The sequence below is a fragment of the Macrobrachium nipponense genome, chromosome 6, assembly GCF_015104395.2.
Source record: "Macrobrachium nipponense isolate FS-2020 chromosome 6, ASM1510439v2, whole genome shotgun sequence".
Taxonomy (NCBI): Eukaryota; Metazoa; Arthropoda; class Malacostraca; order Decapoda; family Palaemonidae; genus Macrobrachium; species Macrobrachium nipponense.
This window is the reverse complement of record NC_061108.1, coordinates 128,894,654-128,964,842: the sequence shown is the minus strand read 5'-3', so window position 1 is coordinate 128,964,842 and position 70,189 is coordinate 128,894,654. Positions and strand designations below refer to the sequence as shown.

Here is a 70,189-nt window from a genome sequence, read left to right as displayed (position 1 = left end):
GATGACCATACCACTAATTGGAACTGTAATCAATCAAAATGTATTAATTGTGGACTAGCCCATCACGCAAAATCTAAGGAGTGTTCATTTTACCAATATAACACAGAACTTCAGTTGTTATAAATAGGACAGGAATGTCAGTCATGGAAGCCAGACTTGAGCTAAAAGTAAGAGGCGTTAACAATCCATCCAAAACCCCCACCTTTTCAAATGTGACTAAAATAAATCAAGACATCAAAACAGCAAATAATGACAAACAAGATAGTATAAACAGGGAAACTGGATTTCATACCATAATACTGAACACAAAATAAAAGTGATATTACAACACCAATACCACCACTAACATAGATGATTCAGTTATCCATGGAAAAGAACTTCCAATAGAAGAAGAATTAAATAATGATGATAATCGAACTGGCAAAAAGAAAAGAATTCTAGAAAGAACCCCACCTAAGGGAAAAAAGGTAAATATTGAAAATTACAATCAATCCAGAGAGACTCCAACTACACCAGGAGAACATTTTAAAAAAATATTAAACTAACCTCATCACAAGTGGAAATACACAATTACCCTCAATCTCAATCAAACAGCCAACATCTGACAGTAAAGATCACTCTTTACAAGTTTCCATCAAAATAATACTAATGAAAATCATACCATTAAACCAACCAAAATATAACTATCACCCCCCAACCATCCACAAGACCGGAAATATCCCATTAACAACAACAAAACAATAACCCCTCAAACCAACAGTCCTTATCACTACAGAAAAGGAACAATAGAATTACAAACCAGAAATTTCTAAAGCTAGACCAAAAACTTCTGAACCATAATTAACAACATTACCAAACATGCTTCATCTTGTGGTTGTAATGAATGCTTTGTAAGTACATATAACCAACTAACTACCAAAGACAGAGGACACGTACGAAATTGTATTGACAATTTTACCAAATTAAGAGGTGCCCTTTAACACACCAACATGAGAAACGAATTATGTTCTGAATCCTTAAAATACAAAAGGAAATTATAAAATAAAAAATAGACTTATTAATATTCAACTATGAAAAACAAACAACTGCAGAATCTAATAACCAACATACAAATACAACGATTAAAAAACCACAAACTAAATTCAAATGCATATAAACTACGAGATAAAGTAAAATCAGCAATCAATTACAGAATTTAACACCAATTCCTCCCAATAATGGAATATAAAATCATTCAATGGAATATAAATGGTCCTCTTAACCCGACTACGTTTGGGTGAATTACAAAGAATCATACGAGACCACAACCCAATGTGCATATGTCTACAACATATAGGAAGTAACCCTACAAATATCCAACACTATAAAATTGCCTGTTATTCACCAACTGACGGTGGAAAATTAGGCACAGCCATATACGTTCATAATAGCATTACATATGAACCTGTTGACATACCATCTATGCCATATCAAATAACATCAATTAAACTGTATATGCCTGATAAAAGTAAAATTACTATTTGTAATTTATATAACCAACCAAATTTCAATGCAAATTTCAGTGATTTTTCTGAACTTATTAGCAAAAGTATACAGGAACACCACTACTTATAGTAGGAGATTTTAATGCACATAATCCATTATGGGATAATTAATAACCCCACTGACACATCCGGAATCAACATAGAGAATACTATAATGAAACACAATCTGTATTGTCTCAATGAAAGTGAAGTTCCAACATATTTTTCAAATACACACCTAACCTTTTCTTCAAATTGACATTTCATTATGTTCAAATGATGTAGCGGAGAAATTTGAATGGAACGTCCTAGACGATTCATACACAAGTGACCATTTCCCAATCATTCTGAACTACTTAAGTAATGTCAAAATATTGCCACCTACAAGATATAATATCCAAAAAGCTAACTGGGATAAATATTTCCTATACACACGAAACATAACACCATTCCCACATAATGAAGATCACAATACTACATGTGAATCCTTCTCAAACTTCATAATAAATGCTGCAGATAAAAGTATTCCAAAAACCAAAACACATTCCACAAAATCCCCTGTCCCATGGTGAATCCAACATTAACAACATTAAGTAAAATAAACATATATTGAGTCGCAATCTAAACAGACTCAAAACTCGCCTTAAATCACTCAACAAAATGCCCTATAGTATAAACATATTAAACAAAATAGTTATAACAAACATAACAATTAACCACATTAAACCACTATATAACAAATATACAGCCAAATTTAGAAAAACGGTAATAGCTGAAAAAAATCGCATCATGGAAGGAATATGTCTCAACATATCTTCAAAACACATCCACAAGGGAGGGTGTCTGGCAAAAGATAAGGAAAATCAATGGAAAACATATAAGACCTCCAAGAAGTGCAATACATTTAAATGGAAAAAATATTACATGATACTTATGAAATATCAAAAACATAATTGGGTGGGAAACATTTTGAAAACATCAGTGCTTACTCCAGCCTAGATACACATTTTCAAAGTATCAGAAAACAAAAAGAAAATATAATACTCAATTTTGAAACTCTTGAAGACCTGGAATATAACTATATTTTTAACATGGATGAACTAGATAATGCCATCAAACTCTTGTCATCCCTCTGCACCAGGATATGATAAAATATCATTGAAATGATAGAAAAATTAGCTCCTATAGCTAAATCATATTTATTAAAATTTTACAATAGTGATCTGGCTAAAACGTGTCTTTCCTGATAAATGGAAACATGCCATAATTATTCCAATAAACAAACCAGGAAAGGATGCAAGTAATCCATCCAATTATAGACCGATATCTAAACTAACAAGTTGCCTATGCAAAATCTTAGAAAAAATGGTTTAATGCACGATTAACGTATGTAATAACCAAAGAATCCATGTTAACACCAACACAAATCTGGTTCAATAGCTGGCAGATCAACCCTAGATCATTAACACATTTAGAAGATCATATCAAAAAAGGGCTTTGAACAAAAAGAAATTAACAGTAGCTATATTTTTTGATATAGAGAAAAGCATACGATACAACATGGAAACATAACATCATGCAAAAACTCCACTCAAGGGACTAAGAGGCCACTTACCAATATTATTAAGAACTTCTTAACAAACAGAACTTTTCAAGTAAGAGTAGAAAATTCCTACTCAGTAACCTATAAACTGGAAGAAGGAATCCCTCAAGGTAGTGTCTTGAGCTGTACATTGTTTGCTTTAGCAATCAATGACATTACTATAAATTTACCAAGTGGTGTAAAAAACAGTTTATAGTTGATGACTTTGCATTTACTATACGAGTAGTAATCTGAGACATGCTCAGAGAGTTCTCAGTACTGCCATTTCAAATATATGTAGTTGGGCAAATTCAGTTGGATTTAAATTTTCAACTGATAAAACAAAAGCAATCGTCTTCTACAAAGACAAAAGGTGGATGAAGAACCAACAATCAAACGCATCTTTATAGCACTGAAATATCAATTTTGTACAAAATCAAGTATCTAGGAGTAATATTTGATCAACATTTAAATTGGAAAGAGCACATCAAATACATTAAAGCCAAGGGCATCAAAGCCCTTGCCATATAAAAAAGTTATCACACACTAATTGGGGAGCAAAGCGAGATTTTATTAATGATATATAAGGCAACAGTCTTATCCATAGTAGTTACTGCTGTCCAATATATTCATCCCGCCTCAGAATCTGCATTAAAATCTCTCGATGCAGTGCACCATGAAGGCGTGCGATTGTGCACAGGATCTTTCCGATCGTCCCCAACAAACTCACTTTGGTGGAGGCAGGTATTTTGCCCTTAAAACATCACCGTAATTTAAATAACAATACAAAGAGGTCTTTCAATGCAAGCGGGATCGTCTCCTGCAACTTACTGCTTCCAAAACTGTAATCAAGTAACAGCAGTTAATAGTACTAGCTCTTTCCCAAAAAGAGCTAGATACATAATGAACATACATAATATGAATCCAATTTTTCACCCACCAATGGAATTGCCACCACCATGGATTTTAAATAGAGTAAAGATATGTACCTCCCTGTCTTACCTACTCAAAAAACAAATGACAAGTACGGAAATGTACCGCCAACATGCTTGGAGCACATTAGAAGAAAAGGCGACAAATTTATGATATATTACAGACGCCTCCAAAAATAATTTGGTCTGGAGTAGGAGCATCTGCATATTCGAAAATATGTTAAGTAAAAAAAGCCTACCTTCAATATCATCAATATTTACTTGCTGAAGTCACAGCCATACAGATGGCTCGAGATATGATATCTGAGGCAAAAGCAAGTGTCTCTGTAATTTTCAGTGACTCACGTAGCGCTATAGATGCAATAGGACAGTATCTAGGAAACCAAATAGTACAGGAAATTCAAATAAAAATTCATCAACTCCTCCAATCAGGAATATCAATGGAAATATGTTGGATCCCAGCACACGTGGGGAATAAAAGGAAATGAATATGCAGACTCTGCTGCCAAATTAGCCTGCACTATCCCTCCAACAATTTCATATGCCCCAGTGTCAGACTGGGTAAAATCAGTTAAAACACATTAATTTTACCAGGATTGGAAAGAAGAATGGCCTCGGTGCCAACAACAACAAACAAACTTAAAAATATAAAAACTGAAGTCTATGCATGGAGGACATCCTCACAGAGGAAAGGAGCAAAAGAGGTGATCCTAGCAAGGCTACGTATAGGACACACAAGATTCTCACATGGTCACTTGATGTCAACACCACATGCTGACCCAGTGAAATGTAACAGATGTCAAACACCCATGACAGTACAGCATTTGCTTGTTGAGTGCCCAAATTGGACCCAGCAAAGATCTATTTATCTGCGGAGTTCAGAAATGAAAAATATCTTGCGGAAAGACGAGGATTTTTCAATTAATAAAATCATAAATTTTTAAATAAAACGGGTTTCTCAAATAAAGTCTAATTTTTTTTTTTTTTTTTTTTTTTTTTTTTTTTTTCTCAGGAATTGATCCCTGAGAACCAGCCCGAGAAGAGTCTACTTGAGACTCAGAGGTCTGGAAAAACTAACACCTATTAATAATAATAATCCTCATATTATACCTTTCAAACCATTTTACTGTCAATTTCTGCTTCAGCACTGAATGATCTTGTCGATCCCATCACTTGGCCTTTGGCCTAAATTCTATTCTTCTATCAGATCATTCAGTGCTGAAATGGAAACCGACAGTAAAAAAAGTTTAAAAGGTGTAAAAATATGAAAACTTTGCTGTTGCACTATGAATCAATTGTTGAGGGTGGAAGAAAGAGAATATGAATGGAGGTACAGTAAATGGAATGAAGAGAGCTGAATAATGCCTACAGAGCACCGCATGAGATGTACTAAAAGCACTACCCCAATCCAGAGGTCTATTCTATTAATACTGCCAAGAAATACAGTATTTAACCTCATGGTAAGGGTTTTAAGCCCATAGCCATAGACTGTTCAAGTGTCTTAGAGTACAGGTAGCTCCTAACATCCACCACTGATACCGGTAAATATTTACACCACTAAATAACCCTCACTTATGTAAAGGATAATGAAGGTTGGGAGAGAGACAGAGCTGCAAAAAAACTAGCAGGCACGTAAATACCTGGAGGAAAAAGCCATGGGGTAATCATTGAAACGAGCCGGTACTCGAAATGGTTGAGGTGAATGACTAAGAGCCAGAAGAGAGGCCTGAAAGAGAAAATTCACAGGGCAGTATCAGAACTGAGTCCAGGGATTGCAAAACCACTAAAACATCAGCAATACTCTCCAGGACCTGATGCACCTTGATGCTGGAGAAATGCTGAAGCCAAGTACACAGCCAATCAGAATCAAGGATAACCAGGAGGAAAACCTCAGCTGGATTGTTGGAGGCCACTGGGGTTAGGAGCATGGGTAAGAGAATCAGAAAAATCTGTTGCCATAAGAAAAGGTGGCGTCAGACATGATATCAAAATAAAGAGTTCTAATAGTAACTGGAACCCAGAGTATTCAATATTAGAACCTCCTACAAATTTAAACCAATGGAATATCAATCACCTGTCACAACACCTGAACAAGCAAAGGAGAGGTGCAGGTCCTGGGAAAACTGCTGGCAGCAAGAAAACAAAAAAGCCAAGTAAAGGAGGAATTTTTCTTTATGGCCTGCTCAACGACACATGATTGCTGGCATAAAAGCAGCTTAATCTCTAACAACAAAGGAGTTCCAGTGTACACTTTAGCCTTAAGAAATCAAGGTTAGCCTATCAAGAGAGGGAGAAACTACAGTGATAAAGTGAAGGTCAGTAGTGTATATTCAATAAAAAAAATCATGTAGCTGGAAGATCATTGAAAGCTGATGCAGCTATGCACTAGTGTCAAGAACAAGCCCTTCAATTGACCTAAAATTAACTGGAAACCTAAGGAGCTGCACAAGATGACATTGACTAAGAAGGAGCCATACCAAAACCATGAAGCTTCAGGAGAAGCACAAGCATGAGACTTACCATTAAGCTAAGGCACATCCCGCCTAATGAACAAACTATTACAATGAGGATTTTATGTTGACAATGACAACTCATAACACAGGTATGCACTACACAACATTCATTCACATCATCCATGGTCCCAGAAGTCGACGCTAAAACTAAAGAAATCTGGATTGGCTCACAGCTTCCCATTAACTTTCCTACCAGTGACAAAATTTAAACTGGAAAACTAGAAGAGGGATTAATAATGATATTATATTTTCAAATTTGACTCTGGCTTTTTTTTCTTTCTGTTTATACCAAACCTATGGAAAGCTGGCAGTTTTCCTAAAAGCCTAATATTCTAATTGATGCATAAACTTATGAAGTTAGGACAGTATTACCTTAAGTATGTTAGTATTTGTTTGAATGCATATCTCTTGCTTCCAAACAATGAAAATATCTCCCATGTGATGATACACTGCTCAAAACATAAACAGAAAGATAGCAAGGCCAGCTGTGAGTTCCAAATGCTCTGGAAGGCTCTGAATTAAGAAAGGCATTTTGTTTATGAACTACAATAATAATATAAGATCCATTAAAGGAGCATGCAATTTTAAAAACACACTTTAAACTAGTACCAGCAGTTAATATCTATTGTATTACACAATAAATAAATGGATACATGAAGTAAGCTATCTCCCTCAGCATAAAGAACAAAATTGGCTCTCTCCCTTCCTCGATATCATAAGCATTTCACTATGAATGGGAAACAACTTCAACAGTACTCATATCACTTGACAGAAACTTTTTCATCTGTCTTGATATATACAGAAAATGCATTGGGCATCAGCACTGACAAAATTAAAACAAAATTATAATTTCTCCAAGTCTAAAGAGTCTACTCATGAATGGACAGACAGTTTTTTTTAATTACATAATAACTTGCAATCAATCAAATAAATAAAAAACATTATTTGCATATTGTGGGTGTGAATAATTAAAAATAAACTAACAAAACAATATTTTCACTAGGAATGCTATTCCAAATGTGTACCAGACTAATTATCTAATATGTCACCAAAATGAATAATGTATAGTAAGTAATGAATAAGTAATTAATAAAGTTAAAAATAGAGAGTAAAGAAAAATATTTATCTTTTAAAAATTTTCCACTACAAGAGGACATACCTATTTAAAAAAAATAGGCAATAAATACAACCGCTGTCTAGAAAAAATTAGATTAACACTTACAAAGACAGGAACAGTTCAGTGGGTTAAGGAACTTACTGAAAACCATTCAACAACCTACGAACCATCACTGGAATCTCCACTCAAAAACCTGGAAAATTGGAATTTACTCTTGAAAATATTCATTAAGTGCAAATAAGTTTTACATGCAGTTATTGATGTTGAAAATGAATTGCCAAATCAATAATAATAAAACAAAAGAGCAGCATAGCCAAAACATTTTCTGCTAAGAAAAACAGCAGGCTTTGAAATGACTCGGTCAAATATGTGGTCTAGAACAATTAGCATTCCTGCCAATTGTTTCACATTGTGAAGCCAGTTGGAAATGGTGTTCTTGAACACAATCTTTTTCTGCATGTTGGTGGACATGAACATCCATCAACATCCAGGAAAAGGGCATTGAGTCTACTAACATTGCACAGCTCACACTGGACAGTAGCATATTGTCTTGGATGAATGAAGTCCCAGAGAGAAGAAATAGAATAAGCTCTTAATCTTGGGTCAGATACTAATGGTTTCTGAGTTTTTACATAGAACCAGGAACGAGAGCTAGTTTTACCCACCACAATGCAGCATGCAGTACCAAAGACTGTGTAATTCGCATACCATTTTCACCAATTCTTGTTGGCGAAAAGTCTTGATGATCAAGTCTTGATTTGGAGCTGCTCTCAGATAATTGCACAGGTCCTTGATGGACCACAAAGAATGAGAGACATCCCACTCTACAGGCATTGGTTCTAGGGTAGGCAAGACTACTCTAAGCTTTCCATGAGTAAGATCTCCAATGTGGAAGGGAGAGAGACATGGTCTTTAGCCTAAAGATCTGGGCAATGTCCACCTGGTAGTCATTTACCATGGACATTGACAGCTTTCTCTCAACAAAGGAAGATAAAAGTTTGTGCTCTCCTCAAGTGGGGCTCCAAGAAGAGAGAGCCCTTCTGCAATACCAATCACAGAAGATTGGCCCACTTCCCCTGATACACCAGTGTTAATTACTTCCTGTTTTTTTCCACACCTCTCTGACACTGTTGCATGAAAAAACCTCTCCATCACATGGACTGCTGTTCTTCAGCTTGAAGTGAGTCTTTCACTGGACAAGTGTAACTCAACGAGTAGGACTAGTGAAGAAATGTGTCATCCAATCGGTTACTGGAGCTTGTTAACAAGACAGGAGAGAGGTAAGGTAACTATATAGTGTAATTCACTTTTTCCTCTGCATCAGGAGAGAGGTAAGGTAACTATTCGTATAGTGTAATTCACTTTTTCCTCTGCATCAGGGACCAAGTTGGGTTGGTTTTGGTTGGCCTATCATTCATTCTTGATTTCATTGCCATGACCCAGATGGCTAGTACTCAAGATCACAACATTGTTCCATTTCCCATTCCAGCCTAGAGTCCAGGAACAAAGAAGACCATCTCCTCTTCCCAGAGAGAGCCACCAGTCACAACCTTATTAAGTACTAGACATTTAAAAAGGAATATATAAGAAAGCTTCCTGGTGACATTATCACTGATGTAGATTTCTCAAAGTAGTAACCTACAAAGATTTCACCGCACGGTTACAGTAGCTTATTTTTTCTTGTCTCCTTCAAGAATGAATTCTTTGGACAGGGCATTCCTATGATCTGAGAATACTGAACAGGAAGCCTTATTACACTGCTTGACAATTGTAATCAGTTTTCAACCTAGAAATAAAATTTTTTTAAAATAATCATTTACAATTAACCTTATAACTGACTACTTTGAAGCTGTACTTTAATTTTAAAAACATACTAAAAATTGTAAAATTTCTTTAACCATGGAATTATAACTCTCAGTTTCCAATACAATTTGCTAGGATAATTCCAACCATCAGTTTGAGCAAGGGTCATTAACTTCTTAAATTAATAATGGTAATAAAAGCACTGTAAGGTGAATACAGATAATTTTTTCTTTTATTATTAACTTTTGGATCATTCCACATTTTACCGCACTTTAACAGTTCTAAACTTTACACTAAAAGTTACTTGACAGGTTTCATATACCACAAACCATCATTAAGGTAATGACAATTTTCAATACCTACACCTTTGTTAGTCTTTGCTATGTCATCTGAAGACAAAGATGTAATTCCAACACACAAGGCATGCTGTTTCCCTTCAGCCATCACAGCTACAACCGTATTTTGGTCTACTTTGGACATCTTAGCACCTGGTGATGTGAGTCCTGGACACATTATATTAGCACCGCTTAATATAAAACGAATGGCACCTTTGTCCACTTGCATCCATGGCAGCATAAATGGATCTGTAAATTTTATATGAAAAGACATGGTTGTTAATAATGCCATGAAAGTGTGTGTAAATGAATACTGTGAGTACTTTAAGTGTTAAGTACTCTCAGTATTAATTTACTCTTTTCCTACTAAATGCCTTTTACTGAAACGAATTAGCTGTCACAATTAGTTTAAGTTTTGATTTCTAAGATTACAGTACAACAATATGAATTTCTATATTATCAAGTAAACAGAAAAATAACATAATGCTTTCAAATAAATAGAGTAATTCTAAAGAGGACAGAGGGAAACCATTCTTAGCCTAATCTTTGAACAGATGCTTGGTTGCATTGTTCAGATGCGTTTAACTAGACCAGCAAGAACAGGGGTTAGACTGTCAAGTCAGGGAGAGGGGACTGGCATCACTTTAATCCACCGAGCCAATTTAAGCCCAACCATCACATTTACATGAAATACTTTGCTATCTACTATATGAACCCAAGGAAAAAATATTCCAGATAAAAACAGGGAGGTGAATTTGTCTGACTGTCAGACTCCCATCCTTCATACCTGGAACTGATAGTTCCACCTGAACGGTTGGGTGCAACTTAGAACTATGTGAGCTTAATAGCAGGGATGCTAGCATTCCCCCCTTTCTGAAAGACTGGGTCCCTTGCTCAATGGACATGAAATCAGAAGGAGAGATATCCAGTTATGTAGTTATGTAGTATATACATATTTCTTTCTAGTTGGCCTCTTCTAGAAGAAAGGAAGTCAGCTCTTCCATGGCTCACCTGAAAGAAGTGCTGGCAGATGTCAATCTGAGATTTAAGTTCAAATCTGCAAAAAAGAACAGACTAAGGAGGAAAAAGTTTTGAAAAGAAACCTGAGAAGTTTATTGCAGCTGATGAACCTTCCTCTAAGAACAAAACCAACAGAGAGAGTCTATTAAGGTTATTCCTGCCTGAAGATAGATATCTTTGTCAACTAAAGTTGTTAGAATTACCTGCCTTTCCCTACTGATTCCCTAGAAATCTATGAAATTGTAAGGGAAGTCTAGTCACATGAGAAGACCCAAGTATACAACAGGGCAAACTTAGTGAAATTACTTTTCTCTATTGAATCTACATGAATCAGAAGTGAAAAGGAAAAAGTTACCTCAGCAGATGTTAAACAGAGAATCCCGATTTGAGAATTCCATCCACATTCATGGTCTGGAGATTCTTGCTTTCTCCAAATTCAAATAAACAAAAATTAAGAGCATAGTACAGAAATATGGCTATTAGAATTATGAGGAAAGACAGATACACAATAACCACACTGTCCTAAAAATAAGCAACCTAGTTGATCTCCAGAGTTGTGCCCATAACTATGATTTGATGTTTTTATCCGAGACTCTTGTAAGTTGTGAAAAGTCAAAGGTTGAGTTTTCAACCCTGGGGTTTGATAGTCCAGACTTCATTATCGTCATAATGTAGTTGTCATGGATTAAGTCGAACCTTAGAAAGTGGTTGACATAACGGGTAAAGCATATCAAACCTTTCCCATATACATATAAAGTATCTACATAGTTCTGTAACATAATGTACAATCATTATTTCAATACTTTAACCATAATGTACTTCTGATATTATATTAATAATTTATGTAATGTATACTATGTACAGAAGTAGGCAACAAGTTACAACAGGGTTAGGTTCTTGCATGCATGTCTGAAGTAGATTTTTATGTAAATCAGTTTGCAATTCAGTCTAAAGTACAGTTAATACCATATGATGCTGCTAATAGGGCAGGGTAATTAAAACTGATGATGCCTGAGCACGAGAGAGTTCTTCCGAGATGGCAGTTGTCGAATAATTTAGTAGGCAACTGTCATATGGTGTGTATTCTTATGCATCTGCCTGCCCAGCCCTGCTGCCAGAAGTTCGGTTATAAATACCAATGGTTGTCTGTCAAGCAGGTTGCAAGTCAGATGGTACTTGTATTTCTAATTCCACTGTTGGAAAAATAGCCTGGCTAAAATCCAGAGCCAATTCGGATCGCATTAACGAAGCTTGTCTGACACTTAATATTTCAGATGCTACATTAGATCCTGATCCCAAGAATTTAAATGAAATGCTGATGGCTATTTTCATAAGGTATGTCCCTAGAAAGATGATCAAATTTAGGACAAATGACCAGCCATGGTTTTGGTGGTACATGTAGACGAAGCACCATCCCATGACAATGATGTAGATTACAGTTAATTAGGGGTCTATGGTGAGGACTAGGGAATTCCATAACTTTTGAACTGTTACCAACGGTAAACAACTTCGGGAAGCATATAGAATAGTGCAATTCATTTACAAGTGCTTGCACAATGGTGGGCAGGGCTATGTCTATTTCTCTTATATAATTTATTTCAATCATTATACTGTTTACCTTTAGTATGTACGTACGTATTGAATTTATCTTTTTCTTGTAAACTTACATATGAAAGTAAGATACTATGACTGTCTATTTATAACAATTTAGTTATTGTAGCTTTAGTTTCTGCTTATTTACTCATCCACTCACCTATTCATTCTAAAAAATAAGGGATACATAAAATGAGGAAAACTAGGGGTGACATAGGGAAAGGGAGGCACTGCTCTTGTTGGGGTATGTGCAACCAAGATTGTGTGAGACCTACATATCGTAATACATTTAAATGGAATGACCTTGAAAGAAAAGCAAGAAAAAAGCATCATATTGTATATGCATACTTAAGACCAGTATCAACACAGCTCTCCTTATATTTATATACTAAACAGATCAAGTAAAATTGATGTGCTACATACATGTATTTGTATGTTAAATGGTTAAAGGGTTTAAGCCCCATCACAACGTTCAAACCCCGAAAGGAATGATGCAACCTCAAGAAACTGCAAAGCAGTGGTGACTGTTCTCTCCAAAGGATCAATACCAATGTTTGGCTCTCTCCTGACATGAAACCTAGGCCGAGATTAAGCAAACAAAGAGAACAAGAGTAGCTCATAAGGAAAATATGAAATAAAGTCAGTGCAAGAACTTAAACCACCATCCACTTACAAAAGGGATGATTTCAAGAGGAAAAACAAGCCTTGCTGCACCACATATGACTGAAGCCAAATGGAGTGGAATCTACAGGTTATCACAAACAGGAGACATTGCCCAGAAAAACCACTTCCTGGTGTCTCAAACATAAAAAGGGCCAAGAAGAGTTGGCCACAACCACTTCTCAAAAGTGAGAGAACTTGAATCATCACAGCAAGTTTGATCTGTCAACCTTGGTGAAGAACATGCACTCCTAAGAACCATGTTTTCCTATTGGTGCCTTGTTCCTTAGTCTATATGAAAATGACTCCTCCCAAGGGCATGGGCAGGGAAGGAGACATGGGGGACAACTAAGAAAAGATCCCTCAAAAATCAGGGGTTTATCCGCCAGTAATCATGCCAAGGCAGCCAAAATAAATAGTGTGGGATGAAGACAACTGGTGGTTTAAGAAAGACTCTTGGCTTGCCTAATACCAAGCAGATAGACTAGAGCTCCAGTAATTAAGTAAACAAGATAGCTGGATCACCAGAGGAAAATATATTTTTTACACCTTTACCCCTTCCCATATAAAAAAGCATAGGGAAAAGGAGGCTTGTCAAAAAGATACGCAGACTGCATTGAGACTGATACTAAAGAATGTCATGGACATTCAACAGCAATTTGCAGACTGCCTTGAGACTAATACTAAAGAATGTCATGCATATTCAACAGCAGTAAGTGCTGATTTTACTGTGCCAGCACCAAAAAATTAACTGACTGGGCAGTGGGCAGGGCTATTGGGTAACTAAATTATGTGAGGTACAAGAACTGGGTACAAGGGAGTACCTGAATTTGAGGATGGAGGGTACTAGTCTTCCACACATAGAAACAATGCCAAATAACTGCAGAGGCAGCAGCTCATTGCTACTGAAACAATGGGTATCACAATAGGTTTCTAGTATCTGGACCCATCCAGCAATCAATACAGTACCTTAAACAAGACTGGTCAAAAGAACTACTAGTGGAGTGTGAGCACAGATAGGGTGATAGCACAGGCAATCTTTCTTAGATTTTGGGACATAAAAAAAAAGTTCTGTACATTCATTTGTTCTGATCATCTTCAAATTTCTGTCTTTTTAAGCACTGTACTACACTTGTGATTGAAAAAAATTACTGGGTATATATAACATACTTATCACACATTTTATGGTCTTCATTAACTTGGTGAGCATTTTATGATGTTGTTTCAGTCCTCTGGATTAGATTTGTCCACTGCACTACTGCAACCTGTCCATTACCCTTCATGTTGTACAGCTGGTTACATACTGCCTTTCGTTCCAATTTTGGTGCTGTACAGCTACATTACAACTAGATTCAATGTTCCATACATCTCAGTATTTCAACATTTGACCATCTTCACTATAATCCCACAATTATCACCAAGTTTGCATGCCATTTTTAATTTGGTTTTCCCCTTTGACTTTCATGTGTATAAATTCAAGTTTTCTCCTTTAGTTTATTTTCCCAAGTGTAATCGCACATTTTCAAAAAGTCTGCTTATTGCAGCTGCTCATAGCACACTCACTCATTGAAATGCAAATATATCTATGGTCCTTTGATTTTCATTTGATATGACCTTTTTGTATTATTGGAAATAACACAATATACATACTCCTTGAAATGAAGTAAATATATTTTGCGGTTACTTTACCCTGTCTTCCTCTGATCACATGATCATACTTGATCACATGATCATACTGTACTTTGGCAAATATGCAGGGAAGCAAATTAAGTTTGGCTCTACCTAAATTTTACTTGTTTCTGTTCAAACCTCATCAAACTTTTAAATAAAAGTTTATTTACATAGGTGAAATAACTACCAATTTCACTAAAAACAAATGATCCACATAAACCTGGTACTATACACTGTTAAGTTCAAAAACATTCAAGTAAGCACAGCATGCCTTTGTAGAAGTTCCCTGGTACATTTGTTTGAGATATATACACATACTTACATTTATGCAGTAACTTTAATGTTGGCATCCAAGGTCCTTCCCTCTGTTTGAAGAATAACAGCTCTCCATCACTTCTTACTAACAATTCTATGTGCTCATGGCTGAAAAAGAATTGAAGTAAGCATATTACAATTCTTTCATCTGCGTAGCTGTCAGTCCATAAAAAAAAACAAGATAAAAAAATTAAGCTTGTTATTACAACAAGCAATTTCATAAGTAGTATTTAATTTTTCACAAACAAACCCATTACTTTTGACATTGCATATCTCCAGACATAATCCCAAAGTAGAAAAAGTGGAGTCTGGCTTCCACATGCCTGAGTATGCATCTGGATCTCTAAGTGGCTGTGCTGGTTGAGGTGGTCTTATCTGTGAAGAGTTAAGCAGCTCTTGTAGTGTGCAGTGCTGGTCAGTAGACAATATTAAGCCCAAGAGTGCAGTTGTGTTTTGACCGCCTAAGAAAACTAGGCAAGGAACTGGGCTTGAACTGGGTCATGCACCATTGATCAGTCACCAGCAAGCTCATGCATGAACTGATCCACCTTCAATGAGCTATATAAGGCAGTCCCCAGGTTACGACGGTCTCGGCTTACGATGTTCCGAGGTTACAACGCTTTTCAATTATATTCATCGACATTATTTCCAGGGTTACGACGCCTACAACGCTCATCGCTCATCTGGCAGATGAAATATGACACCAAAAATGCAAAATAATCAATATTTGAAGGATTGTTTTATGAAAAATGCCATAAGAATGCAGTTTACATAGTTTTCAATGCACCCAAAGCATTAAAATTAAGGTTTTCTTAGGATTTTTGATGATGTTCCGGCTTACAACGATTTTCGGCTTATGACGCTTCTCAAGAAGAACGGAAACCCTGTTGTAACCCAGGGACTGCCTGTACTACATGCAAAAACTTCCCAGCCTTCTGGGATGCTCTCCTGGATTTCTTCCTGCATTCTCATCAGTTCAGAGACTAGGAAAACGAGGAGTAGGAGAGAAAGAAGAGGGCAAAGTGTACCTATGCTTGTTTAACCCCTTATGAGCACAGGCCTCTTCCTCGTTGAATGAGTGGTGTTTGTGCTTGGCTACCAGTCTGGTGGTCTGAAGTTCGACTCTCGGTTCTGCCAACGAGGAAATAGAGGAATTTATTTCTGGTGACAGAAATTCATTTCTCGATATAATGTGGTTTGGATCCCACAATAAGCTGTAGGTCCCATTGCTAGATGACCAATTGGTTCCTAGCCATGTAAAAATATCTAATCCTTCGGGCCAGCCCTAGGAGAGCTGTTAATCAGCTCAGTGGTCTGGTAAAACTAAGATATACTTAACTTAACCTATGGCCACATACTTCTCAAACCTCCCTTAGGCCCATCCAGAACAGAGTTGAGGCAGGCATCCCTTAGTACTGGAGTTGCAACAGCAGGAACAACTACCAACTGGCAAAGCAGGAACAACTACCTGAAAGAACAGTAGGAAAAACTACCAACATGAGTCTCAGTAGCAGATGTCATGGCCAATGCAGACACATCCACTGAGACTGAGGTAGGTGTTGAAATCTTGGCCATAGCCACAGCACACCTTAAGCAACTATGTCTCACTGGAATACAGAAGAGAAGCTGGCATTAAAGGAATGGGAAGCAGGCAGAAAAAGGGTTGCTGGAAGCACTGGGAAGGGCCATTGCACCATCATAATTCCCAACCCAAGAATGTCCAGGTCAATAACCATCTAGCCTGAGCATACTTTCTTCATATAAAATTAGAGAATGGATACATGATTGCTGCTCCAAATACATGTCAAAGCAGTCTTCATTGACTTCTGTCTTAAGACCTGTAGTTTTCAACTGGTTAGGCAATCTAGAGATGGTGTACTTTCCTCCTCTCTGCAAATGGAATATTAAATGCAGGTCAATGTTTACAAATAGCACTCACAAACTCAGTTAAAACCTGAACACCTTCACTGATATGGTTCCCCCCCTCAGAAAATCATGCACCACCATTCACACACAAATCATACACATCACCAAAAGATACAAAGGGTAATATGAAGAGATATGAGTGAAATATGGAAATATGAATGTGTGGCACACATGCCAGATATGCAAATACGTAATGTCCTGTTCCACATATTGAGGTGTGAAGGACATTGATGCATGATCTGGCAAGTGGAAACAATAGCTTTGGGGATGTAGATTTATGCTACTATAAAGTAATGGGTTTACCCGGAAACAAACGAAGTGTTAGACAAGACAATTTTTTAACAATTACTGAAAATTACACATCAATACATTAAGATAAGGGACATGAATATATTACAGCAGTGTAATTTATATTATACGTATCAGGAGTTTTACAAAATTGGAACAGTGACCTCATTTAATCTAGCCACTAGGGGGCAAGCCAGCCCACCCTGGTGTCGGTCCCAAGCCCAGGTAAATAGAGGAGGTTAGTGACAGGAAGGGCATCCGACAGTAAAAACCCAATGCCAGAACCATGTTCAGTCGAATTCAGATTTAGAGAGAATGCCAGGGTGTACCCCAATTAGGCGATGCGCAGGGGCCTCGCCTGACCTCTCTGATAAATAACAAGGGCTACTGCAGTGCGGAAGAGTGCAATTAAAGAAGCAAGTCCAAATGATTAGAATTGGGACACTAAATGTGGGTAGTATGACAGGAAAGAGTAGAGAGGTGGCGGAGATGATGAAAAGAGGAGAGTTTATATCCTGTTTGCTATAAACAAGGTGGAAAGGGAATAAGGCAAAGGAAATAGGAAGATCTTGTAAGCTCTTTTACATTGGGGCAGGCAGGACTGGTAGAAGTGGAGTAGGCATTATTGTCAACAATGAACTGAAGGAAAAAATGGTAGAAGAAGTAGTCAGATAATGAAGATCAAATTAATGTTATCAGAGTCCTAAATGCTATGTGCTTATACCCCATAAGTTGGATGTGATGATGAAGAGAAGTCAATGTTTTGGCAGGAGCTGGATGAGATATTAACATCAATCCCAGAAGAGAGAGTTGTATTGGGTGGAGAGTTAAATGGACATAAGGTAAAGACAGACAAGAGATTTCAAGAATCCATGAAGGACTAGGAATGGGGAGAGGAACGAAGGTGGCGAAAGCATTATAGACTTTGCAGTGGCATTTGATATGGCATTCTTCCTGAAGAAAGATTATGTAACACACAGACGTGGTGGAGGAGTTAAATTGATTTTCTGCTTTGTAGGAGACAACACCTTAAGCAAGTAAAGGACTGTAAAGCAATATATGGAGAGAATGTTAGCTAACAACATAAACTGGTGGTTGTGGACTTTTCAATAGGAATAGGGACAAATGGAAAGAGGAAAAGTAACCCTAAGATCAAATAATGGGAGCTAGAGAAGGCAGAAAATGTCAAGTTGAGCAAATTAAAGAGAAATGGTAAGGTTCTAATAAAATTAGGGGAAATTAAAAGTAGATGGAGAGAGTATTTTGAAAAACTTCTACATGATGAAAATCCCAGGAATATAATTGAGGATGGAATAGCAAATGAAAGAAACTCCCAGGATTAGTCGGAGAGAAGTGAGGCGGGTCTTAAGTAAAATTAAGAAAGGTAAAGCAGTGGGACTAGATGGAATACCAGTTGAGGTATGGTGGTGCTTAGGAGAGGAAGGAATTGACATCTTGTGGAACTTGCTTAATAAGATCTACCAGCATGAGAGGATACCCGTCGCCTGAGAAACAGCATGCTAGTCCTCATTTACGAAGACAAACGGGATATCCAGGATTGTGCCAACTATCGGGGGATAAAAATGATGGCACGTACCATGAAAATTTATGATAGAATAATAGAGGCAAGACTAAGGGATGAAACATCTATCATCTATCAGTGATGAACAATTTGGTTTCATGCCAGGAAAAGGGACAACAGATGCCATCTTTGTATTGCAACAAGTCAATAGAGAAAAAAAAAAACTACAACTAGTATTTATAGATCTTGAGAAAGCATATGATTGAGTGCCTAGGCAAGATGTCTGGAGGTGCATTAGGGAAAAAAGTGTCTCAGAAAAATGTAAGGATTGTAAATGACAAGTATAGAGAAGCAACAACACACGTAAGAAGCTCAGTGGGAACAACAGTGCACAGTTTGAGGTGTAAGTTGAACTCCACCAAGGTTCTGACATGAGTAGCTATATTTTTGATATGGTAATGGATGTGATAGTGGCTGGAGTGAAAGATCAGGTGCCTTGGAGTGTACTCATTGCAGATGACAGTGATAGTAACCACCAGTAAGGAAGAAGTAGACAGGAAATTGGAGTTGTGAAGTGCGTAGGACAGAGGCCTAAAGATAAGCAGAGAAAAAACTGAATATATGTGGATGAATGGAGGAGGAAGTGAGCCACAGAACATAATCAGCTTGGTACAATTGGAAGAAAACATCAGGTGTGTTACGTGACAAAAGATTTAATGTAAAGCTGAAAGGAACAATGTACAAGAGCATTGTCAGACCTGCATTGATGTACATACAGCAATTGTGAAACACGGCCCATGAAGAGAGCAAAAGAGAGAAGGATGGAAATGGCAGAAATGAGAATGTTACGTTGGATGTGCAGAGTGACCAGAAGAGACAGGATAATGAATGACTTCATAAGAGGGACAGTAAAAAGTTACAAAAATATGAAAGAAGCAACAACAGAGACGATTGCAATGGTTTGGGATATGTAAGAGAGAGGATTCTGTATGTAAAAGAACCATGAACATGGAAGTGTCAGAATAAGGAGGAGAGGTAGACCAAAAATGAGAAGGAGACACAGTTAACAGGTACATGCGGGAGAAGAACATGAGTGAGGTAATGGTGCATGGTCGCAGATGGAGAAGACTAATAACAAACAGCGACCCCATATAAAGATGGGAAAAGCTGAAGATAAAGAAGGACCAGTGAAATAATTTAATTAACACAATTAACAAGGAAGGAAATATGCCTCACAAGATACTATACTACTAATAAGCCCCCTGTTTAAAATGCTAAAGTCTAAAAAAAATTTTACAACAAAAATTACCATTTAACAATCCTAAAAGCCTCCTTCTTGGGTAAAATCTTTTCAAAGTAATCACCAAGTGAAGGGAATGATTCTAATAATTTATTTCTTATCCCTTTCTGCACTGATGATTTCAACTGCTGTGTGCCTGAAACCGATTCCTTTTCATCAAACCTGAAATATGAAAAACAAAGATGTTGTAAAGGCATAATTCTAATACAAAACAAATTTTAAATAAACAAAATTACTTAATCTCAGAGCATTTGGAGAAAAACAGCTGGAACTGTTGAAACATCCCTAACCAGCCTCTGATATAACATACAAACATCAGTTTTGGTAATAACTGAGACAGGTTATGCCCACATGAACAACATACAGTAAAGGCAACAATTAAATCACCTACAGTAAATGAAAAAGGTAAAAAAAATTCTCAATACTTTTAAAATTTATCACTTCAATGGACTGACCTCTATACTGCAAACACACACACACACACATATATATGCCTAGAAAGACAAAAGCCCTAAAATCTACCAACCTTCTCAAATATCATGGCATCAAAAACAATTCCTGGCATACATTAACACCAAGCACATAACACCATTTTGCCATTGTACTGTAATATGGGGTTTGTTGAAAGAAACATTTTAGTCTGTTTTATTGGCCATTAATGTAGTCTTGTCTTTTCTTGAGGAACCCTCTCATAGCAAACTATTACACTATATATATACAAGTACCATCCTACTTACAACCAAGTTTGGTTCCAACCCACTGGTTGTAAGTCAGAATGGATGTAAGTCGAACCTTAGAAAGTGGCCAACGTACTGGGTAGGGTATACTATCAAACCTTTGCTATATAAAAGTGCCTACTTAGTACTGTAATGTAATGTACAATCATTATTTCAATCTTTTTACCATAATGTACTTCTACTAATACATTTTAATCATTTATGTAATAGTATATATTACGTACAATCAGGCATGGAGTTACAATGGGGTTAGGTTCTTGCATGCATGTCAGAAGTCGATTCTTACGTATATTGGTTTGCAATTCAGTCTACAGTACAGTTAATACCATATGATGCTGCAGATAGGGCAAGGTAACTCAAACTGATGCTGCCTGAGTGATGAGAGTTCTCATGAGATGGCGCAGTGCCAAGTAACTCAATGGTCAACTGTCTGAAGTAAGGTTGTAAGTACGAATGGTCGTATGTCGAGCAGGTTAATGTAGTCGGGATAGTAGTGTATGTATGTATGTATAGTATGTATGATATGTATGTATGTATGTATGATATGTATGTATGTATGATGATATGTATGTATGTATGTATGATATGTATGTATGTATGTAGATGTATGATATATATATAGATATATATATATATATATATATATATATATATATATATATATATATATATATATATATATATATATATATATATATATATATATATATATATATATATATAGTATATATATATATATATATATATATATATATATATATATATATATATATATATATATATATATATATATATATATATATATATATATATATATATATATATATATATATATATATGTATATATATATATATATATATATATATATATATATGATATATATATACACACGATATGAAAAGCTTTGTACTCTCTAAATTACTACACAGACCTCAGCAGCTTCATAACTTTTGGGTTTATGAATTTAAAGACAAGCAAGATTTAAATCGTAACCCCTCTGGTTTGCACAGAAAGAAAAATTTCTGGATTAGCCACTATTCTTACAAATTACAAGCATTTATGGGAGTAACCCTGGATACAAAAGAGGGTGGAAAACAAAGAGAGATCTAAAAGACTGAGATTGTTTGGGAATATGATGAGGGTTAGGGACTAAGTAATTAGGGTCTATCTGGTAGAGTGATTGCCTAGGTCACTGATGCTGAGAGGATTGAAGCGAAATCTATCAGAGCAGTGGTATAGTACGTATAAGGAAGTAACAGGCAAAAATCTGATGAAGCATTAATGATGATCCTAGAAGGGACCTGGCAGCCCCTAAACTTCCCATGGCTAAGTAAAATTATTTGGTGGTGGACTTACAGGTACAGTACGATGGTGTGTATACATTATTTTTAACATTAGGCCATATTACACTCCAAACATCATTCCTTTTGCAACTTTTATTCAGAGATAAATTCTTTCATTAACCATTGTAATCACAATTACTTCTTTCCATCCATACTGTATACAACATTGAAGTCTTATTTTGTCATGCAACTCCACCTAGAAATAAATATCCTTTCCCATTTTGCTAAACCTCTCAATTCCTCATCCCTCCAACCAACTCTTTTGCAAAACCAATCTTGCTAAGTTTGGTCTGTGGCAGATTCACTGCCTTTATGGACGTGCAAATTTGCAGTGGTAAATTTTTTTTATGGCTTCTTGAAGCCTTAACTTTCATATTACATTGACAAATTTGATGTCATTGTAAAGCTAGAGTTGTGATGTATCGGGATATGTTATAAAACCCCTAAAACAAAAATAAAGCATCCATATAATGGGTTGAAATTAGCAGTAAAATGATATTGTTAAACTACAATAAAGTTTTGTACATACTTACCTGGCAGATATATACGATTAATGGCCCGCCCAGCCTCCCCTCAGGAGACAGGTGGAAGAGAAAATCTGACAAGCAAGGGGGATTGATTCATACACCCGCCACCCAGCGGCGGGTAAGGTAGACCACCTGACCTACCTGTCGCGTGTGCCGCGAAATTTGAAATTCTGTCGGAAACGTCGGAGACTATAGCTAAGTATATATCTGCCAGGTAAGTATGTACAAAACTTTATTGTAGTTTAACAATATCATTTTTGTACATGAACTTTCCTGTCAGATATATATATACATACTTAGCTGATTGGCACCCTTGGTGGAGGGTAAGAGACAGCTAAATAATACAGGAAAGAAGGGAAACAACTAATGTTGTAGGATATAAAAACCTTGGTTCTCACCTTTTCAGGCCGAAGACTTCATTGATACTGTCTCTGAGTCTGCATTGCCTGGAGAGCTACAGCTAGGACGTGACCTGTTGCTGAAAGACTCTCGGATCTACCACTGGGATATGTGATCCCCTTGTGTGGTAGAATCCAAGTTGGATCCTGTTAAAGGGAACTTGTCCGCTTACTTAACAGATCCTTACCACTACTTCTGCAAGGAGACAAAACTCATCATACCACCTAACCAAACTACAAAGGGTTAGTACTACGACAAAAAGAGATGCCTCCCTGCAACCTCTTTCAGACAACCATAAACAACAATTACAAAATATAGGGTAAAAATATATAAGTCTAACAAGGATAAGTTCCAGCTCCCTGCCCCAGCACCGAATCCGCCGATACATAAGGGCCCAAGGCGAAGCATTTGTCATAAGTGATTTTTACATCACGTAGGTAGTGGTTTGCGAAAACCGATTGGCATCTCCAGAAGGTTGCCTCCATCAGGTTCCGCACGGACATATTCTTCTTAAAAGCAAGCGAAGTTGCAATGGGTCTCACTTCGTGGGCTTTCACCTTAAGAAGCTTAAAATGATCTTCCTTGCAGACAACATGTGCTTCTTTAATAAGGCTTCTCAAGAAGAAAGACAGAGCATTCTTCGACATAGGTCGAGTCGGGTCCTTTACGGAGCACCAAAGTACTTCTTGATTGGCCTTAAGTTGCTCTTTCCTCTTAAGGTAATATTTTACAATCCTCATAGGGCACAGAGTTCTCTCAGGCTCTTCCCCTACAAGATAAGATAGTCCACAAATTTCGAAGCTCCTGGGCCATGGACGGGATGGGTTTTCGTTCTTAGCCAGAAATCCCGGGAGGAACGAACAAACCATAGATTCTTCCTTAAAACCAACATTGCCCTCAATTGCTTGGAGCTCACTCACCCTCTTGGCGGTTGCTAGAGCCATAAGGAAAAGAGCCTTCTTTGTCAGATCCTTGAACGAGGCTGAACTAGGTGGTTCAAATTTAGACGATCCAAGGAATTGGAGAACCACGTCTAGATTCCAGTTCGGTGTTATATGAGACTGTTTTTTAACCGTTTCAAAGGACCTAATAAGGTCATGCAGGTCCTTATTCTCGGATATATTCAGGCCTCTATGCCGAAAGACCGCCGCCAACATACTGCGGTATCCTTTAATGGTAGATACAACTAGGTCACAATCTTCTTTGAGAAATAGCAGGAAATCCGCAATCTGGGTCACAGAGGTACTGGAAGAGGAAATGTTCTTTCTCTTGCACCACTGTCTGAAGACATCCCACTTTGACTGGTATACTCGTAAGGTGGAAGACCTCCTCGCTCTTGCGATTGCTTTAGCACCTGTTGTTGAAAAGCCTTTTGCTCTGACCAGACTTTGGACAGTCTGAAGCCAGTCAGACTGAGAGCGGGGAGATTTTTGTGGTCCTGTCGAAGTGGGGCTGTCTGAGTAGATCGCTCCTTAGAGGGAGCGATCTTGGAAGGTCCACTAACCATTCCAGTACCTCTGTGAACCATTCTTGGGCTGGCCAAAATGGAGCGATTAGGGTCATCCTCGTCGAATCTGACTCTACGAACTTTTTGAGCGTTATCCCCAGAATCTTGAAGGGGGGAAACGCGTAGACATCGAGTCCGTTGCAGTCTAGAAGAAGAGCATCGATTCCTAATGCCTCTGGATCCGAGATTGGAGAGCAGTAAGGATCCAGTCTCTTGTTTTTTGATGTGGCAAAGAGGTCTATGTGTGGCCTGCCCCACAACTTCCAAAGGCTCTGGCATACATCTAGATGAAGTGTCCACTCCGTGGGAAGGACCTGATCTTTCCTGCTGAGGAGATCTGCTCTCACATTCCTCTCTCCCTGTACAAACCTGGTGAGAAGCTTGATTCCCCTTTCTTCAGCCCACAGAAGAAGGTCTCTTGCTGTTTCGTACAGAGAGAAGGAATGCGTCCCCCCGTTTTCTGATATATGCCAGAGCTGTGGTGTTGTCCGCGTTGATCTGCACTACTGATTCTCTGACGTTGGATTCGAAAGCTTTCAGAGCCAACCACACGGCCATCAACTCCTTTCTGTTGATGTGCCAGGATACCTGGTCCCCCACCCAGGTACCTGACACCTCGCTGGTTCCCAGAGTCGCCCCCCAACCCATGTCCGACGCGTCGGAGAACAACACTAGGTTGGGGCTCTGGGATAGAAGAGACAGTCCCTTCCCAAACATGTTCGGATCTGCCCACCATGTGAGTTCCTCCTTGACTTTCTGAGATATTGACAGGGAGAACGTCAAATCCTGAGAACGACGACTCCAATTCTGATGAAGAAAGAATTGGAGCGGTCTCAGGTGCAACCTTCCTAGGGAAACGAATTGCTCCAGCGAGGAGAGCGTCCCCAGCAGACTCATCCACTCCCTTGCTGTGCATACTTCTTTCCCTAAGAAGGCTGTTACTCTCTCGAATCCCCGGGCTATCCTTTCTTGAGAGGGAAAAGCCCGAAAACTCTGAGAGTTCATCCGTATCCCGAGATACACACACTCTTGTTCGGGAACTAAACATGACTTCTTGAAATTGACCAGAAGTCCCAACACATTCGTCAATTCTAGTGTTACTTGTAAGTCCTTCAAACAACGATCTTCTGAATCGGCCCTTATAAGCCAACCGTCGAGGTACATGGATATCCTCACCCCCTTCAAATGAAGCCATTGAGCTACATTCCTCAAGATCCCCGTGAACACTTGGGGGGCCGTCGAGAGGCCGAAACACAGAGCCCTGAACTGGAAAATTCTTCCCCCCATCATGAATCTGAGAAACTTCCTCGAGGAAGGATGGACCGGCACGTGGAAGTAAGCGTCCTGTAAGTCCAAGGACACCATCCAGTCCCCTGGACGAAGCGCTGCCAGCACCGAAGAAGGTGTTTCCATCGTGAACTTCTTCTTTTCTACGAAGAAGTTCAGGGTACTTGGCCGTCAACTCCCTTGGGGTGGTTGTCAAGGGAGGCCTTGAGGTGAAAGGGATGAGGTAACCCCTCCTCACAATTGAAAGGGTCCAAGGATCTGCCCCTTTCTGGGCCCAGACTTCCGCAAATCCTAAGAGCCTGGCACCCACCGTTGTCTGAAGGACTTGTAAGCTACTTGGAGGTCTTGACTGACTTGGAGAAAGTCTTTCCTCTTCTGTTGGGTCTACGACCCCTAAATGAAGAGGTTCTGGAGGAAGAAGCCCCTCGAAAGGGTTCCCGAGCACTAGACTTCTCCTTCTTAGTCTTGGTAGGGAAGGAAGGACGAGGCTTCCTTGCTGATTGGGCCAGAAGGTCCTGTGTGGCCTTAGCTGAAAGAGATCTCGAGATGTCTTGGATCAGATGCTTGGGAAATAATTGAGCGGAGAGAGGAGAAAACAGCAACGAAGACCTCTGAGCGTGGGAGACGGACTTCGTCAAGAAGGAGCAATAGACAGATCTCTTCTTTACGATTCCCGCCCCATACAAGGAGGTGATTTCGCTCGCTCCGTCTCTAACGGACTTATCCATGCAGGATAACACGCAATGGAGATCTTCTGGCACCTGCATCTTCTTAGCCAGGACTCCCAGCGACCAATCAAGGAAGTTGAAGACCTCAAGCACTCTGAACATACCCTTCAGAATGTGGTCGATCTCGTTCATCGCCCAAGTCGTTCTAGCAGAGTTAAGCGCAGCTCTCCTTGTGGCATCTACTAACGCCGAAAAGTCCGCATCGGCCAAGGACGGTAGACCCAGCCCCAAGGACTCTCCTGTTTCGTACCAAAAACCAGTACGTCCTGATAGCTTCGATGGTGGGAAAGCGAACATCGTTTTTCCTGCTTCCTCTTTGGAAAGCATCCAGGAACCAAAACTCCTAAGTGCCTTTCTCATCGAAAGGGTAGGCTTCATCCTCACGCAAGACGAACCCTTCGTTGTCTTTGCCGTGGAAAACAACGAGTGAGGAGGAGGAGGAGCAGAGGGACTAAGGGAATCCCCAAACTCTTGCAGTAGAAGCTCTGTGAGCTTCTTGTAAGAAGACACCGCTGCCGTAGTGTTCGTTTCCTCATCCGAACCCTCTAGGATTCCTTGTTGAGGAGAGCGTGGAGGATCCTTAGGAGACGAAGAGGTCCTAGCAGGAGCAGAGCGAGAGGTTGGAGAGTGCCGTCTCACCGGAGAGTTCAAATCAACAGGTGAAAGGCGAGACGAAAAAGAAGAGCGCCCGCCCGACCTGGCTTGTCTGCAATGGGACTCCCTCTTCGAGGTAGACGAAATCTCGACTGAAGGAAAGGCAGGGCTCCTACCCCGAGAAGGTCTGGATACATCAACAGGGCGCTTACAAGGGGGAGAGCGCCTACTAGTATCTTGGCGCCTATCCTGAGGAGAGCGGCTGCTAGGCGCCGAGCGCCTATCAGGAGCAGGGCGCTTGAGAGTCTCTTGGTGCCTGTCAAGTTGAGCACAATCAAGAGAAGGGTGACTGGAAGATGAAAAGCGCCTACTAGGAGAAGTACGCTTCAGAGACTCTTGGCGTCTGACAAGCGGATAACAGTCAGGAGAAGGGCGCCTCGTAGCTAACGAGCGCCTACCAGGAGAAGGGCGCTTGTGAGGCTCTTGGTGCCTACCAAGAGGCGAATGGTCAGGAGTAGGGCGTCTAGTAGACGGAGAGCGCCTACACGGAGAAGGGCGCTTGAGAGGCTCTTGGCGTCTGCCAAGAGTAGAACAGTCAGGAGTAGGGCGCCTCGAAAACGACGAGCGCCTACCAGGAGATTGGCGTACACTAGGTTCTTGGCGCCTATCTTGCGGGGAGCGGCTACCAGAAGGACGCCTACCAGGTGCATGGCTCCTACCAGACTCTTGACGTCTGAAGGGAGAGGAGCTACGAACAGGAGAAATGCGCCTACTCGACGCCAGATCCGAAACTCGAGGAGAGCGACAGCCGGAAGACAAGCGCCTACTTGTAGAAGGGCGCCTTCTAGATTCTCGAAGCTACTGAGGAGAAGGCCCACGAGAGGGAGTCGAAGAAAAAGGCCTGTTCTGCTCCAAGCGCCTATCTCCTCTTGGACGTACACTAGAAACAGCGGGATGAGCAGGAGATGAGCGCCTACCAGAAGTGGGGAGCCTATCCGGAGAAAAGTCTTCGTCCTCCACAGAGCGCCTGATCGAAGTCTGGCGCCTTGAAGCTGCTGAGAGAGAGCCAGGTGAGCGGGGCCGCTCATGTGAGCTCCTACGCTCGTTCGAATACTCCCCATACGAAGGAGATCGCCTACGAAGAGGAGAACGATCCCCTGAAGAACGGCGTCTAGATCTCTTCATCGGAAGAGAAACATCCTTCCTCCTCCGCGATCTCAAGGCCAGAGAGTCCGCCAAAGCCGAGATCTGAGCCTGGAGACCAGCAAGGACTCTAGTAGGAGAATCCATCTGGTCTTCCTCCGAAGCAGGCGCAGAGCGAGGGGCGCGAGAAGACGAGCGATCACAGGATCTCCTGGGCTTCTTTACTTCCAAAGAAGTTTCTTCCGGGAATACTTCCGGGCTGGAAGCCAAAGGACTGCAGGAAGCCTTCCAAGCCCTCTTCAACGGGCGAGACGCATCCGGGGAGTTCCAACCGCGCTTCGGTGAGGGCGAAGAAGAAGAGAAGCACTGACGCAGGATCTCCTTCTTGATACGATCCGAGGCAGCCTGGGAGCGTACTTCAGGATCTGCCGAGGGGACACCTGACCGGTGGGGGCTCTCCCTAGCCCTCCTGCGGCTTTCGACTTTCCTCCTCCACTGGAACTGGGAGTCTGGAAGAGGTCTAGGCCTAGAGGCACTAAGGAGCCAGTCAGACACACCCTCCACAACACTGGGGACACTGCACTGATCACTAACACTCTCCTTACCTTGTTCTAACTGACGAATCTTCTGATCCATCGACTGAATCGTAGCTCTTAAAGCCGCCGCCTCCGAAGACGAATCTTCGGCTTCGGCACGGGGAGCAGGGGCTGCAACCTGGGAAGGAGGTTCTACTTCTACATTAATGTTAGGTTCTGCATCCAACTCACTCATTCTAGACCTACTAGAACTCCTAGAGGAAGCCTTCCGAACTCTATCACGTTCCAACTTCCTAATGTAAATTTAGATCAGACATGTTAAAGAAAATTCCAGCGCAAAGTCAAAAACGGTCCACAAATAGCGTATGCCAAGCCAAACAGAGCGAATACGTCACCAAAAAGAAGTCCAATTCAATCTCCAGGCAAGCGAGAAGCGAAAAGTCTATCGAAGGGAACCGACATCAGTTGTTATCGTTCCGGTTGACAGAGAAAATCTGACAAGCAAGAGGGATTGGTTCATACACCCACCACCCAGCGGCGGGTAAGGTAGACCACCTGACCTACCTGTCGTGTGTGCCGCGAGATTTGAAATTCTGTCGGGAACGTCGGAGACTATAGCTAAGTATATATCTGACAGGAAAGTTCATGTACAAAAAGATTTTTTTAATTATTCAAAAATTGCTAAACAGATCTCACTTTTCATACAGCACAAAATTATAATAAATTGCCTTACTTTTGACATATAATTCATTACTATTTTTCCTAGGTAAGATATGACACAGCACAACGAATCAAATGCAAAATATGAATATAAAATTCATGGGGACAACACAGGGTCACCATAGCCTTAGGTTCAAGGTGGAGGAAAACAAATAACCATGTTATGCATGCAAGTACTAAATATTGTTTAATTCATGATTGATGGCACTCATTATCATGTTAGGTAGTGCCCAGCATCCTAAGATACATTCCATTAGGAAGCACACTTGTATAGTATTATACTTCAGGATTTAAGGCCTCCTTGATCAGGTTAGGTGCATGTGCATGTCCAGGGGTGGGGATGTGAAGCTGCCAAATCTGGCAGGACTTGGCAACCTGTGTTGGGTTAGATTAGGGAAGGTAAGTAAGGTTCACATGCATCCTTACACATCACTTCATGATGTACAAGTCCCCAGACCTGGTTACATGGAGGAAAGGGGGGGGGGGGGGGTGGGGGGGGGGGGGGGGGGGATTATAGTCAGGCAGGCACAGCTAGGTTGAGTTAGGTTTGGATAGATCCTTGTATTTCACTAACTTTTGTATTCTTTAGCTAAAAAGCCCGCTTTTATGGCTGTGGTCTCCCATAACAAAGATTTAGGGGAGTGGAGTTATAGTGGGTTAACCAAGCACCTGCAATTAAAATGAAGGTCACAGTCCTTAAAATCTATCAGACAAACCATATTATACGTACACCTTCTTTTCATGCTAGATTTATAAAAAGTTATTATCAAAACTCAATACTCAAAAGCTGTTAGCCATGGCCTATACTTGAGGCAATAGCCTACTTTAGGCTGGTCTCAGCCCATGTATTGGTCAGTGTTTTTCTTGTTGGATTAGGGCACGACACTATTAAAGGTTAGGTTACTTAGGGGATCCAGGAGGGGTGAAGGCCTCCAGCCAGGTCAGGCAATGGCAACCAAGTCAGGTTAGGAAGACAAGATCTGGTTAGGTCAGGATATAGAATTCTAGGGAAAGTTAAGTTTGGACCATATTCACGCCTGATGTCTCATGTCTGAGGCTGTCTGCCAAATCTGCATCTGCTATGGTAACTGAATTTGCAACAGATTTGATCACGTCTTGTACTAATCACGCTATGGAGACTTCAAACCCGAAAAAGTTTACTTCAGTTACACGGCACGATTCTCACCAGTTGCCAACCGGTGCGCTAAGTTTGGTTTGGTAGGTAAGACCTGGTTAGGTCAGGACTTTGCATTGTAGGAGAGGTTAGGTCTATTTAAGTAAGAGGAACCTGTCCTGGTCGGCGACTGGCGGGGAATCAGGCCGCGCAACTGAAGTTACACCTCACACCCCTACTAGGATAAATGACCGAGCGGAGACATAGCGGCCTACGATCCCGGAATGGGGCCACCTTCCCAAAAAAGTACTTGAATTTGCTGCCATGAGCATCAGTCAAAGAGTTGTGGCCCATCCTGGCAGCACACTGAGACCTCTACACTCCTTTCCAAGTGGGTGCTTTCTCCTAAATTACGATATAAAGACATAATTCAAGCGCTTTTTCGGGAAGTGGGAGCGAGTGAATATCTGCAGACTGCTGATTTTCTTGTTAGTGTGTGCTGTCAGTAAGAACGTGGCGGAAAGGCGCTTTGCGCCTTATCTGCATAGGTGAAACAACCGACTGGACTAGCTGATCCAATTTTGGTCGCGTGTGGATCCACCCTCCGAAAAAGTACATATACACATCCTGACACAGGAGATGGGCACCAGTCACGAGTCATCGGTGGCGAAAGCAACAGATTGAGACCTCTACTCTCCTTTCGAAGTAAGCATTTACTCCAAAGTTAGAAATTAAGGTCATATTTTATGATTACACAGAGGTTAATGAAAGTCTAGTCTAGCCATGCGCAGTGCAAACATTCATACATGACGCTTTCAAAATTTTTACTTAAAACACCAAAAATTTAGAAGATTGTCACCATCTCGAAGTTTGCGAAGTCAATATATTTTCCATTCCATGTGCTAAATCCGCACACCACTTATACCCATAGACGCTAGGGCACTTTTTTCACAAAATTCATAAAGAACACCACTAGATAATTATTTAAATAAATAGTTAAACATCAGTATAAGGTCATGAATTGCATAAATTTCTTTACATATTCATGATTATTCATTTGAAAATATTCGTTGTTGAAAAAGTAACTAGATTCCTGACTCAAATATCAACAGTTTTGCTGTGAACAGTACCTACGGTGTTGTTCACGCTCTCCTATTGTTTATCTGTGTTGCCAATATGATGTTATTATGATATAACAAAGTTTCATGTATACTTACCTGGCAGGTATATATAATTAAATTCCCACCCACCTCCCCTCAGGAGACAGGGTTCAGAGAAAAATCTGACGAAAATGGGAATGATTCCGAGCACCAGCGCCACGGGAGCGGGGTGGCGATCACCTGAACTACCAGTGATCTAGCGGTTGCCGCGAGTTTTGAAAATTCTGCCAGTGCGAACAGAGAATATAGCTATATATATACCTGCCAGGTAAGTATACATGAAACTTTGTTATATCATAATAACATCATTTTCATGTATGACACTTACCTGGCAGGTATATATATAGCTGATTGACACATTTGGAGGTGGGTCAAAGACAGCAACATTGTAAGAGTTTTAAAAATTTAAAATTTAAAATACTCTTAGATTCCTTACCTGCTAAGGTAGCTGACTTCAGCATTCCTGCCTCTTAGCCTGCTAAACCTTAGTAGCTTCCAACTAGGACGTGACCTATTAGTTGATGAAGCTAAATACAAGGGTCTGACAACTGGACGGGACCAATTTGTTGACAGGAAACCCTAGCCCTCTCTTACCACGGGCATTCATGCTAGGATAAGTTAGACCACCTGAACCACACACAAAACTAACCTAACACACTACACTTCACAGACTGAAGAGGAAATAAACCTCTCAGACAACCGTAAAAACAACACCACTTCATAAAATACCTAGCATGTTAGTAATTTATGGGTGGAAAATCCTTTGCCCAATACTGCCCTCCTGAGGATACATATGGACCCAACGTTTGACAATTGTCAAACGTTGTTTTGACGTTTCTAAGGTAATGACTTGCAAACACTGAATTAGTCCTCCAAAACGTCGTTTCAATGATATCTTTGAGGGCCATATTCTTTTTAAAAGCCAACGAAGTAGCTACTGCTCTCACTTCGTGCGCCTTAACCTTAAGGATGCCGAAATTTTCTTCTTGGCATAACATATGTGAGATTCTTTAATTAGTTCCCTAAGGAAAAAGGCAATAGCATTTTTGGTCATTGCTCTGCTAGGATCCTTCACAGAGCACCACAGTGATTCTGAAGTTCCTCTAATCTTACTGGTTTTCTCCAAATAATAGCGCAATGCCCTTACTGGACAAAGAACTCTCTCTTGTTCATGTCCTACTAGATCTGAAAGACCCATAATTTCAAACGACCTTGGCCATGGATGAGCTGGATTCTCGTTCTTGGCCAAGAACCCCTCCTGAAATGAGCAAACCGCTTTGTCATGTTTCCAACCAATATGTTTGCAAATTGCTTGCAGCTCACTCACCCTTTTAGCTGTGGCCAAGGCCACCAAAAAGATGGTCTTTTTTGAGATATCTCTCAACGAAGCTTGATCCATCGGTTCGAACTTACTAGTTCCTAAAAATTTCAGGACCACATCGAGATTCCAGGAAGGCGCTCTGTATTGAGGCTCCTTCCTTGTTGCAAAGGACCTATGAGGTCTCTCAGATCTAGATTATTGTAATATCTAGACCTCTATGTCTAAATACTGAAGCCAACATACTCCGATACCCTTTAATCGTCTGAGTTGACAATTTTATTTCCTTCTTCAAGTATAAAAGGAAGTCGGCAATTTGGGTCACAGAGGTACTGGATGAAGAAATCTCCGACTCTTGCACCACTTGCGAAAGATTTCCCACTTCGCCTGGTACACCTTAATAGTAGAGGCTCTTCTAGCTCCGGCCACCGCTCTGGCCGCCTCTCTAGAAAACCCCCTCGCTCTGACAAGTCTTTCGATAGTCTGAACGCAGTCCGACCCAGAGCGAGGGTGTTCTTGTGGTACCTGTTTGAAGTGAGGCTGTTTGAGTAGATCTACTCTTGCTGGAAGTGTCCTTGGTACATCTATTGTCCATTCCAGTACCTCTGTGAACCAATCTCGGGCCCGGCCAGTATGGAGCTATGAGAGTCATTTTCTTGTCCCTTGACTCTCCCTGAATTTCTTCAAAACCTTTCCTAATATCTTGAACGGGGGAAAGGCGTAGACGTCTAGCCCCGTCCAATCTAGAAGAAAGGCGTCTACTGCGACTGCTTGACGGTCTGGGACTGGAGAGCAATAAGTCGTCAATCTCTTTGTCATTGCTGTCGCAAACAAGTCCACCACTGGGCGACCCCATAATTTCCACAGACTCTGGCATACTTCTAAATGAAGAGTCCATTCTGTTGATAGAAGTTGACCTTCCCTGCTCAACAGGTCCGCTCTCACATTCTTCTCCCCTTGAATGAATCTGGTGAGAAGGGTTACGTTTTCCTTCTCTGCCCAAAGAAGGATCTCCTCCGCCAACTTGCAAAGAGAGATTGAATGTGTCCCCTCCTTTGTTTGCGGATGTACGCCAGCTGTGGTATTGTCCGCGTTGACTTGTACCACCTTGTTGCGAATCACCGCGTTGAACTCTTTCAAAGCCAAGAAAATCGCCATCAGTTCCTTCCTGTTTATATGCCAAGCCGCTTCCTCCTTGCTCCAACGACCTGAAACTTCTTGAAGTCGAGAGTCGCTCCCCAGCCTGCGTCCGACGCGTCTGAGAACAATACATGGTCTGGGTTCTTTTGCTGGAGAGACCGCTCCCTTCGCTAACTTCCCCGAGTTAGCCACCACCGCAACTTCCTCTTTGATCTTGCGAGGAATTCGAAACGGGAAGGAATCTGGTTGCGATTTTTCTTGGCCAGACTTGGTTCAAAAATATTTGTAGGGGTCTCATGTGAAGCCTTCCTAGAGAAACGAACCGTTCCAGGACGAGAGTGTCCCCAGTAAGCTCATCCACTCTCGTGCTGACACTGTTCTTTCTCTAGAAAGGCTTGCACTTTCCGGATGCACTGCTCTTGTCTGTTGGGAGAAGGAAAAGCCCGAAAAGTCACTGAGGAGATCAGAATCCCCAAATAAACTAGCTCCTGACTGGGGGTCATATTCGACTTTTCTAGGTTCACCATCAACCCTAACTCTTTCGTTAATGTTAACGTCATTTCTAAGTCCTCCAGACATTGCTTTCTTGATTGGGCTCTTATGAGCCAATCGTCCAGGTATAGAGACACTCTTATTCCTAGAATGTGTAGCCACTTCGCCACGCTCGCCATCACTCTTGTAAACAAAACTGTGGGGCTGTGCACAGTCCAAAGCAGAGGGCTTTGAACTGAAAGATCCTGTTCTGGATCACAAATCTCAGGTACTTCCTGGATCCTGCATGAATTGGATATGAAAATATGCGTCTTGAAGGTCCAGGGTGACCATCCAGTCCCCTGGACGTACCGCTGCCAGTAACTGAATCGGTCGTCTCCATCGTAAAATTTTGTTTTCTCCACAAATAAATTGAGTTGACTTACGTCCAGTACTGGTCTCCATCCCCCCGAGGATTTCTCTACTAAAAACAGCCGGTTGTAAAATCCTGGAGATAAGTGATCCAGAACAGGTTCTATTGCTCCTTTCTTGAGCATAGAAAGAACTTGTTCTTGTAGTGCTTCTTGTTTCCCTGGATCGCTGTAGTGAGCTCCAAGCTCTCTTGGCGATGTCGCAAGAGGCGGTCTCTTCAGAAAAGGGATCTTGTAACCTTCTTTGGCTACCTTGACGACCCAAGGATCTGCTCCCTTTTTCTTTTCTGCCAAATCTCCAAACTTCTGGAGTCTGGCACCTACTGATGTCTGAAGGACTTGTTGTTCATTGTTTCGTACTGGGTTTCGAACCCATCTTGGAAGGAGCTCTTCTTGCTCTGAAGGCAGGACGAGAAAAGGACTTGCCTCGAAAGGGCTGACTGCCTTGATTCCTTAGGGGTCTTCTTAACCACCTTGTTGGGTAAAAATTTCCTTACCGAGGAAGTTAACAGATCCTGCGTCGCTTTCTGAGTTAGGGAAAGCGAAATATCCTTGATAATATCCGCAAGGAAACAATTGATCCGAAAGTGGGGAATAAACCAATTCGGATTTCTGGGCGTTAGAAACGCCCTTACAGCAGCAAAAGAGCATAAGAGTGACCTTTTCTTTAAAACTCCTGCGGTGAAAAAGAGATGCTAATTCATTCGCCGCCATCCCTTAAGGCTTTGTCCATGCAGGACATAATACTGCTTGGGAGTTGAGAAGCCGTTGATTCATTATCTTCCACTGTTCGTCCCAGAGCCCCCAAGGACCAATCCAGAAAATTAAAAACCTCGAAGGTCCGGAAAATCCCTTTCAAGAGATGATCTAATTCTGATGGAGACCACCACACTTTGGCCGATTCAAGGCATGTCTGCGGGAACTGTCAACAATGTTGGAAAAATCCCCCTGGGAGGAGGCAGGAACTCCCAGGCCGAGATTTTCCCCCGTCGCATACCAAATTCCGGACTTCGATGCAATTTGCAGGAGGGGAAAGAGAACACAGTCTTGCCCGCTTCCCTCTTTTCCTTCAACCACGTATCAAGTGTTTGAAGAGCCCTTCTAGCCGTTAATCGAAAAAAAAAAAAAAAAAAATGATATTGTTATGATACAATAAAGTTTCATACATACTTACCTGGTCAGAATATATACATAGCTAAGACTCCGTCGTCCCCGACAGAAATTCAAATTTCGCGCCACTCGCTACAGTAGTCAGGTGATTCTACCGGCCTGCCCTGGGCGGCAGGGACTAGGAACCATCCCCGTTTTCTATCATATTTTCTCTCTTTCACCTGTCTCCTGCGGGGCGGTGGTGTGGGCCTTTAATTGTATATATCTGCCAGGTAAGTATGTATGAAACTTTATTGTATCATAACAATATCATTTTCATACAATCAACTTACCTGTCAGATATATACATAGCTGATTGGCACCCTTCGGTGGAGGGTAAGAGACAGCTACTATATGGAATAGCAGGTAAACAACATATGTTGTAGGTATAAATAAAACCTTGGTTCCTACCTGATAGGTGGTAGCTTCGTGGGTGTTTGCCCAGTAGTCTCATCACCTCAAGAAAACTTTAGCGAGATATATGATCTATGGCCAAGAGTTCTTGTGGGTCTGCCGATGGGGTCTTATCCGCTTACTCGGCAGAGCCTAAAAGGACTTTGTCAATGGGTGCTGATCCACTTATATGACAATACACCTTATGAAGGAGCACACAACCATCCCGACCACCTGATCCTAACCATATGTTTAGAACTAAGGATTGTTCCGAGTTATCCCCGAACTCGTCACAACAACCGTAACTCAAAACCACTACGCACACATACAAAATTTTCAAAAAAAAATTATACTCATCTAATTAGATATGACAAGATTCTCTTACTGAACAACATAGACGGCCGCCCGTGCTAAACCAAGTCCTCCATTGTTCGAAGAGACTCCAGACCATATCCAAAAAGAAAGAAAGTATATACATTTAAGGATTGGTGTCGGCTCCCGTACCCAGATCGTATCCGCCGATACGAAAGGACCTAGAGAAAAACACTTCTCATATGTCACAAACAGAACGTCTTTCAAGTAATGAGATGCAAATACTGAGTTGCATCTTCCAAAATGTCGTATCTATGATGTTTTTAAGCGACATAGTTCTTATGAAACGAGAGAGACGTCGCTACAGCTCTCACTCATGAGCTTTAACTCTCAACAGTTGTAACTGTTCGTCAGGACAGACCTTATGAGCGTCTGTAATGACGTTTCTCACAAAGAATGCCAGCGCATTCTTGGACATCAGTCTTGTGGGGTCTTTTATCCGCGCACCAAAGACCTTGTCTAGAGCCTCCCATCTGATGCTTTCTCTGAAGGTAGAACTTCAGAGCTCTTACAGGGCATAGCGACCTCTCTGCTTCTCTGCCTACGAGACTCGATATGCCTTTGACTTCGAATGACTTAGGCCAGGGATTCGTGGATTCTCGTTTTTAGCTAAAAACGGGTCTTAACCGAGCAAATAGCTGAGTCCTCCCTTGAATCCTACTTTATCCTGCAGAGCAATGTAATTCACTAATTCTCTTTGCCGTAGCTAAAGATAATAGGAATAGGCATTTTCTGGTGATGTCTCTAAACGATGCCAGATGAGGAGGTTCGAATCTTTCAGATGAAAGAAACTTGAGGACTACGTCTAGGTTCCAGTTCGGAGGTACCGGTTCCTTCGACTTTGAAGTCTCAAATGACCTTATGAGATCGTGGAGATCTTTATTATCTGCCAGATCTAATCCTCTATTCCTGAAGACAGCAGAGAGCATACTTCTGTATCCCTTTATTGTGGATACAGCTAGATGAGATTTTTCTCTCAGGAATAGCAGGAAATCAGCAATTTCCGCTATAGAGGTAGTGGAGGAGGACAACTTCTTGGATCTACACCACCTTCTAAAAACCTCCCACTTCGATTGGTATACTTTCGTAGTGGAGGTTCTGCGTGCTCTCGCGATCGCGCTTGCCACTTCGCGAGAAAAGCCTCTCGCTCTGACAAGTCTTTCGATAGTCGAAAGGCAGTCAGAGCGAGAGCGGGGAGGTTTTGATGGTACCTCTTGAAGTGTGGTTGTCTGAGAAGATCCGTCCTTCTTGGTAGGGATCTTGGAAAGTCTACGATCCACTCTACCACCTCCGTGAACCAATCTGGGTCGGCCAAAACAAAGGGGGCTATTAACGTCATCCTCGTCTCCTTTGACGCCACAAACTTTTTCATTACTAATCCCAGGATTTTGAATGGGGGAAAAGCATATACGTCTACTCGAGACCAATTTAACAGGAAGGCGTCTACCATAAGTGCTCTTGGATCTTCCACGACCGAGCAAAAGACTGGCAGCCTTTTGGAAATGAATGTGGCTTTAAGTCAGGAGGTAAGAGCAACAATGTTGATACCACCGGCGACAGAGAAAATATGATAGAAAACGGGGATGGTTCCTAGTCCTGCCGCCCAGGGCAGGCCGGTAGATCACCTGACCTACCTGTAGCGAGTGGCGCGAAATTTGAATTTCTGTCGGGGACGACGGAGTCTTAGCTATGTATATATCTGACAGGTAAGTTGATTGTATGAAACTTCATCTTCAAAAACGAGGACTTCTTCGGAGTTTTATTCTTGGAGAATTGAGAAAGGGGTGATGTCGGAGCTTCAGGCTGAAAATCCCCTTCAAAAAGTGAAAGAAGGCAATTCGTCAATTTCTTATAGTCTGAAGAAGGTGCTTCACCTTCTTTGTCTTCCTCAGATTCTAAGTCCTCTATTTCCTCTTCTGCCGAAGACACATCCTGTAAACCCAGGTCTTGCTGCAGAAAATCTTCTCCAACCTCGCGGGAAGAAACCGGCTCCTGCCGCCTGCGTCCTTCTGAGCTCCGAGGTTGCGTCCTGCGTCCTGTTCCGGAAGCTTGCGTCCTGCGTCCTGCTCCGGAAACTTGCGTCCTGCTTCCTGTTCTCGTAACTTGCGTCCTGCGTCCTGCTCCCGTAACTTGCGTACTACCCGAGACTCCGAAGCATGACGAGAAGGAGGCAAACCATCATGCTCCTCTTAGACGCTTGACTGGAGAGATGCGTCCTTACGCCTCGTAGGAGGATGTTCCGATGTTCCCCACGATTTAACTAAATCGGCTAACCTTCCTTGCATCTCTTCAAGTAAGTTCCTAGTCTCTGCTTCCTGGCGGGAAGTCTGAGCAAGCGGAGAACGACGACGAGACGGATCATCAAAACGAGAAACTCGATCTTGAGTTCTACGATAAGGAGAAGATATCGGAGAGACTGCTCCGTATTCAGAAGGAGGGCTCCTATCCAGAGAACCGTCGTATACATGAGGTCTTGCGTCTTGTCTTGACTTAAAGGATCTCCTCTTTTTAATCGGAACCACCTCTTCCTCATCACTAGAAGAGAAAATCTCGGGACTACTCCACCGTTCTTGAGGGTAACGCTCATCTTGAGAAGACGTAGGTCTATGCGTCCTCTTCAGAGGACGCGAAACTTCCGCATAACGTCCATACCTGCCTGACGCAGCACTATCTGTAGAGGAAAAAACACTTCCCAGTGTCACCTTTTCTATGGCGCACTGCTGCAGCCTGGGACGCAACAGGACTGCCTGAAGGGACGACTGATCGTAAGGGAACCCCTCTCGCCTCCCTTCGACTGTCGACAATGCCTTCTCCCTTGGGTCTGGGAGCTTGGCAGAGGCCTAGGTCTAGGAGCACGAGTGAGACGATCAGCCGCCCCCTCCCCTCCACTACACTGACACTTTCAATCGTACCCGCTTTGTCTGTAAGACGCTGAATCTGATCGCCCACATTGACGCAAGGGCGGCAAACACTTTCACATATTAGTATCCTCAGAAACAGCAGCGGGCGCAGGAGAGACCTGAGGAGAAGGATTAACAACTTCTACTTGGGAAGAAGGGGGAGAAATAACAGAAGTATTCAAGGCCTTACTAGAAGAACCTGACCTCTCACTCCGAGACACCGATCTTCTTACTCTATCCTTTTCAAGTCTCTCAACATATTTGGTGAAAGTCTTCCACTCCTTCTCATTTAAACTTTCACACTCATTACATCTATTATCCCAAGTACACAAAACCTCTCTACACTTCTTACATACTGTGTGAGGGTCTACCGAAGCTTTCGGCAGTCTCACCTTGCACCCTTCTTTCATACACACTCGAAATACTATACCAGAATCAGACATTATAATAACTTCCAATCGCGATTGCCAATCCAACTTTCCAATACGATACCCAATAAACCATCCAAGTACAGCGAAAGTCAGCTAACGAGTTTCGAATTCTAGCAGGGAACCAACAACGATGTTGCCGGTTCAGTGGCAGAAAAAAATCTGACGAAAATGGGAATGATTCCGAGCACCAGCGCCACGGGAGCGGGGTGGCGATCACCTGAACTACCAGTGATCTAGCGGTTGCCGCGAGTTTTGAAAATTCTGCCAGTGCGAACAGAGAATATAGCTATATATATACCTGCCAGGTAAGTGTCATACATGAAATGGTATGTTTACCCTCCAAACTGGGTATAAGACTTACACAAAACCGGGGAAATATGTGAAATTTGCGTATCTTTTTGTAGTATATACGTATACATATCAGAGCAATTTTATCATTATTGTATTACTATGACAACTAGAATTCATGGAAACAGTTTGTAAATGTATCAGTGTATGTGTGAAGCTCCACCAAATGGGCAACGATAAAATTTTGCTGTCGTCTGCTCAGCAATGACAAGGTTAGAAATATTGGATTGTATCTAATTTAGAAATATCTGTAATTTTTGGGGTTAATTTGGTAGCAACAAAGGGATAACAAACATGAATTAAAATAAACATTTTGAAGTAACACATAGTAAAGTTAAACTAAATAATGAGTAAAGTAAACAATTAGATGAACAAAGCTTTTCACCTCATAAACAATGTAATCGTGTGCTGCCCGCAACTGTTTGTGGAGTGAGCGCTTAGGAACCACGAACCACAACGTAGTTCAAGTGCAATTTGGAGTGAATTAAGACCAAAATGTGTATAATTACAATCAAATAAGCACTGTGGAGTTTCATTTGTGATGGCAGTAACGATAAAACCACCGATTAAAAGGTAAAAATGAATTTCAGTTCAAACCATGACCCCCGGAATAAGAAGTTTCATACTTTCACTAATATAGGCAACAAAATTTTTTTTATTGTGCTGATTGCAACTACAATCTTGAGTAAGATCAATAAACATTACATATATATGCTAAAATTGTTCGAACGAGCGCTGGGAAGGATGGGAAGAACGTTTGTTCTGGCAAGAGGTATTGTTTTGCTGTGCGCGCTAGACTCAGGGTTAAGATCAAATGGGTACTTAGATATGAGCTGTAACCATACCGTGGATATAGGGTAAACAATCACGGACGATCCATTGTCATCACGCTGGCCAGGCCTTATTCACTCATTATTCAATTGGTGAAACATGAATACAATTACAAATTTAAGCATACCATTCAAAAGATTGAAGTTTCGTCAACATAATGTGATATATGAAAGCGCCATATGAACTAAATTAAGCATGTGACGCTCTTTGTAAAATATGTTTTCAAGGCAGTTTTGAAATCCAATATGGCGGCAATCGTGTGGCTGGCCAGTCTAACCACGGACAATCCACCATCTTTCCCAGCCTTCCCAGCACTCATTTGAACAATGTTATTGATCTTACTCAAGATTGCAGTTGTAATCAGCACAATAAAATAACATTTTGTTGCCTATATTAGTGAAAGTATGAAACTTTTTATTCCCAGGGTCATGGTTTGAACTGAATTCATTTTTACCTTGTAATCGGTGGTTTTATCCTCACTGTAATTATACACATTATTGGTTTTAATCCACTCCAAATTGCACTTGAACCACGTTGCTGTTCCAGGTTCCTAAGCACTCACTCCACAAACACAGTTATGGGCAGCAGACGACGACACTGTTTATGAGGTGCTGAGCTTTATTCCCTTAATTGTTTACTTTACTCATTATTTAGTTTAACTTTACTTTGTTACTTCAAAATGTTTATTTAATTCATGTCTATTATCCCTTTTTTGCAACCAAATTACCCTGAAAATGACAGATATTTCTAAAGTAGATACAATCCAATCTTTCTAACCTTGTCGTACATCTGGCTGCCAAAAATCATCACGGAGCAGATGAAGGATTAGTGGATTATATATATATATATATTTTGCTAGCACTTTTCATTGATTTAAGTCTATATTAGTATTTTGATTTTTTTAAATACCTGTATGCCAGAAATAAATGTTACCTTTAATGTTTGCATGCTAAGAATGGCAAAATCATTGTTGCCACATTAGTAGAGCTTCACACATACACCGATGCATAGCAATGCAATAATGATAAAATTGCTTTAATATTTGTGTATACAGGTGGTCCCCAGGTTACGACAGGGGTTCCATTCTTGAGACGCGTCGTAAGCCGAAAATCGTCGTAAGCCGGAACATCGTCAAAAATCCTAAGAAAACATGATATTGTTATTATACAATAAAGTTTCATACATACTTACCTGGCAGATATATACATAGCTAAGACTCCGTCGTCCCCGACAGAAATTCAAATTTCGCGCCACTCGCTACAGGTAGGTCAGGTGATCTACCGGCCTGCCCTGGGCGGCAGGACTAGGAACCATCCCCGTTTTCTATCATATTTTCTCTCTTCCACCTGTCTCCTGCGGGGAGGTTGGGTGGGCCTTTAATTGTATATATCTGCCAGGTAAGTATGTATGAAACTTTATTGTATAATAACAATATCATTTTCATACAATCAACTTACCTGTCAGATATATACATAGCTGTTTATTGGCACCTTTCGTGGTAGTAGACAGCTACTATATGGAATAGACAGGTAAAACAACATATGTTGTAGGTATAAATAAAACCTTGGTTCCTTACCTGGATAGGTGGTAGACTTTCGTGGGTGTTTGCCCAGTAGTCTGCATCACCTCAAGAAACTTTAGCGAGATATATGATCTATGGCCAAGAGTTCTTGTGGGTCTGCCGATGGGGTCTTATCCGCTTACTCGGCAGAGCCTAAAAGGACTTTGTCAATGGGTGCTGATCCACTTATATGACAATACACCTTATGAAGGAGCACACAACCAATCCCGACCACCTGATCCTAACCATATGTTAGAACTAAGGATTGTTCCGAGTTATCCCCGAACTCGTTACAACAACCGTAACTCAAAACCACTACGCACACATACATAAATTTCAAAAAAAAAAATTATACTCATCTAATTGGATATGACAGGATTCTCTTACTGAACAACATAGACGGCCGCCCGTGCTAAACCAAGTCCTCCATTGTTCGAAGAGACTCAGACCATATCCAAAAAGAAGAAAAGTATATACATTTAAGGATTGGTGTCGGCTCCCGTACCCAGAATCGTATCCGCCGATACGAAAGGACCTAGAGAAAAAAACACTTCTCATGAGGTCACAAGAAACACACGAACGTCTTTCAAGTAATGAGATGCAAATACTGAGTTGCATCTCCAAAATGTCGTATCTATGATGTTTTTAAGCGACATATTCTTATGAAACGAGAGAGACGTCGCTACCGCTCTCACTTCATGAGCTTTTACTCTCAACAGTTGTAACTGTTCGTCAGGACAGACCTTATGAGCGTCTGTAATGACGTTTCTCACAAAGAATGCCAGCGCATTCTTGGACATCAGTCTTGTGGGGTCTTTTACCGCGCACCAAAGACCTTGTCTAGAGCCTCCCATCTGATGCTTTCTCTGAAGGTAGAACTTCAGAGCTCTAACAGGGCATAGAGACCTCTCTGCTTCTCTGCCTACGAGACTCGATATGCCTTTGACTTCGAATGACTTAGGCCAGGGATTCGTGGGATTCTCGTTTTTAGCTAAAAACAGGGTCTTAAACGAGCAAATAGCTGAGTCTCCCTTGAATCCTACTTTATCCTGCAGAGCATGTAATTCACTAATTCTCTTTGCCGTAGCTAAAGATAATAGGAATAGGCATTTTCTGGTGATGTCTCTAAAACGATGCCAGATGAGGAGGTTCGAATCTTTCAGATGAAAGAAACTTGAGGACTACGTCTAGGTTCCGCTCGGAGGTACTGGTTCCTTTTTCGACTTTGAAGTCTCAAATGATCTTATGAGATCGTGGAGATCTTTATTATCTGCCAGATCTAATCCTCTATTCCTGAATACAGCCGAGAGCATACTTCTGTATCCCTTTATTGTGGATACAGCTAGATGAGATTTCTCTCTCAGGAATAGCAGGAAATCAGCAATTTCCGCTATAGAGGTAGTGGAGGAGGACAACTTCTTGGATCTACACCACCTTCTAAAAACCTCCCACTTCGATTGGTATACTTTCGTAGTGGAGGTTCTGCGTGCTCTCGCGATCGCGCTTGCCACTTCGCGAGAAAAGCCTCTCGCTCTGACAAGTCTTTCGATAGTCGAAAGGCAGTCAGAGCGAGAGCGGGGAGGTTTTGATGGTACCTCTTGAAGTGTGGTTGTCTGAGAAGATCCGTCCTTCTTGTAGGGATCTTGGAAAGTCTACGATCCACTCTACCACCTCCGTGAACCAATCCTGGGCCGGCCAAAAGGGGGCTATTAACGTCATCCTCGTCTCCTTTGACGCCACAAACTTTTTTCATTACTAATCCCAGGATTTTTGAATGGGGGTGGGGGAAAAGCATATACGTCTACTCGAGACCAATTTAGCAGGAAGGCGTCTACCATAAGTGCTCTTGGATCTTCCACGACCGAGCAAAAGACTGGTAGCCTTTTTGAAATGAATGTTGCGAAGAGATCCACATGAGGTGTCCCCCACAGCGACCAGAGATCTAGACACACTTCCTCGTGTAGGGTCCACTCTGTATGAAGGACCTGGTTCCTCCTGCTGAGTCTGTCCGCCCTCACATTCTTTACTCCCCTGTACGAACCTTGTCAGAAGGGAGATGTTCCTGTGAGACGTCCAAAGCATAGGTCTCTCGTCAGTTCGTAAAGGAACGAGGAGTGAGTCCCTCCCTGTTTCCGAATGTAGGCAAGTGCGGAGGTGTTGTCCACGTTTACTTGCACTACTTTGTTTGACACCAGAGGTTCTAGACTCTTCAAAGCCAGATGCACGGCGAAGAGCTCTTTGCAGTTTATGTGCCAAGTCACCGTGCTGGTTCCCAGATGCCTGCACCTCTTCTGAGCCTAATGTCGCTCCCCAACCTTTCTCCGACGCGTCGGAGTACAACACTAGTCTGGGTTCTGTGTTTTTTAGAGAGATCCCTTTGTTCTCTTCCAGAGGGGGCAACCACCATTCCAGGTGCGATCTTATCTCCACTGGAATGGAAATACGTCCGAAAGCTGTCCGGTTTTCCAGCTCCAAGACTTCTTGAGGAAGAATTGAAGCGGACGTTAAATGCAGTCTTCCTAGTGGGTAAGAACCTGTTCGAGCGAGGAAAGGGTCCCTAGAAGGCTCAACCATTCCCTCGCCGACCGTATGTTCCTTCCCTAAGAAGAGAGAGAACTATCCGCAAACCTTTTTGCGATTCTCTCTTGCGAAGGAAATACTCGAAAACCCCGAGAATCCATCCGAATCCCCAGATAGACTAGGTCTTGTCTGGGGGTCAGCTGAGACTTCTCGAGGTTCACGAGCAATCCCAACGCTTTGATCAAATCTAGAGTTAACTTTAGGTCCTCCAAGCACTGTCTCTCTGATCTGGCCCTGATGAGCCAGTCGTCCAGATACAGAGAGATATTTACTCCTTTGAGGTGAAGAAACCTCGCCACATTCTTCATCAGGCTTGTGAAGACCTGAGGAGCTTGTGGACAGGCCGAAACACAAGGCTCTGAACTGAAAGATCCTTCCCCCGTCATGAAACGGAGGTACTTCTTCGATGAAGGGTGGATCGGGACGTGAAAGTAGGCGTCCTGGAGATCTAGAGACACCATCCAATCTCCTTGTCGTAATGACGCTAGGACTGAAGCAGAAGTCTCCATGGAGAACTTCTCCTTCTGAACAAATTTGTTCAGAGAGCTGACGTCCAGTACTGGTTCTCCAGCCTCCCGAGGCTTTCGCAACCAGAAAAAGGCGATTGTAAAACCCCGGGGAGTTTTTGATCCAGTACTAGTTCTATCGCTCTCTTGTCCCCTCACATTTGTTCCACCATCGTCGAAGAGTATCCCTCAGCACAGGATCCTGTACTTGGCTGATAGTTCCCTTGGTATTGACGTTAGGGGAGGAGTGTTCAGGAAAGGGATACGATATCCCTTCCTTATGATAGCCACTGCAGAAGCGTCTGCGTTTATCAGTGTCCAGGCCTCCACAAATCCCAGGAGCCTGGCACCTACTGGTGCTTGGAGGAGAGAAGCTTCATTTTTCCCTTTTTAAAGGGACGAAAGGCAGACCTACCTCTCTTCTCCGGAGCCTTCCTTCTTGCGGGAGGTCTGGAGGGTCGGACCACCTCGAAAGGGCTGAACAGATGTACTAGGTCCTTTCTTGTCAGATGCAGAAACAGGTTTCTTCTTCCTTGCTGACTGCGTCAGAAGATCCTGAGTCGCCTTCTCAGTTAAAGAATGCGCAATGTCCCTCACTAACTGAGAAGGGAACAAAAAGTCAGATAGAGGCGAATACAGTAGAGCTGCCCTCTGAGCGTGTGAGACTGCCTTGGTTAAGAAGGCCCCATATACAGTCCTCTTCTTTAGAAGACCTGCTCCAAATAATGAGGAGATTTCAAAAGAGCCATCCTGTACCGCTTTGTCTATACAAGACAATATGCATAACAGGGTGCTTCAGGTTCGATTCCTTCCGAATCATGGGCTTTCTTGGACATCACCCAAGGGACCAATCTAAGAAGTTGAAAACTTCCAATACATGAAAGAGTCCCTTGAGGAGATGGTCCAGTTCAGAAATACCCCACGTAATTCGTGCCGAATTGAGACCTTGTCGACGTGAAGCGTCAACTAAGGTCGAAAAATCTGCTTCCGACGTAGAAGGGAGAGCAATACCCATATTCTCTCCCGTCTGATACCAAATGCCTCTTTTACCAGCTAATCTTGCTGGAGGCATGCAGAAGACTGTTCTCACTAAGTCTTTCTTAGACTTCATCCATGAGTCTAAGGATTGTAAGGCCCTCTTCATCGAAATGGTGGGCTTCATTTTGAGAAAAGACGAAGGCTTCTTCGTCTTAGCACTCGAAAAGAGAGAGCGCGAGAAGGAGGAGCGGCAGGAGTCAACTCGTCTCCATACTCCTCAAGAAGCAAGGCAGTCAAAAACCTTATAGTTCGACAGTCCTTCTCTTCCCTGATATTCATCATCCGAGTTTTCTTCCAACTCGGGATCTACATGAGTCTCCGCTCCCCTTTCCGTACGTTCCTCTTCTGGAGGAGACAAACTCCTAATAGGAGAGGGGCTAAGGGAATGATAATCTTTCCTCTTTCCCGCTTTAATAGCCTTGGAAGGCGCCACAAGCTCATGCTTCTCTTGAAAAATAGAAGACGCTTCCCGCTTGAATGACGCTTCCGTTCGCAAACAAGTGTCCTTGGCTGACGTCTCTCGCTTACTTGGCTGCTGACGTCTTGATGACGCCTCGCGCCTGGAAGACGCTCCGCTCTCCAAAGGCGTCCTACTTGGCGTCACAATATTGGTCGGAGCGTCACGTCTATGAACAGTTTTCAATGACGCTTCATGTCTAAAAGACGTCTTACGTCTCTCTGGCGTTACGAAACTTTCGTAAGCAACCGTTCTCGCTCTCGAACCCGAAGCTTCTGTAAGATGTTTAGAAGCTTCCCGTCTGCATGACGCTTCTCGTTTAGCAGGGGAGAGAGGACGAGACTTCTTGATTGGAAGCGCCACGTCCTTCCTACGAGGCGCTAAAACTCCCACTAGAGAGGACAGTTGCTCTTGAACTGCCATAATTATTCTCCTTGACGCTTCTCCCACGTCCACTGCATGACGCCTTTCGTCATCACTCGGGGGAGAAGTAGGAAAGGGTACTTCCGCGTACTCGTCAGGTGACGCTGACGCCAACCTTCGCCTTCTTAATAGAAGAGGGAGCGTCATCTGAGAAACGCTCTGGGCTCGAATCTATTTCAGGTTCTTGCATATGACGCTTCAGCGGTCTCGACAAGTTCGACTCCTTCCACCCTCGTTTAGGAGAGGGAGAGGGAGAGGGAGAGGACGAGAAACACTCACGAAGGACGCTTTTCCTATAGCGCCCTTGAGCAGCCTGCCACGAAGCAGAGCTAGCTGAAGGGACATCTGACCGTTGGGGATTCCCCACGACCTCCTTAAGGCTTTCGACTTTCCTTCTCCTCTGGGCATGGGAGCTTGGAAGAGGTCTAGGCCTGGAGCGTCGCAGGGACGATCAAACGCCCCCTCCACAAACACTGGGAGAACTCACTTCACTGTAATGCTCACTTTCACTAGCCTTACCTTGGAAGTCCGCCATCTTGGACTTCATGTCTCTAATCGTAGCTTTCAGATTGGCGATTTCCGAGGCCGAATCCGAAAGTACACTCTGAGAATGAGATACATAGGGAGAATCTAAATCAGTAGGATTAGAATTATCCGTGAAAGGCTCAATAGGCCTTGAACTCACACCTTTCAGACGTCTAACCCTATCCCTCTCTAACTTCTTCAAATAAGAAGTCAAGTCTCCACTCTTCTGCATTTAATCCCTCGCATTCCTTACAAGTATTATTGCAGAACACTGAAACCCCCTACATTTACGGCATACAGTGTGAGGATCACCGAAGCTTTCGGTATCCTCGGCCCTGCAGCCTACATTCACACACATTCTCACACTCACATTTGAATCAGACATACTGAGAAAAATCCAAAAGAGTAATTCCAAAAACAGTCCACAGTAGCGAATGCCAAAACACGATCCAGATACGTCACCAAAAAGCCGAGAACGATGATCAAAGGATGAAATATGAATTTCTAAGTCAGGAGGTAATAGCAAACAATGTTGATACCACCGGCGACAGAGAAAATATGATAGAAAACGGGGATGGTTCCTAGTCCTGCCGCCCAGGGCAGGCCGGTAGATCACCTGACCTACCTGTAGCGAGTGGCGCGAAATTTGAATTTCTGTCGGGGACGACGGAGTCTTAGCTATGTATATATCTGACAGGTAAGTTGATTGTATGAAACTCACTTTTAATGCTTTGGGTGCATTGAAAACTATGTAAACTGCATTCTTATGGCATTTTTCATAAAACAAACCTTCAAATATTGATTATTTTGCATTTTTGGTGTCATTTCATCTCCCAGATGAGCGTTGTAGGCGTCGTAACCGTAGAACATGCGTCGTAACCCTGGAAATAACGTCTATTGACAAGCGTCGTAACCTCGGAACGTCTTAAGCCGACACCGTCGTAACCTGTATATACTTCCAATACATAGGCTAATTTCACTAATTTCCACGTTTTGTGTAAGTCTTTTACCCAGTTTGGAGAGTGAACAATGAAATGTTAAACTATAATTCAAGCAACATATCATTACAAATAAAAAAATTCATAAATTCTCATTATATATATATATATATATATATATATATATATATATATAATATATATATATATATATATATATATATATATATATATATAAACTCCTTGACAAGTGTCTGAGTAAAGATGAAAGCGCTTGGATTTCTGACTATCATTTTCCGTGTAATTCGCTTATTTATGAAGTCGGGTGCATCTACTGTGATTTTTTAAGCATATATATATATATATATATATATATATATATATATATATATATATATATATATATATAATATGTATATATATTTACACAAAACCATTAATAAAGAGAAATTTTTTTAATGTTACCATGATAAATAACTAAATCTATGCAAAAAAAAAAAAAAAAAAAATTAGTGTATCGATTTACTGCTCTACCATAAATTCAGATATCTCTCACTCTAATAACCATTTACAGTAGGCACCACTACCACAGAGAGAGAGAGAGAGAGAGACCAATGTACACTATTATTAGATAGATAGATAGAAAAATAATAGAAAATAAGTTTAAACTGAAGCAACTTTCAGAGAGAAGGGAAGGTGAAGGAAGGAAGGAAGTATGGAGGAGTTATGAAGTTCCATTTGACAAAGTCTGTGTGAGAGAGAGAGAGAGAGAGAGAGAGAGAGAGAGAGAGAGAGAGAGAGAGAGAGAGAGAGAGAGAGAGAGAGGGTGTAATTGCTGTATGGATGGTTAATGACTGAATTGGTTGTTGGTAGGTTCTGGGCTGTTTGCTGTTGGAGGTCTGTGTTTTGAGTGAGTGTTTTTGAGTCAGTCTTAAGTCAGAACTGGTGATAGTCGGTGGTATCGGCAGCGATCTAGTGAAGGCGGTGAAATTCGTTTCAGTTGTGTGTTGTTGTTGATTGTTCTTAAGTTTGATGTTGATTGATTTAGTTGTTGGATTGTTGTGCTTGTGAGTTTTTTTGTTGGGTTATTGTGAGATGTTATGGTTGAGGGTTGTTGTTGGGAGCTGTTGTGATTTCTTGAAGTTGTTAGTGGGTGTTTGTGTTGCCTTTTTGTGTTGTTAATTGTTTGTGCATTGGTCTTTTGTTGTGTTGCTGTGTTGTTTGGTGGTTGTGTTCTTTGGTTGTTGTTGTGCAGTGGTCTTTTGTTGTGTTATGTGAGGTTGTGTTTCTTGGTTGGTTGCTGTGTTGTTTGGTGGTTGTGTTCTTGGTGGTTGTTGTGTTTTTGAGTTGTTTTGTGGTTGTGTTCCTTGGTTGTTGTTGTGTAGTTGTGGTCCTTGGTGGTTGTTCTTGTTGGCGTTCTTGTTGTTGTGTCCTCGACCAGTGGACAGCACAGGATAGCCCCGGAGTAACTGGAATGTTGGTAAGTACGTGTGTTATGTGTTGTTCTTGTTTTGTGTTTTGTTTTTTTTGTTTTGTTTTTATGTAGCTGTTAGGTCAACTGTCCTGCTGTATTATGAAGTGTAAAGTAGAAAGTGTGACTGGGGTGAGTTGGGCAGCTGGACTGATTAGGTATATGTGGGGGGGAATTCTGCAGTTTTTTTTATAGCTTGTGATCCCGCCACAGAAGGACAGGGGTGCCCGTGGAGGTGGGGGGAGAGGGTAGGTGGAACTTTTTACTGCTGTGTTCACATCCATTTCTGGATAATGGAGTTTTTGTCTCTTGGTACAAGGACAAGTGTCGTTATTCTTTACGAATAGTGATTCACGATACCCTTATAAATTACGACACTGGGTGTAACACACTATATAGCAAAATCTCGTTCTGATAAGTGTTCGATACAGAAATACTATTGCCAAAAAACGTGCTTGCACTGTCTTTGAAACCCATAGTAGGTATCCTCCTTAGTTGTCAATCAAGTTTTTTGTAATCAATTATTTTTTACAAGCTAGTTATTGTATAAATTTGTATTTTTCTCAATCAAAACATATGCTCCTCAATGCTAACTTTCCTCTTTTAACGACTTTCTGGTCATTGCAAATTTGGCCCCATTAATTTCTTATGGTGCGAAAACAGACAAGAGCCCCAGGGAGCGAAAGTGATTCATCACACTATGGCGGTAATCCGGAAGTAAAACATCTTCATATATCCAAAAAGTAAACAATTAAAGATATATATGCGCATTACGATTATAACAATTACATGAGTGGCTGATGAAAATCTGCATGAATAACTGGTAAACTGTTCTGCAAGAAAGTTGAGTATAGCAATTTATTTACAATTGGTACGAAAGTCAAGATGTCGTGACATCATAATACAGGACTTAAAAAAACTTTCTAATTCCGAAACATTTGAGTGGGGAATCGAGTTACTTTTTCAATAACGAATATTTTCAAATTTATCATCATGATTATGTAAAACATTGATGTTTTACTATTTATTTTAAAAATTACCTAGTGCACGCTTTGTCGTCTTCTTCTACCAAAACTGTAGTTTCCTTGAAAACGTTGTGGCAAGGAAACGTGTTTACGATGGTTGTGGTGAAAGTGGCCCAGCATCTATGGGTACGAGTGCTGTGCGGATTTAGCACAGGAAATGGGAAGTTTGTTGACACAAGCGACTCCGCAAACATCGAGATAGCGTCAATCTTCTAAAGTTTTTGGCATTTCTACAGAAGCAATCCGCGGTGTTCTAGACTATGGCAATTGACGTTTTCCCATGTTATTTTACCCACTGAACAAGAATTTAAAGTAATATTTATTCAGATGACTCTAATTAACCCCCAAGGGCCAGTACTAAACATGGCGACTCGACCGCCGCCCGAAATTGGCAGAAGAACACCAAAACCAATATGGCGGCGATACCAAAACAACAACAAACAAAGTAGGGAGCGACTACATATCCGCGATGATCGATTTATGTGTGCTGTCAGTAAGGCCGCGGCGGAACGGCACTTCGCGCCTTATCCGCATATTTAAAGATTCTTGGCAAGCACGGCATGTACTGGCAGGTTATGTTGTGTTGCGCGCGCTAGCCACAGGGGTTACAGTAAGGCTACTTACCGTGGCGGATCACATCTAAAGGCGTTCCTGTTGTAGTCGATCCGACAAATAGCTCCACAACACTCGCAGTTTTTTGCTTTAAATTAAATTGTCTTTGAGCATATTCAATCACAACTTCTTTACCCCCACTAGACAAATAATGATAAAATTCACTGTAACTCACATTGCACTGCAAACAATTGGTAGGAAATTGAAGGTCTCTGTTAAAATTAATGCCAGAAGGGCCAGCCACTGCCTCTGCCATAGCTACAGGAAGACAAAATGCCGGTTTTTGCTTCATTATTCGAGTATTCAGTCAAACCAGGATACCAGTGGACACTGGACAGGTAACTTTATTACTCCGCTGAAATGGTAGTGAAACTTAGTTTTCGATTTAAAGTCGTTCGTAATTGGTTATGAAACCCATGACGTCATAACGATGTCATACCTCTCAGCCAATAATGAGTAACTGGAACTGCTTTTGTTTGCGTAAGAAAGTAAGTTAGAGGGCTCATTAAAAGTAAACATTACCGTAGAGGAAACACCTCTCCCGACTTAAGAAAAATTAGAGGTAAAAACTTATCAAGCTCATTTAATTCCACCCTGTTCAATCTCTCATATAATGACTACCTATACTTTTTATATTGCTTTTCACATGCTCTTCCCATGTAGGTGATTATTTATTTCAACATCCAGTGCAAAGTGCTTCTGAAGTATTACCTTTAGTACTGGCCCCTGGGCGTTAGTTACATTCGTCCGAATAAATATTACTTAAAATTCTTGTTCAGTAGGTAAAACTGCATAGAAAAACCGCAACTGCCATAGTCTGGGCCGCCGTGGATAGGCTAGGTACCCTAGATCTACCCAGTTTTTTAATCGTAAGTAAAAATTTCGAAAGCGTTTTGGGGTTGTGGGCAATGCGTTGGCCACCCTTATCATTACCCTCTGTTCAAATCTTAAAATATGGCCTCAATTTCTAACTTTGGAGAAAATACTTACTTCAAAAGGAGAGTAGAGGTCTTGAGCTACTTCTCTCACCAACAACAACTCGTGACTGATGACCATCTCCAGTGTCAGGCGTTTAAAAGTACTTTTTAGGAGGGTGGCCTAGATGTGGTAGTCGGTGAGTTGGCCAGTCCACGCAGGAAGTGGCTGCATTTCGAGAAAGGTGGCCACTATTTTGCCATTCGGTCACTTACCCATCAAATACTTGGGTATTTCAGTCCCAAATAGGCATGTTGGTTACCATTGGCTTAAAAAGTTATAAAAATGGCCTCCTGTACCATAGGCTACTTGCCTATCCTCGAGGTCAAGGGTTTGTCTATTTTAAGCCCGACTGCTACATTTCATTTTTTATCATTCTTTATATAAAAAGTCCAATGACTGGCATAAATTTAGACATATGGTCAACCATGAAGTGTTCAGTCGTCGCCGACCAGAGGTCGTCCTGGTTAGGCTAGCCTATGCACGGCCTCGTCTACAGAACTAGCCCACATAGGTTACCCCCCAAAATACCCACAAAAAACACGTCAAACAAACCACATATTTTACTCGCTTATAAAAGACACGTACTTTTTAAACATAATGACGAGATTCTAGAAGAATTGGCCGATCACTCGCTGGTTAGGGTTTATCCAAAACTTGCCCAGCTCGGAGCAGATGCCGCATGCAATGTTGTCGTTTAGTCTGCAGCTCTTCTTCTTCTTCTTCTTCTTTTGCACGTTGCCTCCAGGAGGAGAAGACTCCTCCGTTTTCTTTCTTCGTTTGACAGCAGAGAAAAATGGGGAAATAAAACTTCTTCTTTTTATATATATAATTTTTCGTTAGACTCTTATAATGCTATGACACGCGATGGAAAATATCAATATATAATAATACTTTTTGGCATGGACGCTACGGAGTGTGTGCGTGTGTGTGTGTGTGTGACTATGGCATTTTGACAGATGGGCCGCTTGTATTCCTTAGCTCGTTGTCATTTTTTAACCAGCGTTTCTAACGCGCGCCTGTTAGGATTTCCTCTTATTTTTCAACTATTGAATAATTCAACCGTAGTTATATACCTTTCCCGACATGCTTTCGTGAACATATTGCCAGCCGTGGCATTCTTGAGCATGTCCCATTTCCATCCATATTTTAACCTCAGTCAGGTAAATCTAACACTAACAATTTACAACATGCAAAAAAGGCACTATACTGACTGGAGAAACGCGAGCAGGAGATTACTGCTTGCAAGATTTAAATAAAAACATTGTAATGTGTATTATATGGTGCTATGCACCAACGAATGAACTCTTTAAGAACTGAACGATAAATTTTATATACAGAACAACAGAACGTCAGATGAAATACTAGAGATATGAGAGTCGTTTTTGGTGATACGAATACCAACGTTAGTACGGCAACGAAGGTATGGATGATATAATGGGCAATATATGACTATAAGAGAGTGCAAACTAAAACTGGGCGCAGTTTACGGAGAGCTCACTTCACAAGGTCAATATACCTATTTAGTTGTAAGCAAGGTCTAAAGAACCTTGGTTGTAAGGTGGTCCAGTCGTAAAGGCCTGATAACCATATAAATAAGTAATTGAAACTTTTCATTCGGTAAAAAGATGCCAAATAAGGGGAATACCTAAGTGATAGGATTATGATAAAAGACTTCAGGTTTGTATATCTATGGATGATCTAAAATAGTTCAAACAATATGTGTTATTATGTTCCAACGAAAACTCATACCTTCTTCTTTCGTAAGGAGGCTTGCTCGATCATGTGTTAATCGTCTATATTTCGCATAGTCATATTACCTGAAACCCATGCACGGTATGCTTTCTGGCATCACTGTCAAATGTCTCTAAGGAAGCAAAATGTGATTTCAGTATCATTTAGTAAAGTTTATTCGACTCCATTTCTTTTTTTCTCCAGGATAGTTAACATAGATAGAATTATATGAAGCACAGATGCTGTTAGTATTACGGCTGATGATTGTAACTATTAGCCTTGCACTTTTCTGAGCTGCATCGATGCTCTTATGTAGCAGCTAATCCAGAGCACCGTGAACTCAGATAAGCTTGGCATTCTCGTAAAGTTCGTATCTTCTTAACCACTGGTTTCATGCAACTTAAAACACCATACAAACAAACAAGAACAAAAATATATTTCCTCAACCTTGACAGCACCACTTTTGACGTAAGAACACTGCAGAGTGAATATATGAAAAGAGACTACCAAGACGTTTAAAAAATTAAGCAACGAAAATAATTGGCCATTTCACGTAAACTGAAATGACATTCACAAGGCTGTTGTTTTGCGGCCGTAACTTCTTCCAAACACGCCAGTTAGGATGTTTGTTATGTTTTAACAACTGGCATAGCTTCTGCTAACAATCAGCATTTGCTCTAAGTTTAAAAACTCACATCAGAGCTACCTGTATCGTTGCCAGAAAGCTTTGGAAATGGTTTGGCAGTGTTGCATCCTATAGTACCAAATCAACTATAGTAGATTCAAATCACCCGTGCATCTGATGTCTAGGCCAGTCAGTCCCTTACGACGCTACTGATTGGCTGTCGAAGAGCCAATCACAGTGCTGGATACTCTCAGTCTCTCGAGAGAGTTCACATAGTTCACATATGTCCCGTCTATCCTGAGGGATACTTTTATGAACTCTCGAGAGACTGAGAGTTTCCAGCCTTGTGATTGGCTTATCAACAGCCAATCAGGAGCGTCGTAAGGGACTGGCCTAGACAGTTAATGCGAATCTACTATAGCTGTATCATTGCCAGAAAGTTTTGGGGATGGCTTAGTGGTGTTGCATCCTATAGTACCACTACCATAGTAATTAGCAACGCGGGAGAGAATCTGAAGTGCAGAAGGAAGGCGAAAGGAGATGATCATGAAACAGTATACAGGAATACGAGTCAGGTAGTCCAAAGTGGCTGATAAAAAGGATGCTGTGTTGACAACTTGCAAGCTGATCTGATCCGACACTAAAGAAATACAAATCTCTCATTAGTGAAGTAATGGAGAAAGAAAGGCTAACAGCCAAACAGATATCAGAACGTAAAAAGAAAAGTGGTGATGACGTCTGTAGAGAATGTTGTCTTACGCTGGTAGAGTGAATATTTTGGAGTTCCTGAACGTGGACAGGAGGGCGGTATTATGTAGCAAAAGTGATAGGGATATGCACTAACTTTGAGACTGTTCACGGTAATGACAAATGAGGATTGAGGTGGGTACTTAGAAGGTTGAAGAATGATAAAATATCTATACTCTGTTTTTTTCCATCTGTCCACCCGCCAGCGGTGTTTGCGTATGTTAAACACTGCGTCCCGGTCTTTAGATAGTTACGCAATGTGTAAGTTTTAGGTAAATAATGGAATATCTGGGTGTACATTTGCAACTGAAAAGTTTTAATAATTTACTGTATGCGAATTACACCGTTATTATTCGAAATAGGATATTGTTATTATTGTTGAATGTAACCTGAATGTAACTATCTAAAGCCCGGGACGCAGTGTTACCATACGCAAACACCAAAGGCGGGTGGACAGATGGGAAAAAAAAACCGAGTATAGGATTAATGGGATTAAATATCAGATGCTGTGGTGTGGATCTGGAAGTGTGGTAGCATGGCTGGCCCGGGTGTGTAAGGTATGTCTTAATAAAGGACAGATTCCAAAAGACTGGGTGAGAGGAATAAGTGTTCCTTTGTATAAAGGTACAAGTGCCAGAAGTGAGTATTGCCTGCTTTGCCCAAATAGCGAACTTATTTTCCTAATCATGCAGCTGAGCCGCTGGAACTTCTGAAGTATGTAAATGGGATTTTTTTTAGCAGATTGATTTTTTCATAGTTAATTTGTGTTGATTTCGATCCGTTATTTCATCGTTACCTCATAATTTCTTTTTCCTATATTGAGACGTCAGTGAGTTTCTTCGACTTGTAATAATGCTGACGACGACGCTGCTAATAACAAAAATAAAAGCTTCATCAAAAACATAGTTAATTTGTGTTAATTTCAATCCGTTTCTTCATCTTATTTGTTCTTCCTCATTACTTCTCAATTATTTTTTCTATACTGAGATGTCACTGAGTTCCTTTAACTCGTAATAATGATGATGATGATGACGCTGCTGATTTTTAAAAAAATGAGAGCATTATCAAAGCAAGAGAATACAAACTACGACAGAGCTTCAACAGCACATATATTGTATGGGTCATGTCACTATTACTTTCGGGACGTCGAGGAGTGTGACGCGTCTGACTCCGAGGAGATGATCTTCCACGAGGTCGAAAAAAAAGAAGAAAAAAACTTATGGTAAGATTAATCCTCCTGTGAAGTGAATAATTTAAGGATCACGTCATGGGGAAAGGAGTCTATTATTATTATTATTAAAAAAGAATAAAAAAAGAACTTAACTGATTGTGAAACTTGTACTGAGATACTTTTCATTTGAAGACTAGTGACATCATTATGGCCCAATTCTGGCGACATCTTGCACTGATGAGTGACTGTTTCATTTTTTTAACCTATTATCCTGTTTTTGGAATTTCATTCCTATTCCTGTTTTTTTTCCCTTGACTTTTATTGCTCATTTTTCTTTTAAGGCCAAACTCTCCACTAATTACCAACTGTTAAGGTGCGTCCACACGGTCGGACAATGTCCGACGGACAAACATTGTTACCAATTAACAACTGTCTGCCGGTCTTTGCCTTGTGACCAGAGTAAAAACACTGGTATACAACCTCATCTGGTACCACTGTTTGTTGCCAGATCTACTTCCATCGTTTCCCCGCTTATGACGTCATCCTCCTTCGCCTATGATATGGTAACAATGTGTGTCCGTCGGACATTGTTCGACCGTGTGGAAGCACCTTTATACTTTTCTCTCTCTCTCTCTCTCTCTCTCTCTCTCTCGGGTTCTTCCGTATGTATGACAGGATTGATAACTACTGGATCTGGACTTACATACGGGAGACCCCGAGATTAATCCCAGGAGAGTGAAAACGATATAGGGCAGTCAGGATGGAGAAGTCAGAATAGTCGAGCCATCAAGTGTCAGTAGCTGAGGGTGAAAGCCAGAGAGAGAGAGAGAGAGAGAGAGAGAGAGAGAGAGAGAGAGAGAGAATAAAAGGCGGTAATCAGTGAGGAGTTTGGCCCTAAAGAAATGAGCAATAAATGTCAGAAAAAAAACAGACATATATTTGTGTGTGTGTCTGAGAGAGAGAGAGAGAGAGAGAGAGAGAGAGAGAGAGAGAGAGGAGAGAGAGAGAGAGAGAGAGAGAGAATACCTTAAAAATATATGTAGGTTAACGAACACATTTACATGCGATATATAGTAATATATATATTATATATATTATATATATATATATTATATATAATATGATATATAATATATATATAATAATATATATATTATATATATGATATATATTATATATATATATATATATTTAACCATTACGTGTACAGTCTGCTATTTTTGTCTGTTCAAGTAATACGGAAGCATATTTTGAAGCATATTTTCCTCAAGATATTAACTAAATGATATTTTCACCCAAAACCTCCTAAAAAACTGTTTACTTTTCAAACGAAGAAAACGCTACTCATTTGCATAATTCCAACATCAAAATTCACCTTTAAATAACCTAAATAGGTCTCTGGTAACTTTTGCGAGGTTTAAGAGCTGCAATATCAGGGTTAATTCTAATTTTATGAGTTCTTTTTTCATTTACTTCATCCATGCGAGTACATCCGTGTATGTGATTAAAACATTCCCCCTTCCTCCCAGGAAATGCAAGGATGTGCCCTATAGAGGGGCAGTAGTGCTGTCAGTGCGCCGCACTGTAGGCCCCAAGTTGAATCACCCCTTTTCCTTCTTTTTAATGTACCTCCAATCATATTCCATTTCTTCCATCTTACTTTCCAACCTCTCCTAACAATTTATTCAACATGGAACTGCTTTGAGGTTTTCCTCCTGTTACATCTTTCAAATCTTTTGACCGTCAATTTCCTTTTCAGCGCTGAATGACCTCATAGGTCCCAGCGCTTGGCCTTAATTATTTATATTCTGCTAGGATGGCTTCAAGGAGGAAGAACATCTGCTGTCAGCCATTATGACTTCGCCCAGCTGAGACATACTGTAGACTCGTGTCCAATTCCTTGTAATGTTATTTATGGGAAAGCAAATCCACAGTAGTATGGCTGCTTGATTTTGTTATTTAAAATATATAAAGCTTTATATATATTTCAAATAACAAAATCAAACAGGCATACTACTTTCCCATTTCACAGACTCATCATGTGATTATGAGTTTTCTTTAAATGATATTTATGAAAATTTGGGTTTACAGATCAGTTATGCCAAGAAAAATCTATATGTAAAACACTCGACTATGAAACAGATTTATATGTACAGACACAATCATAATTTTACAGAACTCATTATTATTATTATTATTATTATTATTATTAGTGATAGTAGTAGTAGCAGTAGTAGTAGTAGTAGTAGTAGGCGGGATATGCCTTTGAAACAGCTCCTTAATACACCAGTAATGAAGGCAAAATGTCATAACTTTCCAGTCTCTAGAAATTCACTTCTTCCCGTTTTTTTTTCCGGTTTCTTTTTGGGTTATCATTCCTTCCATTAGGTTTATCCTGCTTTCGTTGTCTTATGATAACCTTCTCCCTATCCTTATCTGGCTTTATAGTCGTTCTCTCGCTCAATCTTCTAATTTCCTTCAGTTTTTTACCTTTATTCTCTTTACGCCATTTCTGTAGCTCTTCGCGTTTAGTGGCATTTTTCACCTGTTTTTTTATTCTATCGTTCTCTGCATCCATTTCTTCCTTTTCAGGTTTCGCCCCTCCTCCTCCTGCTCCTGCTCCTCCTCCTCCTCCTCCTCCTCCGCGTCGTCGTCCTCCTCCAAGGAATCTGTCTCCTTTACAAATCCAACAAGAGCCATTGATTACGGAACAGCAATAGACTAATTGCCGCCTTGGAATATGCGCGTCCCTTCTCGGGAATCTGAATGGGAATCGGTTCCGGGGGGGGTTGGGAAGGAACGATGTTTGGCTGGGGGTGGGGGGGGGGGGTGGGGGCTGGGACAACCAGTGGGACAGGAGGAGGAGGAGGAGGAGGCGGCGGGGGGGGGGTGGGGGGATGGAAGGGGAGGAGGAAAAAAAAAAAAAAGCTTCCGTAGAGACACCGGAAGCGAATTGTGACGAGTTTCCAATAGGACAAATTCAGAGCTCATAGTAAAGCGTGCCCTTCCCCCCCCCCCCCCCCCCCCCATTCACTCTCTCTTTCTCTCATCCTCTTCTCTCTCTCTCTCTCTCGTCTCTCTCTCTCTCTTCTCTCTCTATCTATCTCTCTCTCTCTCTCTCTAAGCTGGCCTTTCACGTTGTTGAGTCAGGTAAAGAGAACAGCTTGAACTCTCTCCCTCTCAATAAAATTCGCCTTCGACAATTTGACGAGTTTTACAAAGAAATGAATAAAACTCTCTCTTTCTCTCTCTCTCTCTCTCTCTCTCTCTCTCTCTCTCTCTCTCTCTCTCTCGTAGTAGCCATCTTGCTTGGTGAGACGTACCCGCGTGAAGTCACAATAATCAACAGATATCACAAGTTTAACATACGACTAGAATTTGAGAAATATCTAGAAGTGTTCGTGAACTATCGGTGATAAGATTAGTGTGAAAATAGTAGGATAAAGCGTCTTCTAAGTTAGTTTATCAAGTGTAATACTATAAATCAGAACAAGATGGCAGTAAGTTCCAACTGCGGGAAAAGGTGGCGTAATTTGGCGTGTTTAGCAGATTCGCAATACGATGAGGTAGCAGGAAGGGAACTGGCATTTCTCATCTATGAAATCAGCAACAGTCCTAACCAAAAAGATACAAAAGCATTCATAGATATATTAGAAGGATATAATCCTTCAAACTGGAACAAATCTAATGAAAACATCTTGAAAATAATTGAAGAAGTTCCAAATAAAATCCAAGTGGTCAAGAGACTCATAAAGAAAATATACATAAACCAACATATTCCGACAAAGAAAATGAATAAGGTGAATCTTGTGAATATACTAATTGATGCATTAGGAAAAAGAATGCCAAAAGCATGCAAACTGTGTAAGGTTTGGTATAGCATAGTCAATCCACAAAACCTAATCAGAAAATGTGCTGCATGCAACATTCCGACCCATCCACATGTGTCTGAGGTAAGAATCAAGATTTGAGAAAAGATACAAGAATTTTTTTGTTGCAACATGTCTATCATGGATAGACAATGTTATTAAATCAAGATTGAATGTACAAATAGTTGAGGATGAAGAAGAAGAGGAAGAGGAAGAAGAAGAAAAAGAAGAAGAGGAAAACGGAAGAGAAGTAAACAAAATGAAATGACAGAAAAAAATAAGGCAAAACAAGAACAAGATAAAAGTATGGATGCAGAGATACTCATTGATACTACATATGAGGCAATAAAGCAGCATACCTACGAAGAAATAAATTACGATATGACAACAGAAAAGCAAATCCCGAAGAGGCTCTACCCAGATCTATACAATGACGGGAAAGAGGAAAAATAGACAAGAAAGACAAAATCTGCAACCTTTTGAAAAGAGGGAATTGCAGATTTGGAGAAAGATGTTACTACAAACATCCTAAGATATGTCAAAACTATGAAATATATGGTAAATGTGCATACTTAGATGGATATGGGGATGATTGCAGAGATCTGCATCCAAAAATATGTAAAAACCTAAAAGAAGGAAAAGGATGTAAGTTCGACAAAAAATGCAAATATATGCACCCTGTAGCCATGAATCATAATCAAATAAATAACCAACCAAGTAATAAAATCCAAAATAAGAAAGAAACAAATAAAGAGAGAAATCAAGAATATCAGGTAAAAGAGAAAAGCAAACCACCAATGAGATATGCAGAGGTGTCAGCAAAGAATTTCAAAGCATCAGCTCCGAAATTCTACTCAAGAGATAATAACTGTATTTATTATGCAAGAGGATATTGCAGAAACGGAGAAAATTGCAGATTCAGACACAAAATGAATAATTATGATGAAGGAAGATCAAATATTATGGAAAAGTTGGATTTTTTAATGTCAGAATTTCTGGAAATGAAAAAAAGAACAACATACCAGAACAGGAAAGAGACATGGGAAAATCCTTATTACTATCAGTATTAAATGAAGGAGAAAACACGCAAACCATCATAGTGATGAATGCGCAGGTTTAGTTACGAGTAACTCAAAAAGAAAAATAGAGTACTTAGAAGAACTAACCCAAAATGAAAAGAAAATAGATATAATGAATATAAGTGAAACCTGGTATTCCCAAGAGACTGGGAATGATGATCAAATAAAAGGGTTCCAAACTTATAGATCAGATAGAAAAAATAGGAATCAAGGGGGAACCGCAATATATGGGAAAGACAAAAACAAGGAAAAATATATGAGAAATATAGTAACTCAGAATGTGAACTAATAGCGGTAGAATTTGAATCTGAAAAATTGATGAACATAGTAATATATAGACCTCCTAATACTAAAGAGTTTGACTTAATAATTGAAAAATTGGATGATATATGTAGAAATAATCAAGGACTGGACTATTCTCCTATCTGGTGACTTCAACTTTCCTTTCGTAGAATGGAAAAGAACGAATAGGAGATTGTGGTTGTACTTATACATATAAAAAAGAGAGTAATAGTAGTGCAGAAGATAAGAGGCAATTTGAAAAGCTATTAGATATGCTACTAGAATACAAACATTCAACAAATAAATCACCTGCCAACAAGAAAGGAAAATACTTTAGACCTAGTATTTGTGAACGAGATGAATTATGTTAAAGAAATAATAGTTTATAATGCGAGTATTTCAGACCATAATGTCATAGAATTAACAGTCATTCCAAAGCAAGTGAAAAATAGAGATAAGCAAGAAATGAAAAAGTGGGAAGGATATGGAAAATACAACTTCTACAGTAAAAATAAATAAAATCATGGTCAAAGAAATTAATGAAGAATTAAACAAAGATTGGGATAACATTTTCGTAAGTGATGACATAAGGGTAAATACGGAGATATTATATAAAATATTGGAGATAATAGTGGAAAAAATATATACCGAAGAAGAAAAGTAAACATCATTCATGCATACCAAGAGACAGAAGAATCTTGTTCCAGAAAATCAGAAAGTGGAAAAAAGGTCTTGCAAAAGAAAAAAATGCATGGAAAGTTTATAGAACTAAAAAGTAAGATAGAAAATGCAGAACAAAAGATTATACAATCAAAAGAAAATGAAAAACGGGACTTGGAAGAAAAAACCCTATTAAATATCAAGCAAAACCCCAACTATTATACTCATATGCGAAGAAGATGAATAAAAGAAGAATAGAAATAGGCCCTCTGAGAATTGAAGGGAGATTAACGAATGAAAAAAGGAAATTTGCAACATACTGGCAGAACGATATAAGAGAGAATTCACCCCTAGAAATAGATAATGAAGATAATGATATAGAAGTAAGGGATGAAAATAGTGAATATTTAGCTGACATAGATATTAATGAAGCTGATATTGTGCAGGCTATTAATGAAATTAAAAATGGAGCTGCTGCAGGGCCTGATGGAATTCCTGCTATTTTGTTAAAGAAAGTAGTTCATTCTATCGCAAAGCCACTTGCAATATTATTAAGACAAAGTGTAGATACAGGCAAGATATATGATGAGCACAAATTAGCGTATATTACCCCTACTTTCAAAAGTGGATCAAGACTAGAGGCAAGTAATTCGTTAAGGGCCTGTGAGTCTAACATCACATATAATGAAAGTGTATGAAAGGGTAATGAAGAAAAATATTATGAAACATTTAATAAAAAATAATTTGTTTAATAAAGGACAAATAGTTTTCGTACCCGGAAAAAGTACACAAACCCAACTGTTAGTCCACCGTGAAAACATATTCAAAAATATGAAAAGCGGAAATGAAACAGATGTGGTTTATTTAGACTTTGCAAAAGCTTTTGATAAAGTAGACCATAATATATTAGCGAAGAAAATTAGAAAACACAATATCGTGGATAAAGTAGGAAGATGGTTAAAAGAATTTTTACACAACAGAAAACAGATAGTTATTGCAAACGACGAGAAATCGGATGAAGCCAAGGTAATATCCGGTGTGCCGCAAGGTACGGTGTTAGCTGCAATACTGTTTGTTATTATGATTGAAGACATAGACAATAATGTTAAGGATTCGGTAGTGAGTAGTTTCGCAGATGACACAAGAATAAGTAGAGAAATTACTTGTGATGAAGATAGGAACGCTCTACAAAGAGACCTTAACAAAGTATATGATTGGGCAGAGGTAAATAGGATGGTATTTAACTCTGATAAATTTGAATCAATAAATTATGGAGACAGAGAAAGAAAGCTATATGCATATAAGGGACCTAATAATGAGACCATCACAAATAAGGAAGCAGTTAAAGACCTTGGTGTGATGATGAATAGGAACATGTTATGCAATGATCAAATAGCAACTCTGTTGGCAAAATGTAAAGCAAAAATGGGAATGTTGTTACGGCACTTCAAAACAAGAAAAGCTGAACACATGATTATGCTTTATAAAACATATGTTCGTAGTCCACTTGAATATTGCAATATGATATGGTACCCACACTATCAAAAGGATATTGCACAAATAGAGAGTGTACAAAGGTCCTTTACAGCTAGAATAGAAGAAGTTAAGGACCTAGACTACTGGGAAAGACTACAATTCTTAAAATTATATAGTCTGGAAAGGAGAAGAGAACGCTACATGATAATTCAGGCATGGAAACAGATAGAAGGAATAGCAGAAAATATCATGGAACTAAAAATATCAGAAAGAGCAAGCAGAGGTAGATTAATAGTGCCCAAAAATATACCAGGAAAAATAAGGAAAGCACACAGGACATTAATCCACTACGCACCAGCATCGATAATGCAGCGTCTATTCAATGCGTTGCCAGCTCATCTGAGGAATATATCAGGAGTGAGCGTAGATGTGTTTAAGAATAAGCTCGACAAATATCTAAACTGCATCCCAGACCATCCAAGATTGGAAGATGCAAAATATACCGGAAGATGTACTAGCAACTCTCTGGTAGACATTAGAGGTGCCTCACACTGAGGGACCTGGGGCAACCCGAACAAGATGTAAGGTCTGTAAGGTAAGGTCTAGTACGACAGTAAGTACTACAACAAAAAGAGTAGATGTATATACAGAAAAAGGAACTAATTAGGCGCACACAAATGCAAACTTCACCTCGATGTGTTTATATATATATTATATATATACATACATAAATACACATATATAATATATATGTGTATATATGTATATACACAAATATATTATATATGTGTATATATATATGTATATGTATAATATATATATATATATATATATATATATATATATATATATATATATAAGCATGGGAGCATTTCCATTCAAACTATACGCTTTGCCTCCTTCTAAAAACAAATTCCCATCAAATCAATCTTAGATCTCCATTCAAAGGAAACCTGCACAATACGAGCTTGAGCTCCTTGGAATGCCGCCGTGCGAGTAGGAACATTCCAGGATTGAAAAGACATTCCAAGAAACCTGAAAAGTCTCGGGAATAAGAGGACGAGAGGAGAATGGGAATTCCTCTCGCCTCCTTCTGTGATCTTTGGGGTAAGGGGGGCGTGTCCTATCGGTGTCTCTTGATATGATCTTTCATCCAAGACAAAAGGGAAGTTTGTTCTATGGAATCCTTTGAGCCTCCTAATGATATCCTTCCATCCTTTCCAAGAATGCCTTCCTTTTCCTCCTCCTCCCTCTTCCTCGTCAATCCAGCCTGGAATCCTTTGAAGACGAAGGACATTCCCATTCACGGCTTTTTCACCTCCTGTTGATGGCCCTTTCGAAATCTCTCCCATCATTCTTTTCGTAACTCGTCTTCTTGATTTTCTCCAACTGGGCACCTGAGAATGTAGGACACTTATCGAGCCTTTCCTTGCTGCGTTCCCACCCACCTCTTCCGTAAGTGCTTTCCTTCTTCTCAGTCTAACATAAAAATATCTTTCTTTAAGCTCTGTCTATTATCTTTCGAGTGCCATCTAAGTAAAACTCTCTCTCTCTCTCTCTCTCTCTCTCTCTCTCACCTCGTTTTCATTCTTCTTTCTAAAAACAAGGCGAGTGTTCATTCTCCTTTTTAAAAACAAGGCCAGTGTTCATTCTCCTTTCTAACAGCAAGGCCAGTGTTAATTCTTCTTTCTAAAAGTAAGGCCAGTGGTTTGGCACAGAATTCCAGTCCAGGCGACTGAGAGAACGCGTAAAAAAAAAAAAGGAATTCCAGCTGACGTCACTAGCCGCAGACCCATCCAGGCGCCCAGCCAATCTCGGCTATACTCGATCGTCGATCTCAGCCAATCCAAGCGAGGCTCGGCGTACCAGAGAGGTTTGTTTCTAGCGGTTTTTCGCCACATCTCGAGAGACCAACAACACCTGGGAATGCGTTCGATACAAAAGGCAAGTGCCTTCAACATAAACATTCGGTCTTGGAGACTGTGCTACGAGGCTGCGTCCCACAGAGCCGGAAATCGCATACCTTTCGGGAGCTATTCTCACCTCTACGAGCGCGTTTCCTTTAAGACCCCGGCACTACATTGGCCATTTATGTCTTGGGGTTTGAACGTGGTCGCTTCTGAATGGTCTCGGAGGTGCTCTACCAGTCGCCGGGTTTTTCTTGAATGGTGAGATGTTTACCAATGAATGGGGGCGTCCCCCCACCGCCATCTTCAAGGCTGAATGGGGGCGCCAGCTGCTTACATCTCCTTCACTCCCATTCCTATTAACGCCCCCAAAGGACCCTGGCGAGAAGAAGGAATAGATGGGAAAAGAAAAAAAGAAAAAGTCTTCCTCTCTCTCTCTCTCCTTCCTTGAGTTTCCTCCTCCAAGTTTTTGCTTCTTCTTCCTGTATAAACCTGTAGGATATAAGACGCAGTCTGCGCTACAGATCCAAATACTTGTACGTCTCTCTGGGATCTCGTTTGTCACTTGCTTTTGTCCCTCCTGGGACTAAACAGCATCCTACTCTCACCTCGATTTGCAATATATATATGCACTTCAATACAACATGCAATATTTTGACTATACGCAAAACTTAACCGCTCTAGACTTATTTTGATAAATACATCGATAGATTTTTGGCATTATGCCAAGCACTGGGGCAACTAAGGCCATTCAGCGCTGAAACGGAAATTGACAGTAAAAGCTTTGAAAGGCGTAACAGGAGAAAAACCTCAAAGAAGTTGCACTATGAAACAATTGTTAGAAGAGGGTGGACAGTAAGATGGAAGAGAGAGAATACGAACAGAGGTACAGTAAAATGAATGAAAGTAGTTGCAGCTAGGGGCCGAAGGGACGCTGTGAAGACCCCTAAGTAATGCCTACATTGCACCGAATGAGGTGCACTGACGGCATTACCCCCCTACGGAGATCTAGGCTCACTTACCCACGAGCAGATGTTCATGCAGCCTACATGAAGTCAGGCGCACACATCCATCTATAATTCTATATGTGAAAAGCAAATGTGTAAACAGTAACATATATACCGTATAAACGTATCAAGGCTAAATGCAACAATAGACTTGAAATTGATGATTTCAAGATGAACTTATTCTAATAACAATCAAAGGTAAAATTACAGAATGTATATAGATAAGTATTTAAGTCTATATCATGCGCTACCTTTATGTGATTAATTCAAGAGAATTATATTTTTCTTATGTTCAATTCTTACCTTTAATTCTGCAATATCTGTTCTGATACAAAGTCGTACTCATTAACTTTAAACATTAAAGTAATCGATAAAAAAAAAACACTTTTATGCCATAATTGCGTTATACTCATCATAGATTTCGTAAATAATAATTGAACAAATATCACCATTACTTATACCAGTCTTACTAATAACATTTCCACGAGCTATTGTCGTTTTTATCAAAAAAGATGTCGGATATCTTGTGAAACAGAGAAAAGCGGACGAAGCTCTTCAGCATATAAAGTTTAGTTTATGACATCAGCTGTTTCCAATGCCTTCCCAAATATTCGTCAAAAATGGAGGCATTTGGCAACTCAGGTTTTCCCTTAACAGGTACTATTTCATTTTGTGTAAGATTGCTTAACTAACCAACATTAGTTTCTGATTGTTCCCATTGAATGCGTGGTTAGGTTTACTATCGATATAATCAACAAAATATGTTGGTAAATATATCTGGCATGCACCCATCAAATCACTGTCACCCTCTCTCTCTCTCTCTCTCTCTCTCTCTCTCTCTCTCTCTCTCTCTCTCTCTCTCTTCCACTGTTTTTTATCCTATTTTTTTTCAACTTCCTGTTATTTTCCAAAACCAGACCCTAATCCACTAGCCTCTTTTCTTCCCCGGTTCAAAATCTTCCTTTCAGAGAGAGTCAGCACTTGAAGTCCATACCACTTGGCCTACATACTTTTTTTTTTTTCATGTAGAAGTGTGAGACTGTGGGGGTATCGTTGGAGAGTTACAAGGATTAGGATGTCTCAAAGATTTATTAGTCCATCCGAGGAGACATCGTGTGCTCACATATCTCTAGGAGCAGGTTCCACTGTTCATTCACAGTGTTCTAATGATTTTGTCTAGCTTTCTTTAGAGAGAGAGAGAGAGAGAGAGAGAGAGAGAGAGAGAGAGAGAGAGAGAGAGAGAGAGAGAGAGAGAGAGAGAGAGAGATGTTTACGTGTTTAGGATAACTGGAATGTCTTTATGGTTTTGGATAATGAGATGCAGGAGAGAGAGAGAGAGAGAGAGAGAGAGAGAGAGAGAGAGAGAGAGAATCGTATAACAGTAATACTCAGTACTTTTCGATACCTTACATGTTTCCATGTTTGGGATGACTGGAATTTAAACTGGGATGTCTTTACGGTTTTGGATAATGAGATGCACCCATTGAACTACACGTAGTTTAGCCAAATTAAGAAAAAAAAGGACGAAAAAAGCTCACATATAGAAGGTCTCGAGCACCACAGGCAAATTCGAGAAACATTGTAAACTATAAGATTATGATGAAATCTGTGAATTCGATAAAACAGGTTGTTCATCTTAATCCTAGTTCCGTCTACTGCTTCCCAAAAGTTGTACTTTTGGGAACTCGGAACCGGAAACGCATCACCTGGACAAAGTAGCCTGAGAAAGTCGACCTTTCGGCGGAACTGAAGCGATCTAGACCGGAAGTAAAATCAGGACGGATACGATGCAAAGACTCTAAATCAACTCTCACTCACTAGACCAATCGGCGAGATCCAAT

General features: G+C 40.6%; 1 protein-coding gene across 1 annotated transcript; it reads right to left on the bottom strand.

Annotated features, from left to right (window-relative positions):
- Nucleotides 1-9,684: 9,684 nt before the first annotated feature.
- Nucleotides 9,685-54,535, bottom strand: LOC135216175 (malignant T-cell-amplified sequence 1-like). Its single transcript, XM_064251303.1, has 4 exons — nt 54,380-54,535; nt 20,110-20,262; nt 15,072-15,172; nt 9,685-10,054 (listed from the first exon to the last, which is right to left on the bottom strand). The coding sequence occupies exons 1-4, from the start codon at nt 54,388-54,390 to the stop codon at nt 9,771-9,773; spliced, it is 549 nt and encodes a 182-aa protein (XP_064107373.1). The 5' UTR covers nt 54,391-54,535; the 3' UTR covers nt 9,685-9,770.
- Between the last annotated feature and the right edge of the window lie 15,654 nt (nt 54,536-70,189).

Bases quoted from the DNA above. Each gene is read 5' to 3' on its own strand.
- LOC135216175 (XM_064251303.1), bottom strand. The intron at 15,173-20,109 runs GTAATTTTTGTT...ATTCTTTTTCAG, and splicing joins GCTTTTAGGATTGTTAAATG to CCATGAGCACATAGAATTGT. The intron at 10,055-15,071 runs GTAAGTATGTGT...TAAAATTTACAG, and splicing joins ATTAAAGTTACTGCATAAAT to ATCCATTTATGCTGCCATGG.